The sequence below is a fragment of the Cervus elaphus genome, chromosome 19, assembly GCF_910594005.1.
Source record: "Cervus elaphus chromosome 19, mCerEla1.1, whole genome shotgun sequence".
In the NCBI taxonomy this organism is placed as follows: domain Eukaryota; kingdom Metazoa; phylum Chordata; class Mammalia; order Artiodactyla; family Cervidae; genus Cervus; species Cervus elaphus.
This window is the reverse complement of record NC_057833.1, coordinates 75,847,788-75,919,267: the sequence shown is the minus strand read 5'-3', so window position 1 is coordinate 75,919,267 and position 71,480 is coordinate 75,847,788. Positions and strand designations below refer to the sequence as shown.

At 47.6% G+C, this 71,480-nt stretch overlaps 3 protein-coding genes across 4 annotated transcripts; 2 read left to right on the top strand and 1 right to left on the bottom strand.

The window, feature by feature from the left end:
• The first annotated feature begins 35,200 nt into the window (after positions 1 to 35,200).
• Positions 35,201 to 36,127, top strand: LOC122675175 (keratin-associated protein 10-8-like). Of its 2 annotated transcripts, XM_043873611.1 has the most exons (2): positions 35,201 to 35,586; positions 35,617 to 36,127. In XM_043873611.1, exons 1-2 carry the CDS (start codon positions 35,249 to 35,251, stop codon positions 35,858 to 35,860), a joined length of 582 nt encoding a protein of 193 aa, XP_043729546.1. In that variant the 5' UTR covers positions 35,201 to 35,248; the 3' UTR covers positions 35,861 to 36,127. The 2 variants fall into 2 exon arrangements, with proteins under 2 accessions (XP_043729546.1, XP_043729545.1); XM_043873610.1 differs by having other exon boundaries at positions 35,201 to 36,127.
• Positions 36,128 to 43,831: 7,704 nt separating this feature from the next.
• LOC122675241 (keratin-associated protein 12-2-like) lies at positions 43,832 to 44,182 on the bottom strand. Its single transcript, XM_043873663.1, has one exon. It carries the CDS (start codon positions 44,180 to 44,182, stop codon positions 43,832 to 43,834), a length of 351 nt encoding a protein of 116 aa, XP_043729598.1.
• Positions 44,183 to 46,138: 1,956 nt separating this feature from the next.
• On the top strand, positions 46,139 to 46,830 carry LOC122675176 (keratin-associated protein 12-2-like). Its single transcript, XM_043873612.1, has one exon. The coding sequence runs from the start codon at positions 46,201 to 46,203 to the stop codon at positions 46,543 to 46,545; it is 345 nt and encodes a 114-aa protein (XP_043729547.1). The 5' UTR covers positions 46,139 to 46,200; the 3' UTR covers positions 46,546 to 46,830.
• Positions 46,831 to 71,480: the final 24,650 nt, after the last annotated feature.

The window sequence follows — 71,480 nt, the reverse complement described above, 5'->3', positions numbered from 1 at the left end:
TGTTTATTCATCCTATATATAATAGTTTGCATCTCTTAATACTAACCTCAAACTCCCTCACTCCTGGAAATATACCCAGATGGTTTATTCAAAGAAATACTGCCTCTGTGGGTCACCAACATGAGGCCATGGTACCTGCAGGCGGAAGGCACTGCCCACTGTGTCCACCCTGACTCTGCTATGGTCTGAGTGTCTGTCCCCCAGATTCACACATTAAATCCTGCCCTCAAGGTGTTGGTGTTAGGAGATAGGTCCTCTGGGAGGTGATTAGGCCGTGAGAATAGAACACTCACGAGTGGGATCAGTGTCCTTTCAAAAACAACCCCAGAGGGCTCCCTGACACCTTCCTCTGGGTGAGGACAGAACATGAAGACACAGTCTATGAACCTGGGAGACGGACCTCGCCAGACGTTGCTCAAGAACAGCAACTTGTCCTTGGACTTCCAGCCTCCAGACTCGTGAGAGATAACTGCCAGCTGATTGTAAGTTGCCCCATCTCTGGCGTTTCGTCATAGCAACCTGAGCTAAGGCAGACCCTGTCTCTCACCACCCACTTCCTTTCTTCCTGGGCAGACTTCTTGGAATAGCACCTACCCCTACAGTGTCTCGCCAGCCTCCTGCTGTCATGTCTTGCCACCCAGTGTCTACCCAGAACTCTGGAAACTGCTCTAAGCTGGCCCCGGGACCCGGCTTAAGTTTACTGACTGTTGTATGGTTTGCGTCCTCCCAGACCTGCAGCTCCTCGACTGTCTGCACTCCTGCCCCTTCCTTCCAACTAGTCTGTCATTGCTCCTTCAGGCCCGCACAGTGCGCACCCGGAAAGGTTTTGGTTCTCTGCCCCTCACTCCTCCTCTTGCATTCTCTGCTCATTGGCATCTGGCCCGTTCTGGTTCTGGACCACTGACCATCCACCCATTCTTTGCCCAAGCTCTGTCTCTCAGGCAGCCTTGGGACCAGGAAGCTCACCTGCTCCATCCTCTGTGGGAAGTCACCCAGGCTCATCAGAGAGAGAGGGGACAGCCTGGAGGAGAGCTGGACAACACCTTCCAAGGGGCTCAGGAGAGACAGTAGAAGACTGTTCCTGGGACCACTCATCCCAGCTTCATTTCTGATGATGGTACCAGGAGCCACCATCTCCCTTCTGCCTGTCTCTTCTCTCCTCCATCCTCACTTTGCCTCCATCAGCCCTGGGGTCCAGGCAGCCAGGCCTCCTTGCTGCCTCAGCAGCGGGTCCTGGGAGCCCACTCTGGTAGATATTCAGCTCCCAAGTTTCAAGGACCCTCATAAGTCGTGGGGATTCCAACTGGTGGGGAGGATGTGGCTCTGGAAGGAAGGAGTCTTGTCAGCTTTTCACCCTCCAGAAAGTTCTAGTGTCTTGCCAGACGTAGGGAGCAGGGATAAGGAGAAGCTGCAGGCTTGAAAAATCTGATGGAAAGGTAGGAAAGAGATGCTCTGAGAACCAGAGGGAGCCAGGTCAGAAAAGAGCCTCAAAGATGGAGAATCCTGTAGGTACATGCTTGTTCCACCAAGGTAGGAAGAAGGAGGAAGGGAAGACAGTAGCCTCGTGGAGAAGCAAGGCAAAACAGGGCAGTGACAGAGGAAGAGAGGTACACAGGGCGGTTGGGGGGAGTTCACTCAAGAATATTTGAGACACACACCTGCCCCTTCCCCCTCTTTCTCTCTCTCTCTCCTGAAATGAAAGATTAGGGGAAAGTGACAATGCCAAATTTTCTTTTTCCACTATGCTTCATTTTATGTACCTTCTGGAAAGCAGCAGATACTAGGTAATATTTTCTTTGATTGCACACTTGATATATATTTTCAGTTTGAGGATCATGGCTTTCTGTTCAGTGAATATTTACAAATCTACATTTAGATGCATCCTGGGTTGGGCTCGTGACCTGCATTCAGAAATTCAGAAACCACACCAGCCAGGTGCACGAGGTTTGCAATCAGACCTGACCTCAGTGTGAACTCTGCGTCTGGCTTTTCCAGCAGGTGACCACGGGCACCTTCACCTCTCCCAGTCTGTTTCTCACTGAGCCACACTAGAATAATTGTCATCCTATCACCGGAAATGCCTAGATGCATCCATGATGCCTTTTTGTATTTCTTCATCACAGTGTAGTGAAAAGCTTAGTTTCCAGGGCTGACTGGTGTGGTTCATGAATCACTTGTCCCTAAAAACCAGAGCAAAGAATAGTCCCCAGATGCCTGGTTGTTTCCTCATTGCTAAATCTGCTGGGGTTTTTTGTTGTTTTTTTTTTTTTTTACAGTTTTCTCTTTGATGGATTTCGATGGGTATTTAGTGTTGCGTAAACTTCCTTGGAGTGTCCCCTCTTTCCTTCCCCACGTCTGCCTCTCTCGTGATTCATCATCCCCAGAAGCTCGAAGCCAACTTAACTGTACTTCCTAGTGCTGCAAAGTCACCCATGACACACAGCAGGTTTCCTTCTAGAACTGTCATCTACTGTTCATTTCCCATGATCTTTTTCCTTTCCCCAAATTCTGCCATGGACTAGATCCTCTGAGAACATCATTCAAATGTTGGTTTTGGGACCTGCAGCCTGTTAGTCTGAAAAAAGAAGCAAGCAGATTTTCTTGGTATGATATCTCTGGTTGTCTTTCAAACAATTGCCACTGCTTCTTTTAAATTATGTATCCCAATGGTATGTGGGATTTAGAAAAATGGTACAGATGAACCTATTTCTAAGGCAGGAATAGAGACAGAGACAGAGATTTGACATGTCCACACAGGGCCAAGGCGAGGGTGGGACAATTCGGGAGAGGCGCATTGACATATATACACGACCGTGTGTTAAATCGCAGGGGGCTCAGCTCAGTGCTCCGTGATGACCTAGAGGGGTGGGATGGTGGTGGGTGGGAGGGAGGTCCATGAAGGAGGGGATATATGTTTACGTATAGTTGGTTCACTTTGTTGTGCTGCAGAAACTAACACAACATTGTAAAGCAATTATATTAATATTCTAATTCATTAAAAAATGAGCTGGCAGCATTCAATGCTTGTCATTGGGACCCCCTTCAAAGGACGCAAAGTTCAGTGTGGGACCCACTTGCTCTAACTGAACTTTGTCGTTGTTCTAGTTTCTCAGCTGTGTCCGAGTCTTTGTGACCCCGTGGACTGTAACCCGCCAGGCTCCTCTGTCCATGGCATTTCCCAGGCAAGAATATTGGAGTGGGTTGCCGTTCCCTTCTCCAGGGGATATTCCTGACCCAGGGTTTGAGCTCATGTCTCCTGCATTGGCAGGAGGCAGATTCTTTACCACTGAACCACCCAGGAAGCTCATAACTTTATTAAGTTATGATTTATACACTAATAAATGTATTTCAGTGTAATAAAAGTGATCACCATGAGCCAACAAAGAATAATTGAAAAACAATTCTGGATGGACTTTTCAATTCAACGCATGGAGACATACGGGGAGAAAGGAGAAAATGAATAAACCCTGATGTCTGAGCACATTCACTTCCTGATAAAGCCCATCAGTGGTTTAGAATGAGGATAAAACCCCCAAGGAGGCTTCTCCCACCTCCAGTCCAAAGCCTGCTCTCCCTGGCACCTCCCCACCCCCTATGCTGATCGTGTCTCCCTCTAGTCTCAGGGATCCTGTGTGTGCTGTTCCTTCTACCTGGACACTCTTCCGTCCTCTTTGCCTGACACCGCTGAGTCAACCTCCGCTCTGGCCTCAGAGCCCGCCTTCCTCTGTGAAGCTTTCTCTGTCCTCCCCACGGACTCAGCTCCCCAGAGTTCACGCAGCAGCCACCCTACCTCCTGTGGGTGGTCTGTGGGGCCAAGTGACATCTGTCTTCTGCGTTCTCTCTGCCACCTGCTCCTGCTCAGGTGAGCCGCACAGACCATGCAGAGGTCGAGCATCCTGAACAAGGCATCCTCACCGTCCTAAGTGCCATCCTAAGTTTCTCCCAGTCAGTTTGTGCAATAAATCTGTACGGAGGACCCACCGTCATACCATTTTATGGATGAGGAGGTTGAGGCTTACGGATAGTTTATCCCAGTCAATGGCTGGGACATCTCTGGTGGCACAGTGGATAAGAATCTGCCGGCCAAGGCAGAGGACACATGTTCGATCCCTGGTCCGGGAAGATCCCACACACCATGCAGCAACTAAGCCCATGTGCCACAGTAGTGAGCCTATACACCTGGAGCCTGTGCTCTGTAGCAAGAGAAGCCACTGCAATGAAGAGTCCACGCACTGCAAGGAAGAGTAGCTCTCACTTGCTGCAACTAGAGAAAGCCCACACAAAGCAAAGAAGATCATAGCCAAAATTAAATAAATAAATAAAATTTTTAAAGGCCAGTGGTTGGTGAGGGGCAGAGTCCGAATTCCAGTGACTTTTCTCTATTGAGCGAAAGAGTCCCCAACTTCTTCTTCAATTATGTCTGGCTTTGACTGACTTATCCAGACAATCATCCTGTAATTGACTTCCCTCAGAGCCCCTTGGACCTCGATTTATAACCCAAAGGGCAAAAGGGCAAGAGATAGCCCTTCCAGTCCTTCCAGACTATGCCTGGGTGTAATAGGCAGCCCATGAGCTGTCTCCCATCTTTTATTCAGTTACCTGCATGGGGCTCTCTGGAAGGGAGGGACCAAGAAAATAGTTAAAAGGATCCCATCCCTGGGAACCTCGTTGGAAGCAGAGGTAGTAGACATCACTGTCCCAAGCAGAGGTAAAACCTGTCCTGTGTCCTGCCATGAGGGGATGGGGATTCCCTCTGCCTCCAGCAAAATTAAATGAATGGATGAATGAGTGCATGAATTCTATCAGCAATGCTGATAACAACATGGTGGCCACTTTCAGAGATTAAAGGGGATTCCTCTTGAAACACAACTTCATACAATCCTTATCAGTCTTTTACACTTGAGTGAGAATTAGTTTTGGATTTCCCTGGTGGCTCAGATGGTAAAGGATCTGCTAATGCAGAGAACTGGGTTCGACCCCTGGGTGGGGAAGATCCCCTGGAGAAGAGAACGGCAACTCACTCCAGTATGTTTGGGGCTTCCCTAGTGGCTCAGATGGTAAAGAATCTGCCTGCAATGTGGGAGACCCTGATTAGAGTTTAGTATTAACTTGCCCTCCTCCAACCCACTGACAGCTGGCTGTGTAGAAAAGAGAAGGGTTGGTGGATCACCTGAGTTCCTAAAGGCTGAGGGATTTAAATTGCCAGGAGGGAAAGGAACAGTCCTGATACCATCTTTGTCCAACTTCCATCTTTGCTGGACTGGCCCTACTTCCCTTGTAAGTCCTAGAGATGCGATTTGGTACCTAAGAACCAAGAGTGGGGACTGTAAGAAGACCTAGTCTGGTTTTAGGATCAATTCACGCCTGTATACTCTGTCCTCTGGGGACAGATGACAGTAAGCTGCTGTGAGCCTGGCCCCTTGGCCATGGTGTGCACGCCCTTGGCCCCCTGGGGACCCCAAGAGGCTCCACGCGGGCCCACAATCCACCTGCTCCAAGGTCCCAGCCCCGGAGAGAACAGGAGCACTTCTGCTGCCCAGGGCCACTCTGGCTCCTGTGGCCTGGCCCAGAGTCCCATCTCCTCCTGGCAAGTGGTTAGGATCTCTCAGCACTTGCTTATGTGCCAGGCCCTGTGTTGGGACCAGAATGTCGCAATAGGGAGTGACCCGCCCTGAAGACCTTCTGAGGGCTTGAGGGAGTGTGCGTGTATTTCAGAAGCAGTCCAGTGCTGTTCAGAGAACGTGTGCTGGGTTACCAGGCCAGGATCACCCGTGCGGCTGTGGGCCTGGACCTCGACGTTGTGGGGACTCCCGTGAGTGAGTCTAGCTCCTCCAGCCTGAGGGTCCCCTTCTGCCATCACAGCTGCAGGCTCTGAATCCCAGTGCCACTTCTCAGTCGTCTGTGAGGCTTTGCACAGACATTGCTGCCAGCCTGCGTCATCCTAACTTGACTATAAATTACCTTGAACTAAGCTTTGAGAGCAAACACTTCATTAACATGTTGACCTCTTCTGTGTATAGCAACTGGTCCTGATTTGGGGTATTCTGAATGCCCCCTGAAGAGAAAGTGAAATTTGCTCAGTTGTTTCTGACTCTTTGTGATCCCATGGACTGTAGCCCATCAGGCTCCTCCATCCTTGGGATTCTCCAGGCAAGAATACTGGAGTGGGTTGCAATTCCCTTCTCCAGGGAATCTTCCTGACCCAGGGAACGAACCCATGTCTCCTGCATTGCAGGCAGATTCCTTACCATCTGAGCCACAGGGAAGCCCCTAAGTCCCTTAAGCCAGTTGTAAATGTTGGGGGGCACTGGGAAAGCCTGGAGGACAGGAGCCAGGAGAGGATAAAGCCTGTGGTGGGAGGCTTCCAGGAGGACAGAACATGTGCAGGTGGGTTGGTGGCTCTCCTCCTGGTGAGGTGGGGGAGGCAGGGTTTGCTGAGGGCAGAGGGCAGCTGTGCAGGTCCGCTGGGGCTGGAGAGAGATTCCCAGCAAGGAAGGAGGACAGAGCTACGTGGAGGAGGGCCTCTGCCTCACTAGCACTTTCTGGGTGGATCACGACAGTTCTTGCAAGATGACGTTATATTTAGCAGGATTTTAATTGTATCTGAGACTTCTGGGCCATTTTACAAGGTTTTAAAACACTGGACTCATTTCACACCGTTCTTGTATTGGAGACAAGAGTGCTATTTTCATTTTACAGAGTGAACTGAGCAAACACTGGCTCCAGATCATGGTCACACAGCTAGTCAGCAACTAGGCAGAGATGTAAATTCCAGAACTGCCGGCTCCCAAAGCGTCGGCAAAGCCCAGGGGACAGCCTGCTCCTGGCGGGACCTGGGCTTTATCTCTGCCCCCCCCAGGCGCAGATGCCACCTCTGGGCCCTGCCTGCGATGGGGGTTCCAGAAAAGGGGAATGAGGAAGCCCAGGTGAGGAGGAATAGGTGGAGTTGATGGGATGGAGGGGGAGTGGGGGGACTGTGGAGGAGGGGAAACGCTTGCTGGGAGCCCCACCTGGGAGGCACTCAGAGGCACCTAGCTGCAGGGAGAAGTCTCTTCAGGGGCTCCTTGGTCTTGCTCCTCTCTGAGCAAGGTGGGCTACTCACACACTCCATCCATCACCTCCACACAAACCACCCGCACTGCCATTCTCTCCCCTCTCCTAATCACCTCTAATGGTCACCCGGACAACAGAGGGGCTCTCTGGTCCTAGAGTCCACTCAATCATGGACACACAGCCTGGGGGCATCTGAGCCTAGTGGGAAATGGTGTATCTCTCCTGCAGAGGGGATGGGGAGCCCCGGGGACCGTCCCTCTCTGTGGGACAGGAACTCTGTGTTTAAGTATAGATGGAGCATCTTGGAGCCACCAGGCAGAGTACAGCAGCAGGTCCTCCAAGGAGAGGAGGCTGGTGGGAGGCCTGGGCAGAAAAGCTGGTGTCTTGAAAGACTATGCCCTTGGGTGAATGAAAAGTGAACCCACTGTGAGGAGGGGACAGCCAGCCAGGGCTCCTGCCAGGGGCTTGTTCTGGGCGAGGGGAAAAAGTCTTTTATGTGAATTCATAACCACCATGGCCCAAGGTCTCTGTGGGTGTAGCCACAAAATCTTCCAGCAAAAAATTGAATTTAAAGTAGGTTTGTGGACTTCTCTGATGGTCCAGTGATTAAGACTGCCTGTCAATGCAGGGGTCACAGTTTCGATCCCCTGGTCTGGGAGGACCCCACATGCCATGGGACAAGTAGGCTCACGCACTGCAACTCCTGAGCCTGAGCTCTAGAGCCGGTGGTCTGCAACAAGAGAAGTCACTGCAGTGAGAAGCCCGTGCAACGCAACTAGAGAAAGCTTGTGTGTAGCAATCAAAAGCCCACGTACCGCAAGGAAGACCCAGTGCAATAGAAAATAAATAAATATTTTTTCTAAAGTGGGTTTGTCGTGTCTCTGGGTGACTGGAAAAAACAATGGTAAATAAATTTTAATTCTCAAATTCACACAGAAATGCAATATATCTAGAATAACCAAGTATTTTTTGAAAAAAAAAAACAAAGCAAAATTGGGGGACTTAACACTATTTGATTTCAAGATGGACTTTAAACCTACAATAATCAGGACAGTGGTCCTGAAAACAGACAAGTAGATCAATGAGACAATAGAATCCAGAAACAGACCCAGACGTGGTCAACTGACTTTTGACAAAAGAACTGACACATTTCAGTGGGAAAGGAAAGCCAGGAAGCTGGAACGAATGATGTTTACATCAGAAAAATGAACCAAACGAAACATAAAAATCAACTCACAGTGGATTATTAACTCAAATGTGATAACTTAAAGTATAAACTTCTATGTTTGACTAGGCAAAAAAAATTTTAGGCAGGACACAAAAAGCACTAGACATAGGAAAAAATCAGTCATCAGATTTCATAGAAACTAAAAATTACTGAGGAAATGAACCAGCCACCCTGGAAAGAAATATTTGCAACACATACAACTACAAAAGATTTGTATCCAAATGAATAAAAAGTTGCTGCAATGTGGTAATAGAATGAGGTAATGCAAAATTAAGAAGACAAAAGACCCCTTAAAAATATGGGCCAAAATCTGGAAAAATATTTTACATGAGAAAGTATAGAAATGGCCATAAAACACTTGAGAAAGTGCTCAGCATCCTCAGTCATCAGGAAAATTCAAATTAACACCACCATGAAGTCACTATACGAATATTTTTGGTGGTGTTCAGTCTCTAAGTCATGTGTGACTCTTTTCAACCCTATGGACTATAGCACACCAAGCTTCCCTGTCCTTCACCATCTCCCAGAATTTGCTCAGATTCATGTCAACTGAGTTGGTGATGCCATCCAATCATCTCACCCTTTGTTGTCCCCTTCTCCTCCTGCCTTTAATCTTTCTCAGCATCAAGGTCTTTTCCAATGAGTCAGTTGAACACGTATATACCCGGTAGTTGCAATCCTACATGGACATCAGGTTTTTTCCTCAAAGAAAAACTGATGTCCACAAAAGATTTATATATAATATAATATTCATAGTAGCTTAAGCATAGTAGCCAGAAATTGGAGCCAATCCAAATGTCTAGCAGTATAAGAGTGAATAAACAAATATGAAATAACTGTACAAAGCAATATCACTCAGAAATAAAGAGGAACACACGATCAAGACAACCAACAACATGGAGAGGTATCAAAAACGTTTCAGTGAGTGGAAGAAGCCAGAAGTCAAAGAATACGAACTATGAAAGCCTGCTCCTTTGATGTCCTAACTGACACGTGTACACTACTATATACAAAATACTTCCCTGATGGCTCAGCAGGCAAAGAATCTGCCTGCAATGCAGGAGGTGCATGTTCACTCCCTGGGTTGAGAAGACCCCCTGGAGAAGGAAATGACAACCCACTCCTGTATTCTTGCTTAAATAATCCTATGGACAGAGGAGCCTGGGGGTCTTCGGTTCAAAGAGTCACAAAGAGTCAGATAGGACTGAGCGACTAAACCCTATGTATAAAGTAGATGACTAACAAGAACCTACTGTAGAGTTCCAGGAATGCTACTCAACGCTCCACGGTGATCCAAATGGGAAGGAAGTCCAAAAATGAGGGAATACATGTGGCTGATTCACTTTGTTATACAACAGACTAACACAGCATTGCAAAAGCAACTATAATAAAAATTAAGAAAACAATTACCCACAAGTCTTTAGCCCATAGAGAACCACTATGAAAAAATTAAAGCAGTCCTAAAAGTATGTGTGTTGGCTACCACACATGTGGTGTGGTGAAGATGGCCTGGCAAGGGGCACAAGGAACCTCTCTGGCTGGATGCAAACATCCTATTTTTGACGGCGTGTGAATTTCACAGTGTAAGACTGTTGTCAGAATGCACGGGATAGGCTTGCTAAAGAAACACAGTGGACTCCCACCCAGAATTTGGTGTGGATGTCAAGACTGACGATGCCACACGTACACATCAAAAGAGGGTGTGAAAGTTCATTGCCTACAAAATCGAGGTCCCTGTGTAGGACAGGCCTTCAGTCAGGTCCACAATGTCTTGAGAGAGCAAAGTCTGCAGACGGGACAGAGTTTATTTTTCTTCCAGTTTCACTGAGCTATAATTCACCTTATATAATTAAGTGTAAGTTTAAGGTGGACAGCATAATAATTCGACATACACACATCATAAAACAATTTTTATAATAAGTGTAGTGAACATCCATCACCTCATAGAGATATAAACTAAAAGAAATAGAAAAAAATCTTTTCTGCTTGTGATGAGAACTGAGGGTTTACCCTCTTAATAGCTTTCACATGTAATGCACAGCAGTTTCGCTTGTATTTATCATGTTGTACGTTTCATCCCTAGCATTTGTTTACCTTATAACAGGGTGTTTGTACCTTTTGACTTCCTTCCTCCAGTTCCCCTCCCCATATGCACCTGCCTCTGGTGACCGCAAATCTGATCTCTTTTTCTATGAATTTGTTTGATTTTTGAAGTGTAATTGACCTACAGCATTTTGTTAGTTCTTGTTACACAACATAGTGATTCAATATTTCTATGCATTCCAAAATGATCACCATGGTAGATCTGGTAACAATCTGTTACCATATAAAGAGTTTGCTTACTTATTGACTATGTTCCCCACGCTGTGTACTTCATACCCATGAGTCATTTATTTTGTAACTGAAAGTTCATATCTTAATCTCCCTCACTTATTTCTCTTCTTCCTCAGTGCCCCTCCCCTCTGGCAACCACCTTTTTGTTCTTTGTATCTATGACTCTGTTTTATTTGGTTTTTTTTTAATTCCACGTATAAGTGACATCATACAGTGTTTATCTTTCTGCTTACATCATAGCATAAAACTCTCCAGCTTCATCCATGTTGTCACAAATGGCAAGATTTCATTCTTTTTTATGATAAATAGTATTTCTATATATGTGCATATGTATATATATTGCTGTTGTTGTTTAGTTGCTAAGTCATGCCTGACTCTTTTGAGACCCCACGGAGTATAGCCTGCCAGGCTCTACTGTCCATGAGATCTCCCAGACAATAATATTGGAGTGGGTTGCCTTTTCCTTCTCCAGGAGGTCTTCCTGACCCAGGGATTAAACCCGTATTTCCTGCATTGCAGGTGGATTCTTTACCACTGAGCCATCTGGGAAGTCCGTGTGTGAGTGTGTGTGTGTGTATGTCACATCTTTTATCCATTCATCTATTGATGGGCACTTAGGTTGCTTCCATATCTTGGCAATTTTAAATAATGTTACTGTGAACACAGGGGTGCAAATATCTTTTCACATTAGTGTTTTCATTTTATTTGGATAAATATCCAGGAATGGAATTGCTGGACAATATGGTAGTTCTATTTTTAATTTTTTGAGGAATCGCCATACAGTCTTTCACAGCGGCTGTACCAATTTACATTTCTGATAAATTGCATGGGATTCCCTTCACACCACATCCCCACCAACACTTGTCATTTATTGTCTTTCTGATGATGGCCGTTCTGACAGATGTGAGGTGACATCTCATTGTGGTTTTGATTTGAGTTTCGCTGATGATTAGTGATGCTGAGCATTAGTGATGCTGTTGGCCATCTCTATGTCTTCTTTGGAAAAATGTCTATTCTGGTCTTCTGTCCATTTATTAAACCAATAATTTGCTTTTTTTAATGCTGAGCTGTATGTATCTTTCTATATTCTGGATATTAATCCCTTTTCAGTTATTTTGTTTGCAAATATCTTCTCCCATTCAGTTGGTGTTCTTTTCATCTTATTGATAGCTTTCTTCCCTGTGCAAAAAAAAACCTTTTACTTTGATATAGCACAATTTCCTTATTTTTACTCTTGTTTTCATTGCCTGAGGAGACAAGTCCAAAAAAGTATTACTAAAACCAATGTCAAGGCACATACTGCTTATGTTTTCATCTAGAAGTTTTGTTGTCAGCTCTTACATTTAAGTCTTTCATTCATTTTTAGTTTATTATTGTGTATGGTGTGAGAGAGTAGTCTAGGTTGATTCTTCTGCATGTAGCTGTCCAGTTTTCCCCACAGCATTTACTGAAGAGGTTATCTTTTCCTGATTGCACGTTATTGCCTACTTTTTCATAGATTAATTGACCGTGTAAGTGCTGGCTCATTTTGGGCTCTTTGTTCTGTTCCACTGATGTGTGTCTATTTTTGTGCCAACAGAATTTTGCTTTGATGTCTATTGCTTTGTAGTATAGTCTGAAATCAGGGAGAATGGTAGCTCCAGCTTTATTCTTTCTCAAGAATGTTTGACTCTTTGGGGTCTTTTGTGTTCCCATACAACTTTAAGAATTATTTGTTCTATCTGTGTGAAAAATGCCATTGGTACTTTGATAGAGATTGCAATGAATCTATAGATTGCCTTGGGTAGTTTGGTCAATTTAATTCTTCCAATCCATGAGCATGATATGTCTTTCCATCTGTGTCACCTCCAGTTTCTTTCATCAGTGTCTTAGATGTACATCATGAGTACATGTCTTTTACCTCCTTGGTGAGACTTATTCCTAGATATTTATTCTTTTGATGCAATTGTAAATTTGTTTTTCTTAATTTCTCTTTCTGATCATTAACTGTTAGTGTATAGAATCATAACAGATTTCCATATATTAACTTTGCACCCTACAACTTCACTGAATTCATTGGTGAGTTCTAGTAGATTTATTTTTTGTGGTGTTTTTAGGATTTTCTATGTATAGTATCATGTCATCTGCAAACGGTGACAGTTTTATTTCTTCTTTTCCTATTTGGATTTCTTTTTTTTCTTCTCTGTGGTGACTAGGACTTTCAATACTATATTGAATAAAAGAAATGAGAGTGGGCATCTTGTCTTGTTCCCTCATTTTAGAAGAAATGCTTTCAGTTTTTCATCATAAGGTGTGATGTTAGCTGTGGGCTTGTCATATATGTCTTTTATTATGCTGAAGTATGTTCTCTTTCTGCCCACTTTGTTGACATTTTTATTATAAGTGAATATTGAATTTTGTGTCAAAAACTTTTTTCACATTTATTGAAATGACCATATGATGTTTATTCTTTATTCTCAGCACATTGCATCACATTGGTTGATATCCAAATATTGACCCATCCTTGCATCTTAGGGTAAATCTCTTCTTTAATCATGATGTATGATTCTTTCGATGTATTGCTGAATTCAGTTTGCTATGAAGTTCTTTTTTGTTTGTTTGCTATGATTAGGGAGTAGAACCCATGTGATGGTTCCTGTATGTGAACTGGGCTTGTGTGGCTTGAAGCTCTTGCTGGTGTCAAAGGCGGGAGCAGGAGACCAGACTTTCCCATCAGGAGACCAGATGTGGGGCAGAAAGAGAAGAGGGAGGCATGAGGCTTGGGAGCTGTCAGTAGTCAAATATCAAAATATAAAATGTATAGAATCTGTTACACACGCCAAACTATAGCATCGAACTGATCCACTCTATGTACACTATAGTTCCGTTTAAAAGCAAAAACAGTGGATGGAAAAAGTAGATAGTGAATGCCAACTGGACTGACAGGTGCTCTTTAAAAATAGCAATGAAACTCAGAAGAAAATGCAAGAATATCTTCCAAGTACTGAGAAAATAGCTGTCAACCTATTTTACACCTGGTAAAAATATCTTTTAAAAATAAGGCCAAAAGATGTTTTCTAATGAACAAAAGGGCTTCCCGGGTGGCTCAGTGGTAAAACATCTGCGTACAATGCAGGAGATGCAGAAGACGTGGGTTTGATCCCTGAGTTGGGAAGTTCCCCTGGAGGAGGGCATGGCAACCCACCCCAGTATTCTTGCCTGGAGAATCCCACTGACAGAGGACCTTGGCAGGTTACAGTCCATTAGGTCAGAAAGAGTCAGACACAACTGAACAACTGAGCTCACATGCACAAGGAACAAAAACTGAGAAAATTTACCATGAACAGATCCATGATTCAAATTGCCAGCATCCATTGGTTCATAGAAAAAGCAAGAGAATTCCACAAAAACATCTACTTCTGCTTTGTCAACTATGCCAAAGCCTTTGACTGTGTGGAGCACAACAAGCTATGGAAAATTCTTCAAGAGATGGAAATACCAGACCACCTGACCTGCCTCCTGAGAAATCTGTATGCAGGTCAAGAAGCAACAGTTAGAACCGGACATGGAACAATGGACTAGTTCCAAATCGGGAAAGGAATACACCAAGGATGTATATTGTCACCCTGCTTATTTAACTTATATGCAGAGTACATCATGCAAAATGCTGGGCTGGATGAAGCACAAGCTGGAATCAAGATTGCCAGGAGAAATATCAAAAATCTCAGATATGCAGATGACACCACCCTCATGGCAGAAAGTGAAGAGGAGAGTGAAAAAGCTGGCTTAAAACTCAACATTCAAAAAATGAAGATCATGGCATCTGGTCCCATCATCTCATGGCAAATAGATGGGGAAACAATGGAAACAGTGACAAACTTTATTTTCTTGGGCTCCAAAGTCACTGCAAATGGAGACCACAGCCATGAAATTAAAAGACACTTGCTCCTTGGAAGAAAAGCTATGACCAACCAAGACAGCATATTAAAAAGCAGAGACATTACTTTGCCAGCAAAGATCCATCTAGTCAAAGCTATGGTTTTTCCAGTGGTCATGTATGGATGTGAGAGTTGGACTATAAAGAAAGCTGAGCACCAAAGAATTGATGCTTTTAAACGGTGGTGTCGAAGAAGACTCTTGAGAGTTCCTTGGACTGCAAAGAGATCAAACAGTCAATCCTAAAGGAAATCAACCCTGAATATTCATTGGAAGGACTGATGCTGAAGCCGAAACTATAATACTTTGGCCACCTGATGTGAAGAACTGACTCATTAGAAAAGACCCTGATGCTGGGAAAGACTGAAGGCAGGAGGAGAAGGGGATGACAGAGGATGAGATGGGTGGATGGCATCACAGACTCAATGTGCATGAGTTTGAACAAACTCTGGGAGCTGGTGATGGACAGGGAGGTCTGGCATACTGCAGTCCATGGGGCCGCAAAGTGTTGGACACAACTGAGCAAACTGAACTGAATTGATTCCATGAAGAAAATTTAAAGTATATTCTTCAAGAAGAATGGTTGGAAATGGAAGAAGTAATGGTGAACCAAGATAGTGTTAAGTGTATGGGTAAATCCCACAGAACATTTACTGTGTAAATCATTATAAATCAAGTCTGATTTGTAGAGCTCTCAGACAGCAAGATAGGACTCAATATTGAGCAATAATAACACAGTTTGGGGCAGAATGATGGAATGAAAGTGTTCTGAATATTTTGTGTTATTTGAGAAAAAGTCAAGATATTGATCAGCCTTAGAATGTTGTGGTGGATTGCATACAGAAATGATGCCAACTCTTTGCCCACTTGTATCCACACCCTTTGCAAGTTGGTTTTGTTGCTCCTGCCATTAATCAGTGGAGTCTTATTTCTCCACCCCGGGATCTGGGTGCATGTTGGGACTCGATCTGGACATTAGTAACACATGACCTAGGCCCCCAGAGGCCTTTGTCCTTCCACTTTCTCTCTTGGAAGCCAGGCCAGCTGCCCAGAGACTGAGCACAGACTAGCCTGCTGGGTGATGACTGTACTCAGTCCTGTGGTCCAGTCAACAGTCAGCCAACCTCCAGGAGCTGAATCGTCTAGCTGGCCTGTAGTGTAGCCCAGACCCACAGGGCCCTGCAGGGAGCCATAGAACCGTACGGATGACCCAGCTTAGGTTGTGACCTGCAGAATCTCAAACTGAATGAACGATTGTTTTAAGGTACTAAGAACTGGAGATGGTTGTTATGTAGGAATAACTAACTGATGCACTTGTGTGAGGGCTTCTCAGATGGAGCTAATGGTGAAGAATCCGCCTGCCAATTCAGGACACTCAGGAGATGTAGTTTCAATCTCTGGGTTGGGTAGATCCCCTAGAGGAGGAAATGGCAACCCACTCCAATATTCTTGCCTGGAGAATCCCATGGACAGAGGAATCTGGTGGTCTACAGTCCATGGGGTCACAACGAGTCGGACACGATTGAAGAGACTTAGCATGCATGTATGCATTTGTATTAAGTAGGCATGTTAAAATATCTTTTTCTGCTGACTCCTTATTAGATGCAACAATAAATATTTCCCTTACATGTATTTTTTTCCCAAGTTTACAAGCTCCGTTTCTCCAAATGACTTGTGTAGCATATGTAATTAGAACAACCTGTGTGTGTGTGGTCAGACTTACATTCAAGTCCTGGTCCCACCATGAATTATCTGAGAAGGACATGCTAAAATTTGTGGGCTCAGGGTCAAAGTACAAATGGAGGCATGGGTTACAGGCTGGCTCCTCCACTTTCTAACCAGTTCCATCCTCCCCAAAGAGTCCGATCCCTAGCGGGAGGGTGCTGAGTTGTGTCAACTCCCCTGAAGCTGTGATTTGAGATTTCGGGGGCGGTTGTGTCTGTGACTTCAGAGAACCCATTTAGCAGCTGCGTGGTCGGACAAAGCTATGAGAGAGGCCATGATTCCACGGGATTTTATTTTAAAATCTAGAAGTTCCAGGGCCCTGGAGAGATGGAGAAACTATAACAAGATTGCAAGATTCCCATTAAGTTCATGGGTCTTTGGAGCTTGAGTCAAAGCAAATCTAAACAAACAAGAAGGCAGTGAGGATGGAGACAGCAGACCCCCAGGAGAAGATGCAGGAAGTGATCAGTAAGACTTTTTCCCAGCAACTCTGGCTAACTACCTGCTCTTTGCTTGGCTTCTGGACTCCATGGCATGGTGGCTGTGGGGAAGGGCTTAGAGAAAAGCAGTGGGGCTCGCAGCTAGAGCAGGGGTGAGACTGGGCAAGGGGCGGTGGGGTTGGGGGGAGGCTGGGGGAGTGTTGGGCAGGAGACTTTGGGTAGCTACTGAGAGATAGGAAGAGGATTTTAATCAGTTTTTCCACATGCTGTGGAATAAGTCATGCTGTATACAGAGAATTCATAAAGGATTAAATAAAGGATTTTCCTTCCTTCCTTTTCAGTTTTAGTCACCTTGCTGGTGTTTTCTGAATACCACGAGCTGTGCAAAAGCAGCAGGAAGATTCCAATTTGGAAACTTCACATTATCCTAAAGCCCCTGGATGCCACATAAGGATTAAGTGTTGGGTGTTTTGTAAGAGTTTGGTCACGGTGGCGGAGCAACTATATGGAAAGGGTCAAGGTCAGTATAGGGAAGAAACTAAAAGTTCATCGGATAGAGAACAGATTTGTGGTTGCCAGTGGAGAGGAGGGAGGGAGAGGGAAGGAATGGGAGTTCATCATTAGCAGCTTCTAACTATTATACGTTGGATGGATAAACAACAAGGTCCTGCTATATAGCACAGGGAACTATATTCAATATTCTGTCTGTATGTATGTGTAACCATCACTTTGCTATACAGAAGAAATAAACACACATTGTAAATCAACTATATTTCAATAAAATATTTTTAATTAATTAAAAAATTATAAAAAGTTCAGCACGATAGCCTGGGGAAGAAGAGGTGATGACTTGGATCAGGGCTGGGGCAGGATGAACGGAGAGAAGGGGAAGGGTTTGAGGCCTGGAGGGAGCAACAGGGGCATCTGAAGTTCGCTGGGTTGAGGAAGTGAGAGACACAGGAGTCAAGGATGGTGCTGAAGTGTCATGGGAGCAGGTGGTGCTCCATTCACTACAATGACAGGAAAGAGGAAGGCGTTTCAGGGGACCTGGAGCCCCATTCCGGATACGGGGGATCTACACTGATGCCCAGGAGCAGACTGAGGCCCCAGGAGAGATACTGGCCCCAGCTGTGGATTCAGAGTTTTCAGCAGACACAGAAACCCCCAGTCACCAGGGAGAAGTCCACGTGTTTCCTAGTGACCACCTCCCCTGCCTTCACCTCGCACAGAGCCAACCAAGAAAATGAGCCCAGAGCCAGCCAAGCAGCACAGGTGCATGCGTCATCCTAGTTCCCCTTACGGGAGTCGAGCATGAGGTGCAGAGCCCTGCCGTTCCTCCAAGCCGTCTGCATCTACTGACGAGACTGGTAACACTACTGTTTGCAATCTCCTTTCCTTCAGAGAAAATGTCTACAGCATATACGTTTTAATAGCTTATGTTACCATGGTCCTCAAAACTCTAAAAATCTGTTCACTCCTTATGGTAAAGTCACTAATTCTTCTTCTTTTTTTTGAGTGCTAAGACACATCTTAATTACATTAAAAGACGCTAGCCTCTTGGAAGCTATGACCAACCTAGACAGCATATTAAAAAGCAGAGACATTACTTTGCCAGCAAAGGTCTGTCTTCCAGTAATCATGTATGGATGTGAGAGTTGGACCACAAAGAAAGCTGAGCCCCAAAGAATTGATGCTTTTGAACTGTGGTGTTGGAGAAGACTCTTGAGAGTCCCTTGGACTGCAAGGAGATCAAACCAGTCCATCCTAAAGGAAATCAATTCTGAGTATTCATTGGAAGGACTGATGTTGAAGCTGAAGCTCCAATACTTTGACCACCTGATGTGAAGAACTGACTCATTTGAAAAGACCCTGATGCGGGGAAAGATTGAAGGCAGGAAGAGAAGGAGATGACAGGGGATGGAATCATCGACTCGATGGACATGAGTCTGAGCAAACTCTGGGAGTCGGTGATGGACAAGGAGGCCTGGCGTGCTGCAGTCCATGGGGTCACAAAGAGTCAGACATGACCAAGTGACTGGACTGACTGAAGACACATCTGCTCTCCTGAGGTCCCCGTTGGGCCCCAAGTTCTTGGCCACCCTCTTGCCTAGGAATGAGGCCAGCCATATGGTTTGCAAAATCAATGAATGGAGACCAGTGTTAAGTTCATCACATCTGTTCACAAAAGGTCCCTCCAGGGGCAGCAGAAGTGGAAGCAGTTGGGGTGGGGTGTTGCTTTTTCCTGAGGGCAAGATTCCAGATACCATGCTGGGTCTTGACTTTCCATGTCAGGACGATTCTGCTCATTTAAACACGACAAACTCAGTAATGAAACCCAGGAGAGGGGGGTGGGGGTTAACGTTCCTTCCTTGTGTCGGGGTGGTGTTGCCCCATCTGTGCTGGGCTTAGTCGCTCAGTCCTGTCCGACTCTGTGACCCCATGGACTGTAGCCTGCCAGGCCCCTCTGTCCATGGGCTTCTCCCACCTGGGAAGTCCACTCCAATAGCTCAGGGCCCCCTGGGCTTGCCCCTGAAGGTGCTCGGGTCTCTGGGTTCTCCTACAGTAGACCCACACGCTGTCTGGGCGGTTCCCAGGCTTTGGAGACAGACGCCAGCCTTGAAGGGGGTAATCAATAGAGACCATGTGGGAGGACGTGAAGGGGACTAGGAGTCTGGGGCATCCTCCTTTGGGGCCAGGTGCAGGGCAGCAGCCGGGAGAAGGGTGGAGAGGAGGCTTCTGTGGGCAGGTTGGAGGACAGGCAGGGCTGGCCTCAGCTTGTTGATCTGTGCAGTGGGCTCCTGGCAGCCCTGCTGCCTCCCCACCACACTGAGGAGGGCCCAGTTCCCTCCCTTCCTTCAGAGTTCCCGCCCAGTGAGTCACCCAGGTGCGACCAGACAGCACACCTGGGAAGGACAGAACGATGGGGCCAGTGGTGCAAGTGAGCTCTGCCTCATGGGTGAGTCAGGGGAGTTGCCGGCAGGACAGCACCCCAGGACCACTTCCTCCACACCCTGCAAGCAGGGGCCAGCCAGGCCCTTCTGAGAAGTGGTCATCGAGTTATTTTTCACGTGGACTTTAGACCCCACCTCTCGCTGTCAGAGGAGCCAGCAGACCTTCTGACATTGAGGGGCGGGCGCTTTCTCCATGCACGGCACAACTGTGCACCCACCTGGGAGCCAGGGAGCATCCCTCAGCCCCCTCTGCAGGGTCACTGTCCTCGGGCGCTGGAATGCTGCATCTGGAAGCATCAGGAAACTGCCCTTGAGTCTACAGCGGTGCTAGGCAGGATGGACAGGAGCGGGGGCAGCCCCAAAGTGGGCGATGAACAAGGCTGGAGCAGGGCCTCCTGATCCACCGGGAGAACACCTGACCCCTCACTCCGAATGTCTCTCTATCTCTGTCTCTGTATCCCTGCGTCTCTGTCTGCATTTATGATGGTGACTTGAGGAAGCTCCACTGGAGAACCAGAACACATCCCCAAACCATCCAAACATAGAGCCATGCTGGGCAGGTTACAGGAGGGCCAGCAGCCTGTGTGTACTTTCTGGGCAGGGAAGAGATCTGCGAGGTGCCTGCCTTTGACCCACCTGGCCTGGCGCTGTGGAAACGTGCCTGGTTTCCCCAAGCAGGGGACGTGCCTGGGACTTTCCCAAACCCAGGACTGCCTCTGTTTATTACTGACTTATCTTGCTCCGGGGGTTATAGACGTCCACAGCATTCGAAAATACAATCAGAGCTGGAGAAGGGAGCAAAGACAGGAAAAGGAGGGAGCAGGGTTGCGGTCAGACCCCAGGCCCCTCTCCCCAGAGGGGCACCCATCTGCCTGTGAGGCCGCACAGACTCAGTGTCCACCCGGTGACAACTGATTCCTCAGCTGAAAGCAGCATTTCCATGTGACCTCAAGCTCCTCTGGCTCAGAGGTGTTTTCCCAGCTCTCCCCATGAGGATCCCTTATTCCCAGGTGTGGGCCAGTCTTGGGTTTGGAAACCAGACCCTCATAGAGGATGGAGGGGCCAACAAGCCTGAGCCCAGGTAGGTGGAGGCAGGGGAATGGACTCTGAGCTGGCCCCCAGAGCAGGAACCCAGGGCAGGTCAGTCCTGAGGCAGGAGGAGATGGGTACCTGGTCTCAGGGGTGCTCACCACCTGGGGAGGAACAGGTTGACCTAGGCAGGAGACGGCAACACACTCCTTCAGATGGGCGGACCTGGGACCACCATGAGAAGATGCTGCCAAATGATCGGCAGGCCCTTCCCAGCCCCGCCCCTCGGAGGGCCCGGGCTCACCTGATGCAGACGCGGATGAACTGAGTATCCTCCCAGGGTGCTTTGCCCCATCGCTCATTTCCCGTTCTGGGTTCTGTGGCTCAACTTATCGACACCTCGGCTTCCCCGCTGCCCCCAGAGACTGAGTCAAGGCCTAGCCTCACTCTGGTCAATGACCACACACCTGCAGACCACAGCCTTGGGGGGACCCTTGCCACAGGCAGGTCCTGTCTAGGGGAGCATGTGACCGCATGGCCTGGGGACTCATGGGGTGACCAGAATCAGGAAGATCCCCAGTTTCCTCCAGCATGCAGGGGGGCCATGTCACAGCCCCCATTGGCTGATGTGAGTCCCCAGAGTGGTGTCAAGAGTTGCCTCTTTCTGTTGTAAGTTTTCAATAACTGGAATTCCAGTTTACACTCCAGGGATAAAAGTAAGTCAGGGAGACTGTATCCAGAATGAGGTCACTGCGAGGGGTGACGTCGCCCCACTGTGGTCAAAGCCGGAGAGCCTGGGTTGAAAACAGCACAAAGCAGGGCTAAGTGGTTTGGGACCTGGGAGTCGGGGTGGGGGTCCAGGGGGGCCCCGACCAGCCCAGAGACCCTCATCCCCATCCAGGGAAGCTCCCACACTGCAGATGCCCCTTCTCTGCCTTTTGCTCAGAGTCTCACACTTGTATCTCTCAGTTCCCAGCATGTGGAATTCTCCAGTCATCCTGGACAGAATCTCATTTTGCCAAATACGCCAACATCTGACGTTGTCGATTCTTTATTTTTTTGGACCATGCAGCAGGTGGCATCTGAATTCCCTGTGTGTTCATTTGCTAAGTCAGGTCCGACTCTTTGTGACCCCATGGACTGAGGATGCCAGGCTTCCCTATCTCTTGGAGTTTGCTCAGACCATGTCCATTGAGTCGTTGATGCTATCTGACCATCTTATCCTCTCCCACCCCTTTTTCCTTTTGCCTGACCAGGGATCAAACCTGGACTCCTGCTTTGGAAGCTCAGAATCTTAACCATTGGACCACCAGGGATGTCCCATGTCAATTCTTTTAGACTAAACTTCTCTGAACTGTCCTTGAAGAATGAGAGAGTTTTAGAAGTAAGACCTATAATTTTTCAAAACAGAAGGCATACAGGGCCCAGTGGTTTGTGCAGCCCCTCCCCCACAAAAAATTTACTACTTCTCATTGCACAGACCTCCCCATTGGGTGGAAATTCCAGTTTCCTCATTTAGCCACCGGGCAGGCACTGTTCATTGCCAGCCCAATATCCATTTCCCCACATCCTAACCAACAGGATCCCAATTATGCCCAGGCAGGTAACATGACAAGCTAAAATTGACCTCTTCAGACTCACTTGAAGCTACAGGTAGCCATGTGACACTTCTGGCAAACAAGGCATAGACAGAAACCTGCTGGTGCTTCTGAGAAAGCATTTCCTTCTCTGACTCAGGGACTACCCTTCCTTCTCCTGTTCTTTCCTCCTCCTTGAACTACAGAAGCAATGTCTGAAGCTGCTGCAGCCATCTTGCTATCATGAGGCAATGATCTGGGAAAGAAAGACAACATTAATGGTGGTAGAGCAGAGAGACAAAAGAACTAGAGTCCCTGATGACATTGTTGAACCACTTGCCTAAATATGGGGCCTACCATGTGATTTCTTATAATGTGAGACATATGCATTATTAAACCTGGATTAGTTGGAGGATCTGTTATTAGTAGCTAAATGTTCCTAGGATGTACCTGAGTTTATAGGGGAGGCTTTGTGATATGATCAGAATAGATCTGGACTGAAGTCAGGAGGGCATTTTGGCCAGTCACAAGTGTACCGTTGCTCATAAAGACACAGGGGGCAAGAACATATAGGCTTCCTGGGCAAGTGTCCATGACTGAAGCTGTGTGGCCAGGTTGTGCTGTCCCAGAGTCCTGCACAGTGACTACACCCTGGGGTGGTTACAGAGTCCCATGGCGTCTGCTGATGAGTCAGGCAACACAAAGGCAAAAACTCTGTTTCTTGGGAACCTCAGTTTTTGTCTTTTGATTGACTTTCTTTCATTTTTACCATAAATTGGTTACTTTCTGATCTGTCCTTCTCTGCGTCTGGCCAAGAGTGGCAAGATTGCCAGCAAGTGGAGATGGAAAGGGTAAAGAGAGATTTCATCGGAAAACCTTTTCTGACTCTGGTAAGATAACCATGTATCGTTGGAGGTAGAGGTGGGGAGGTATTTCCATGTTAGTTCAGTTCAGTTCAGTTGCATAGTTGTGTCTGACTCTTTGCAACCCCATGGACTGCAGCACACCAGGCTTCCCTACCCATCACCAACTTCTGGAGCTTACTCAAGCTCATGTCCATCGAGTCGGTGATGCCATCCAACCATCTCATCCTCTGTCGTCCACTTCTCCCCCTGCCTTTAATCTTTCCCAGCATCAGGGTCTTTTCCAATGAGTTGGCTTTTCACATCAGGTGGCCAAAGTATTGGAGCTTCAGCTTCAGCATCAGTCCTTCCAATGAACAACCAGGACTGATCTCCTTTAGGATGAACTGGTTGGATCTCCTTGCAGTCCAAGGGACTCTCAAGAGTCTTCTCCAACACCACAGTTCAAAAGCATCAGTTCTTCTGCACTCAGCTTTCTTTATAGTCCAACTCTCACATCCATATATGACTACTGGAAAAACCACAGCTTGACTAGATGGACTTTTGTTGGCAAAGTAATGTCTCTGTTTTTTAATATGCTATCTAAGTTAGTCATAACTTTCCTTCCAAGGAGTAAGTGTCTTTTAATTTCATGGCTGCAGTCACCATCTGCAGTGATTTTGGAGCCCAAAAATAAAGTCAGCCACTGTTTCCACTGTTTCTCCATCTATTTCCCACGAAGTGATGGGACCAGATGTCATGATCTTAGTTTTCTGAATGTTGAGCTTTAAGTCAACTTTTTTACTCTCCTCTTTAACTTTCATCAAGGGACTCTTTAGTTCCTCTTCACTATCTGCCATGAGGGTGGTGTCATCTGCATATCTGAGGCTATTGGCATTTCTCCCGGCAATCTTTGTTCCAGTTTGTGCTTCATCCAGCCCAGCATTTCTCACGATGTATTCTGCATAGAAGTTAAATAAGCAGGGTGACAATATACAGTCTTGATGTACTCCTTTCCCCATTTGGAACCAGTCTGTTGTTCCATGTCCAGTTCTAACTGTTGCTTCCTGACCTGCATACAGATTTATCAGAAGGCAGGGAAGATGGTCTGGTATTCCCATCTCTTGAAGAATTTTCCACAGTTTATTGTGATCCACACAGTCAAAGGCTTTGGCATAGTCAATAAGGCAGAAACAGATGTTTTTCTGGAACTCTGTTGCTTTTTTGATGATCCAATCGATGTTGGAAATTTGATCTCTTGTTCCTCTGCCTTTTCTAAATCCATCTTAAACATCTGGAAGTTCATGGTTCACATACTGTTGAAGCCTGGCTTGGAGAATTTTGAGCATTAGTTTACTAGTGTGTGAGATGAGTGCAATTGTATGGTAGTTTGAACATTCTTTGACATTGCCTGTTTTGGGATTGGAGTGAGAACTGACCTTTTCCAGTCCTGTGGCCACTGCTGAGTTTTCCAAATTTGCTGGCATACTGAGTGCAGCACTTTAGGATTTGAAATAATTCAACTGGAATTCCATCACCTCAACTAGCTTTATTCATAGTGATGCTTCCTAAGGCCCACTTCACTCCCCGTTTCAGAATGTCTGGCTCTAGGTGAGTGATCACACCAGTGTGGTTATCTGGGTCATGAAGATCTTTTTTGTACAGTTCTTCTGTGTATTCTTGCCACCTCTTCTTAATAACTTCTGCTTCTGTTCGGTCCATACCATTTCTGTCCTTTATTGAGCCCATCTTTGCATGAAATATTCCCTTGGTATATCTAATTTTCTTGAAGAGGTCTCTAATCTTTCCCATTCCATTGTTTTCCTCTATTTCTTTGCATTGATCACTGAGGAAGCCTTTCTTATCTCTCCTTGCTATTCTTTGGAACTCTGCATTCAAATGGGTATATTTCCTTTTCTCCTTTTCCTTTCACATCTTTTCTTTTCTCAGCTATTTGTAAGGCCTCCTCAGACACCATTTTTCCTTTTTGCATTTCTTTTTCTTGGGGAGGGTCTTGATCCCTGCCTCCTGTAGAATGTCACCAACCTCCGTCCATAGTTCTTCAGGCATTCTGTCTATCAGATCTAGTCCCTTGAATCTATTTGTCACTTCCATTGTATAATCATAAAGGATTGGATTTAGGTCATACCTGAATGGCGTAGTGGTTTTCCCTTTTCTTTTCTTTCCTGTTTCCACATAGGACTGTTTTTATCAGAGAAGTGCTTTGGTTTTCTTCCTGTTTGACAAGATTGCACACCAAGTATCACTGACGTTGGCATGAACTCAGCATCCTGAGCCCAAATATTTGCATTCCATGTGAATTAGTCTGCTGGGTCAGCTCAGGTACCAGCCTAAACACGGGAAAAGATGCCCTGCCGGATGCAAGGCTCAGAGCCCCTGAGGGCGGTCATGTGAAGCCTTGGCCCTCCGTGCCAGGTGAGACTCCTGTTGTTGTTCACTCACTCAGTTTTGTCTGACTCTTTGCAACCCGATGGACTGCAGCACGCCAGGCTTCTCTGCCCTTCACTGTCTCCCAGAGTTTGCTCAAACTCTTGTCCATTAAGTCAGTGATGCCATCCAACCATCTCACCCTCTGTTAACCCCCTTCTCCTCCTGGTTTCAATCTTTTTCAGCATCAGGAACTTTTACACTGAGATGATTCTTCACACCAGGTAGCCAAGGATTTGGAGCTTCAGCTTCAGCATCAGTACTCCCAATGAGTATTCAAGGTTGATTTCCTTTAGGATTGAGTGGTTTGAACTCCAACAGACTCTTAAGAGTCTTATCTAACACCAGTGTTCGAAAGCATCAGTCCTTTGATGCTCAGCCTTCTTTGCGGTTCAGCTTTCACATCTGCACATGGCTATTGGGAAAAACCATAGCTTTGAGACTCCTGAGAAATCAGTGACTCTGCTCTGCAAATACACAGCCATGGGCCAGACCCAACCTGTCTGCATTCTGTGAACTGACTGCACAGCAGAACACAGGTCACGGGGCAAGCGGTGGAGCGTCCACTGTCTCCAACAGGAAGAGCTGCTCCCGGCTTCCCAGAGGACTGGCTGCGCAGGGGAATTCAAGCCCCATGGGTTCTGCAAAGCAGGGTTCTGGGCTTCCAAGGAAGATGTCTTTCAGATGTCCTTCAGCAGGTTACCTGCTCTGTCCTTCCCTCCCCACCCCCACCCTGGCGTCCCAGATTCAGCAGTGGGGCCGTCTCATCCAACCCGGTACTTGTCATCAGTAGAATTTGTTTCTGTTACTCCTGCAGACAAATGACTTCTGTTAGAGCATCTGGGGGCCAGAGACAGAGGAGAGAGTCTGGTCTTCTATCTCTCCATCAGCAGAAGCTATGCTCCTGACTCCCTCACCCCAGTCCAGGTCAGCCAACCAGGCTGCACATCCCAGGGAGTCAGGGTCAGGCTGTTAATCTGGATCTCTGGCTTTAGGCATAGTGCTTGCATACAGTAGGTGCTCAGTGCTTGTTCAATTGAGCCATTCCTCTCCTATTTGAAATAAGGACATCATTCAGCTTTGATGAGAAGGGCGTTCTTTGTTGTTGTTGTTTTTTGCTTTTGAAACTCAAAAAGAGATCTGTAATACTCTAAGCATCGTCATTTACCTGGAGGCTTTCAGATAATTCATGTTGTAAGCTGTTTGACGATGTTCATACTAGATCCATGTGGGACAAAGCGCTAAACAACACACATACACACATCTTAGACAGGCCATCTTTTCTCAAGATGTCATCCATAGAAGATACTCCATTATTTTATGGAGTCTAAGAACTAAAGAGCCTCTTGATGAAAGTGAAAGAGGAGAGTGAAAAAGTTGGCTTAAAGCTCAACATTCACAAAACTAAGATCATGGCATCCAGTCCCATCACTTCATGGCAAATAGATGAGGAAACAGTGGAAACAGTGACTGACTTTACTTTTCTGGGCTCCAAAATCACTGCAGATGGTGACTGCAGCCATGAAATTAAAAGACACTTGTTCCTTAGACGAAAAGCTATGACAAACCTAGATAGCATATTAAAAAGCAGAGACATTACTTTGCCAACAAAGGTCTGTCTAGTCAAGGCTATGATTTTTCCAGTGGTCATGTATGGATGTGAGAGTTGAACTATAAAGAAAGCTGAGTGCCAAAGAATTGATGCTTCTGAACTGTGGTGTTGGAGAAAACTCTTGAGAGTCCCTTGGACTGCAAGGAGATCCAACCAGTTCATCCTAAAGGAGATCAGTCCTGGGTGTTCATTGGAAAGACTGATGCTGAAGCTGAAACTCCAATACTTTGGCCACCTGATGAGAAGAGCTGACTCATTAGGAAAAAACCTGATGCTGGGAAAGACTGAAGGCAGGAGGAGAAGGGGACGACAGAGGATGAAATGGTTGGATGGCATCACTGACTCGATGGACATGGGTTTGGGTGAACTCCAGGAGTTGGTGATGGACAGGGTGGCCTGGCATGCTGTGGTTCATGGGGTCGCAAAGAGTCGGACATGACTGAGTGACTGAACTGAACTGAACTGAAGCAGAAACAGTGGCTTCCAACTAAACTCTGCTATGTCATCATTTGGAAGATGTCTCCCCATTTCAGGGATGTTAAAATTGGCCTTGACTTTCAACAGCTAACAAAGACCTCTCTTGGTAAATGTCATCTTGCACTTGAAAATATGTGGGTTGGTTTCAAATATCTTTTAATATTGATTTCTAAGATAATTCTACAGTGATGAGAGAGGAGACTCTGTATGATTCCAATACCATTAGACCACAAAATTTTTGCACCTTGTTTTATGCCCCTGGATATGTTCTAGTGTCTCTTGGTTTATAGTCTATGAGAACTTGAATAGAATTTGTATCCTGCTGTTGTGTGAAAATTACATAAATCTTCATTACTTTGAATTGGTTCATGGTGCTTTTTAGGTCTAGATATCCTGCTTTTCTGGATATTTATTATATTACTTTTTGTGAGTTTGATATTGAAACTCCAACTGAAAATCTTTATCTCCTTACAGAAATAATTGTAATACATAGTGAAACTATATGTAACTTTGTTCTGTATTTTCCAAGTCTCCTGTAAATGTGCTATCATACTTTCATAATTTAAAAAAGAAAGAAAGAAGAAAAGCCTGGCATTTAGTCAATGAAGTATAGTAGTTATTTATCTTGACTTGATGTGTGCTATGATTTATATACCTGGAATAAATTTAAAAACTGAGATGAGACAGTAATTATGAACCATGAATTATGTGTTTTGGCATAGGTAATGTGGGAATTCAGATGGGAGAAATGCCAGCTAGTGCTGAGTCATATCAGGGAAGGATTTGAAAAGAAGATGAAGTTATCTGGGCCCCACAGAGTGACACTCTAGCTTCAAGGAGATGCCAGGAAGTGGCATCATGGAAAATCCTCATAGCTTAGGCGTGGGGAGGAGATCGGGGTGGGAGGCTGGGGAGCCAGTCAGGCCGACTGCGGCTCAGGCTTGATGCCGAGGATGCTCACCTGTGCACGGAGCTCTTCACACACATCATGTTGCAGCCCTCACACCCCGAAGGTGAGGCAGATTCCCCAGGAGCATGCATCACGTACTCAGGAAGTGCTCCCAGGAGAGCCTGGTAAGGGGCTGGGACCACCAGATCAGGGACTGGAAGAAGGTGAAGTCCCAGGCCGATCCCACAGGGACACTGAGTGCACATCCCATCTTGGAGAAGGAAGCTGGGCGCTCACCTGTCCATCTGGATGGATCCAAATCCCCAGGCACTGCAGACTAAGATGTGTGGCAGAGTAGCTCCTCCAAGCAGTCCTGCAAGGAGACCTGCAGGTGAGGACTGCTCTGAGCAAGCCCAGGAGGTGCGTGAGCGTGGGAAATGGGGTTGGGGAGCATCCGGGCACAGCCCCAGTAGTGTCGGCTCAACAGACTTAATTACCCCCTTGTACAGATGAAGATGACCCAGGTCTCTAAGGTGACACTTCTGGAAGCTAGAAACAGGCTCTCTGACTGAATAAAGCACTTCATGCATTTATTTATCCATTTGATGGGCAATTACTTTTTTCACTTTTTTTTTTTTTGCTACAGCCACTGCTGAGAAAAGGATTTGATTGCACAGTAAAGAAACTGGAATTAAAATGAAAAGGACAGAACCATCAGTGAACTGTGGAATTTTTCAACTATCTTTAGGTGTCCCTTTGTTCTACATTAAAATAGACATAGATAGTCTATTTTATCTATCATAGATAGATGATAGGTAATTGACAGATAGATGATAGAGTGATAAAAATAATACCATAAGGAGAGTATAAGACAAAAAACTAGTTAGGGGACTTCCTGGTGGTCAAGTGGTTAAGAATCTGCCTGCAATGAAAGGAACATGGGTTCAATCCCTGGTCCAGGAAGATTCCACATGCCTCAGAACAACTAAGCCCATGAGACACAGCTACTGCAGCCTGAGAGCCTAGAACCCATGAGCGAAAACTACTAAGCCCAGGTGCTGCAGCTGCTGGAGCCTGTATGCTCTAGAGCCTGTGCTTCACAACAAGAGAAACCACAGCCAGGAGAAGCTCATGCATTGCAACTAGAGAGTACCCTCTGCTCACCACAACTAGAGGAAGCCTGCGTGTAGCAAAAGAAATTTTTTTTAATGTTAGGAAAAAAATACATGTAACTTGTGAAACTCCAATACCTTGACCACCAGATGTGAAGAACTGACTCATTGGAAAAGACCCTGATGCTAGGAAAGATGGAAGGCAGGAGGAGAAGGGGACGACAGAGGATGAGATGGTTGGATGGCATCACTGACTCAATGGACATGAGTTTGAGCAGGCTCCGGGAGTTGGTGATGGACAGGGAAGCCTGGTGTGTTGCAGTCCATGGGGTCACAGAGTCAGACACGACTGAGCGACTGAACTGAACTGAACCTGTACCACAGAAAATGTACTATTTTGCTAATATTTAAGAGCTGCCAAAATCAGGGGGGTAAAGACCAACGCATCAATATTTGAAGTGGGCTGGAGATAACGAACATCAACTCACAGAAAATGAAATGCAAATGAGTTTGAATATACAAAAAGATTCTCAAAGTCATATTAAGAGAAAGGTAAATATTTTGAAGACCACAAGAGATTCTATTTCTTAGCTGTCAGAATGACAAAAAGCTTGATGACACATGCAGTTGGAAAAGTTGTATAAAATAGACATTCTCACATGCTCCTTACAGGAGTACAAAAATGGAACAGCCCAATACAGAGGGAATTTGATAGGCTCTACTAAAATTTCACGTTGATCAGGTAGCTCAGGAGTAAAGAATCTGCCTGCCAATGCAGGAGACACAAGAGACATGGCTTCAATCCCTGAGTTGGGAAGATCCCCTGGAGTAGGAAATTGCAACCCACTCCAGTATTCTTGCCTGTGAAACTCCATGGACAGAGGAGCTTGGCGTGCTACAGTCCATGGGGTCACAAAGTCAGACACTATTGAGCACCACCACCGCTCATCCAGTGATAAACAGTCAGCACTAAAATCTAGAACTGCATCCCAAAGATACACTGGCAAAGTTAATACATGAGACCCTGATGCTGGGGAAGATTGAGGGCAGGAGGAGAAGGGGGCAACAGAGGATGAGATGATTGGGTGGCATCGTCGACACAACAGACATGAATTTGAGCAAATTCCGGGAGATAGAGAAGCACAGGGAAGCCAGGCATGCTGCAGCCCGTGGGGTCACAAAGAGTAGGACCCGACTAAGCGACTGAACAATGACAGTCTGTTCACTGCAGTGTTACTCAAAGTAGTAAAGGATATGAAGGAAAACAATTGTCCATCCACTAACTATGCTGCATTCATACATGGAGTGCTGTGAGGCTCTAAGAAGGAGTGAAGGAGGTCTCAGTACATGCCCTCGAGTGGGCTCCAGGATGTGTGGATGAGGGGAAAAGTAAGGTGCCGACCAGGGTGTATAAAAGGCCATCCCTTTTGTAAGAAAGGAGAATAAACACAGATTGTTGGTCACATTTGAAAAAATAATGGAAAGATAAACCAAAACTTAATAAACTATTAACCCATAAGGGGAATTAAAAAAACAGGTGGAGGGGACTGTGATGCAAGCCAGACCTCTGTGCATGAATCTTGCAGTGAGTTATTGCAGGTGGTTCTCAGAATACATTTTTCCACAGGGAAAGTGATACACAGCCAGTCAGGTTACTGCCAGAATTCTCACTGGAGCCGTCTGGAGTTGACTTGTACTAAGTGGCAAGAGTCAAGTATTAACTATTCAGGAATTTCACGAACTGGCTGTTAAACTACTGGTAACTTGATACTGGACATGATCAAGGTGTTCCTGTCTGAGGACTGGCTCGGATCTAGGATCAAGCTTTCTATTGGGGTGACTCCCTCCCCTTCCCATTCAACCATCTTAGATTTCTGCTATTTTAGAGGATTGGTTTGGGGGGTAGGTATTTTGTTTTACAGATTTTGAAGAGTATACAAGTGATGGAATCTAGCTTCCTGAAAAAAGATGGTGATTTGCAGTGTTTGCCAATTTTCTTGATTTAAGTGCTCCCACCTCGGAAGAACCCTGCAATCAAGAGAAGTGTGCATGCATGCTTTCTCAGTCACTCAGTTACGTCCAACTCTGTGCAACCCCATGGACTGCAGCCCTCCAGGCTCCTCTGTCCATGGGATTCTCCAAGCAAGAATACTGGAGTGGGTTGCCATTTCCTTCTCTAGGGGATCATTTCAACCCAGGGATTGAACCTGCATCTCCTGCATTGGCAGGCGGATTCTTTACCACTGAGCCACCTGGGAAGCCCCAAGACAAGTTTACATAGTAAGAATTATCCCAGTTTTTCCCCCACCCCCAGCATTCACCCATGCAACAATACGAGGGAAGAGAAGAACCCCAACATTTTGAGGATGGTTGAGCAGAGTTCAGTCCTGAAACGTCATTATGGGCTCTGTGTCCATAGGACAGAGGGAAGGAATGTCTTTATTCAAGTCCAGGCTACATTCAGCTCAGAGAGGGTCCACCAGGCCCATAGGTCATTCCTATGTCTCGGGATGTGTAATTGGAATGGAAGTCCCTGGTGTTTAAAACAACCCCACATTCATTCCAAACTTTGGAAGGAATTCTCATACTAACAAAGATAAGCCTCCGAAACTGCTTCCCCTGTGCCCCGAGTCAGGAGAGTGCTTCAAAATCAGCATTGCAACCTGGAAGCAGTGGCAGAAATTAGTGCTGCTTTAAAGACCTGAAGGATGTGGGGGTGGTTCCCCATAACATCTCCACTCACCAGTCTACAAAAACCAGTTGGATCCTGGGAAATGACAAAGAACTACTGCAAACCCACCAATGAGTAGCCCCAATTGCAGCTGCTACAACACACGTGATGTGTTTGCTGGAGCACCTGAACCCAGCATTCAGTGCATGGTAAGCAGATAAATCAGATCTCATCGGCATTTTAAAAGTCTATCAAAGGACACTGTCAAGAGAGGGAAAAGACAACCCACAAAATGAGGGGAAATATTTGCAAAAAATAATTCTGATAAAGGGCCTAGTAGTCAGAGTACATAAAGAACGCCTATAACTGGACAACAAGACAAACAGCCTAATTTAAAATGGACAAAGTGCTATCGTAGACATTGTTCCAAAGGAAATATACAAACAAGCACAAGAAAGGAATTGCAATGTCATTGGCCATTAGGGAAATGCAAGTCAAACACAAGGAGATTCCACTTCATGTCCACTAGGGTGGCTGTGATTTAAAACAAACAAATAAATGAATAGAAAACAAGTCTTGATGAGCATGTAAAGAAATTGGGATCTTTGTACATTGCCAGTAGAAATGTAAAATGGCACAGCTGCTGTGGAAAATGGTCTAGTGGTTCCTCAAAAGTTTGCCATATAACCCATCAAATCTACTTCTAGGTATACACCCAAAAGACTTATTAATGAAAAGAGATATTCAAACAAAAGCTTGTACACAAATATTCATCACACCTTATTCACACTAAGAAAAATGTGTTGCTGTTGTTGTTGAGTCGCTCAGTCCTGTCTGACTCTTTGCAACCCCATGGACTGCAGCACCCCAGGATTCCCTGTTCATCACCATCTCCTGGAGCTTGCTCAGACTCAAGTCCATTAAGTCAATGATGTCATCCAATCATCTCATCCTCTGTAGCCCCCTTCTCCTCCTGCCCTCAATCTTTCCCAGTGTCTGGGTCTTTTCCAAAGAGTTAGCTCTTCATATCAGGTGGCCAAAGTACTGGAGCTTCAGCTTCAGTCCTTCTGATGTATGTTCATGGTTGATTTCCTTTAGGATGGACCGGTTTGATCTCCTTGCAGTCCAAGAGACTCTCAAGAGTCTTCTCCAACACCACAGTTCAAAAGCATCAATTCTTTGGCACTCAGCCTTCTTTATGGCCCAACTCTCATATCCATACATAACTATACGGACCTTTGTGAGCAAACTGATATCTCTGCTTTTTAATATGTTGTCTAGGTTTGTCATAGCTTCTCTTCCAAGGAGCAAGCATCTTTTAAACCAAAAGGTGTAAATGGCCCAAATGTCCATTGACTTACAGATAAATAAAATGTGGTCTATTTCTATGAGGAATATTATTCAGTCATAAAAAAGGAGGGAGCACACATGTATGCTACAAAGTAGATGGACCTTAAAAACATTATGTCATGTTGGAGTCAGACACAAAAGGCCACCTACTGTGTGATTCCTTTTATATGAAATGTGCAGAACAGGCAAAGCCATAGAGACAGAGGGCAGGGTGATTGACAGGGACTGGGGAGGGTCTACTTAATACTACAAGATTTCCTTTTGGGAATGTCCTGGAACTACATAGTGGTCATAGTTGTACAATGTTGTGACTGTACTAAATGCCCCTGATTTGAAATGGTTAATTTTATATTATGTGTTATATGTAATAATATACATACCTGCTAAGGATTTCTAACAGGGAGGCCCCCAGAGCTTCCATGGTGATCCAGTGGTTAAAAATCCACCTGCCAATGCAAAGAACCTAAGTTTGATCCCTGGTCTGGGAATAGCCCACGTGCCACAACTACCAAAGCCCGTATGTCCTAAAGCCAGTGCTCCACAATAAGATAAGCCACTGCCAAGAGAAGCCTCCGCCCTGCAACAAAGAGTAAATCCCATTCGCCACAACCAGAGAAAGCCTGGATGCAGCAACAAAGACCCAGCTCAGCGAAAAAGTAGCTAATTAATTTTTAAGAAGAGTGAGGACCTCAGACTGTGCAGCACTGGGCATTATCAGTGTTGTAAATCTTGGCTGATCTTGTAGGTGGGACACTTGTGTTTTAGAGACTTTAATTATCAGTGATATACAGTAGCTTTTCATACATTGATTGGAAATTTGAATGAACTGTGTGTCTGTGTTTGATTCTTTGGTATCATATCCTGCTTTAGTTGTAAAGACTTTTAAATCCTATATTGCAAATATTTTCTGGCAGTTCAATATCTTCACTTTATATGCCAAAATTATTTCTTTTGGATTCTGATTGAAGTTACATCAGTGATGGGTTGATCCAGAAAGAGTGGCGATTCAGTCTACAGCCCTGAGTTTCTTGCTGACAGCTCTCGGGTCCCAGTGGATATATGTTGTGTGTGTTCTTTGATCAAGTTTACTATTTCGCTCACAACTTATCTTCTTAGTATTGCTCTTAGGTATAGTTTGGGCTGCGGTAAAACTAGGCATCTTTCCCTATGTATTCTCACACTGTCGAGGCTGGCGTGAAGTGGGGAGGGGCTGCAGGGGCTGGGAACTTATCTCCCGCCCAGCCCCTCCCTCCGTGAACGTGACTTAAGAACCCCGGCAGTCATTCAGCAGAAACTTGCGTCTTGTATTCTCCACAAGTTTTCTGGAGCCAAACAAAGAACAGATGGGAAAACAGACTCCTGCAATGTACTCACATGTTTAATGAGTAAAAGCTAATTGTAGAAAACACAGCAGCCTTAATGAGGGTCTCGTGCAACCAGCTCCAAACAGCAACAAGGAAGGGAGGGCGTGGGAGCCTCCAACCAGGGCCACGTGCATACCCAGGGCGGGTATAAAAGCAGACACCCCCCAGCACCTCACTCACACACTCACACTCACACACACTCACACCTCCTCCAACCCCACCACCTCCACCATGGCCGCCTCAACCTTGTCTGTCTGTTCCAACGACCTGAGCTACGACAGCCGGATCTGCCTGCCGGGGTCCTATGACTCCTGCACCGACTCCTCCTGGCAGGTGGACGACTGTCCAGAGAGCTGCTGTGAGCCCCCCTGCTGTGCCCCCAGCTGCTGCGCCCCGGCCCCCCGCCTGACCCTCCTCTGTGCCCCAGTGAGCTGCGAGTCCAGTCCCTGCTGCCAGCCAGCCTGCAGCAGCTCCTGCCTGGCCTTGGGCTGCCAGACGTCTAGCTGCCAGTCCTCCTGCTGCACCTCCTCCCCCTGCCCGCAGGCCTGCTGTGAGCCCGTCTGCTGCAGGCCCGTCTGCTGCGAGCCCGTCTGCTGCAGGCCCGTCTGCCTCAGGCCCGTGTGTTGTGAGGCCTCCCCCTGCTCAGCCCCCTCATCCTGCTGCAGACCCTCCTCCTCCGTGTCCCTCCTCTGCCGCCCTGTGTGCCGCCCCGCCTGCTGCATCCCTGCCTCCTCCTGCCAGCCCAGCTGCTGCCGCCCGGCCTCCTCCGTGTCCCTGCTCTGCCGCCCCGTGTGCCACCCTGCCTGTTGCATCCCCGCCTCGGCCCTGGAGCCCTGCTGCTGACCGGCCGATCATCTGCCCTCCACAAGCTGCTGTCTCTCTCACAAGCTCCAGGAGCCCCTCTGCTGGCACCAGGACCTCCCCTCTCCCAAAGGTGGACACGCAGATGCTGCCCAGAGGGTATTCGAACTTGGCAGGCATCCCAGAGAGCCCTTGACAGGGTGGACAGTGGGGCCCCAGGAGCCTCCTCTGCAGGACGGGCTGCTTCAATCCCATATGACAAACACAAGCTGCTATAATGAATAAAGTGTTTATGTCAGGAAATACGGACCCATGTCTGTTTTGCCCTCCTCCCTTGGGCCCCTTCGGCCCCTCCAAATTTGGCCTGTGGGTGCTCTGCCAGCAGAAGCCAGGCAGTAAAGACACATTCTCCCATCCGAGTTCAAAGCAGCTGAGGGACCACAGGATCTGAAAGCTGGTGCCATCCACACATTCTGTGTCCCTTCCTACCCCAGGCCCACTCTCCCTGCAGCAGGCGGCCCTTCAAGGCTGGCACGGGAGGCGGGTGTGGGTGCAGAAGGCTCAGATCCTGAGTGGACCCTGGGTTCCTCCCACACCACCCCCTTCCCATGCAGATTGAAGGTGACTTGGGGAGCAGCACAAACCCTTCTGGTTCAGGATCTGAGAGTCCAGGGCGAGTGCCGTTAGAAAGAAGTGCCGACACTGAGGAGGCTTGCCTATATGCTGGTCTGTGTACGAGATTCTGGGGGCCCCAAGGGGGTGCAGTGTCAATTTAGACATCACTCATTCTACTCAAGGTTTCAAGGCCTGACTGAGGAGGGAAAGAACAAAAGAGACGCCTTGTGAACAAACCCTCAGGACAGTAGGGGAGAAGGAGCCTGCAGTCTTAGTGGACACTAGCAATAGAGGAAGTGGGCACCAGTCAGCACCAGGCACCCTTATCCCCCCACTTATCCTCCCACCAGAAACAGACTGATGAGGCCCATAGGAGCAGGAGAACAGTGGAGGCTGGGGCAAGAGGGGCCAGGAACTGAAGGCATCTCCCCACAGGATACCCCCACCCCAGCTCAGCTCCACCCAGGAAAGAGGAAATGGAGCAAAACCCTAAGAGGACCTGTAAACATGTAGGGGCCAGATGTAAACCTGCCTCAACTCTTAAATCTCTTTCCTGAGTTTACTCAAGATATGTACCACTTTTCTCCTTTGCCTTAACTTTTCTTTCCACAGCTATTTGTAAAGCCTCCTCAGACAACCATTTTTGCCTTTTTGCATTTCTTTTGCTTGGGGATGGTCTTGATCACTGCCAAATGATCAAAGGCAAAGGAGAAAAGGAAATATATACCCATTTGAATGCAGAGTTCCAAAGAATAGCAAGGAGAGATAAGAAAGCCTTCCTCAGTGATCAGTGCAAAGAAATCAATAGAATGGGAAAGACTAGAGATCTCTTCAAGAAAATTAGAGATCCCAAGGGAATATTTCATGCAAAGATGGGCACAATAAAGGACAGAAGTGGTACGGACCTAACAGAAGCAGAAGATATTAAGAAGCGGTGGCAACAATAAACAGAAGAACTATACAAAAAAGATCTTCATAATAGCCACGATGGTATGATCACTCACCTAGAGCCAGAGATCGTGGAATGTGAAGTCAAGTGGGCCTTAGGAAGCATCACTACGAATAAAGCTAGTGGAGGTGATGGAATTCCAGTTGAGCTATTTCAAATCCTAAAGTGTTGCACTCAATATGCCAGCAAATTTGGAAAACTCAGCAGTGGCCACAGGACTGGAAAAGGTCAGTTTTCAAGCCAATCCCAAAGAAGGGCAATACCAAAGAATGTTCAAACTACTGCACAATTGCACTCATCTCACACGCTAGGAAAGTAATGCTCAAAATTCTCCAAGCCAGTCTTCAACAGTACGCAAACCATGAACTTCCAGATGTTCAAGCTGGATTTAGAAAAGGCAGAGGAACCAGAGATCAAATTGCAAAACATTCATTGGATCATCGCAAAAGAAAGAGAGTTCCCGAGAAACATCTACTTCTGCTTTATTGACTATGCTAAAGACTTTGGCTGTGTGGATCACAACAAACTGTGGAAAATTCTTCAAAAGATGGGAATACCAGACCACCCTGACCTGCCTCCTAAGAAATCTGTATGCAGGTCAAGAAGCAACAGTTAGAACTGAACATGGAACAACAGACTGGTTCCGAATCGGGAAAGGAGTACATCAAGGCTGTATATTGTCACCCTGCCTATTTAACTTATATGCAGAGTACATCATGAGAAATGTTGGGCTGGATGAAGCACAAGTTAGAACCAAGATTGCCGGGAGAAATATCAATAACCTCAGATATGCAGATGACACCACCCTCATGGCAGAAAGTGAAGAAGAGCTAAAGAGCCTCTTGATGAAAGTGAAAGAAGAGAGTGAAAAAGTTGGCTTAAAACTCAACATTCAAAAAATTAAGATCATGGCATCTGGCCACATCACTTCATGGCGAATAGATGGGGAAACAATGGAAGCAGAGACAGACTTTATTCTCTTGGGCTCCAAAATCACTGCAGATGATAACTGCAGCCATGAAATTAAAAGATGCTTGCTCCTTAGAAGAAAAGTTATGACCGAACTAGACAGCATATTAAAAAGCAGAGACATTACTTTGCCAACAAAGGTCCATCTAGTCAAAGCTGTGGTTTTTCCAGTAGTCATGTATGGATGAGACAGTTGGACTATAAAGAAAGCTGAGCACCGAAGAATTGATGCTTTTGTAGTGTGGTGTTGGAGAAGACTCTTGAGAGTCCCTTGGACTGCAAGGAGATCCAACCAGTCCATCCTAAAGGAGATCAGTCCTGAATATTCACTGGAATGACTGATGCTGAAGCTGAAGCTCCAATACTTTGGCCACCTGATGCGAAGACCTGACTCATTGGAAAAGACCAATGAGTTGCTGGGAAAGATTGAAGGCAGGAGAAGGGGACGACAGAGGATGAGATGGTTGGATGTCATCACTGGCTCAATGAACATGAGGTTGAGTGAGCTCTGGGAGTTGATGATGGACAGGGAAGCCTGGTGTGCTGCAGTCCATGGAGTCACAAAGAGTCGGACACAACCGAGCAACTGAACTAAACTAAACTCTACCCTTTTACTGTTCATTTCAATTTTAATAATATAGAACCGTCTCCATAGATAAGTGGACAATGGCCTTGGTGGACTCTTCATAGCGCAAAGAGTTAAGAAGACGTAGAGAAGGTTTCACTTCACCTCAACCCAAGAAAAGTGAGGTGCAGCGACATTGACACGCATGGAAACCAGAACCTACAGCCCACAGCAAAGCTAGTGTCGTCTGTCGGGATGAGCAGAGCATCTGTGGGGTTCCTGACCGGATAGTGGTGTTGCCGTGCACAGCGCAACACAGGCACCCATGAAGACCGCGTGTGCATCCCGTGACACCAAGCCCCAAGCAGGTGACTCCTGCTGCTGTGTGTCCACATGGGTCAGGCCGCAGCGCTGACCTGGGAGGAGAGCCGGTGAAAGACATTTATGTAGTTCACCCTAGTAACAAAGCGACAACTCTAAATGCTCCGAGACTCTTCAGATCTCAGGCGAGCCTCTCCATCAGTGTGACGCCCTTTTATCATCCACGTGACTCAGCCAGGGACCGTCGCAACCCCAAAGGCATCCTGTGAACCAGAGCAACCCGTGCAGACTTCCTCTCCCGCCTGGTGGGCAGCGCAGTGGTGCCCTCCTGGGGGTAGTAGGGAGGGCAGCAGAAAGGTGGGGCGTGACATCCAGTGCCTGGTTTGGGGAAGATAAACAGGCCTGGCGGGAAGTTTGGTTTGAATGGAAGCATATGAGGCAGTGCCAGGCGCAGCGGGCGCTCTTAGAGTTCCCTCTTTCACATCTTCACAGTCATGTGACATCATAGTGATGGGAGTTTCTGGGTCTGCGCCTTCCGACAGGAAGGACGCCCCGATGGCGCTCCTTTTAGACTCTTCCTTGGTTCCCAAACGGTTGTCCCTGGAACCCTGGTATGCCAATGGCTCCCTTCTCTGGGGAGCCCCCACCCCTCCCTAGGATGGCCCCAATGCCCCTGCTCTCGAAGGGCCCACGTTCACACCACAGGGGCTGAGTTGGCACTTCCTGGGGCAGCCCTCTGTCTCCAGGGCCAGGCTTCCCCTTCCCGGAATATCACGGGCACCCCATGTGCGGGCCTGCACATTCCTCCTGTAACTGCCAGGATTCCGGATGGGACGGGGTCTTTGTGCACAGTGAGCTTATCAAGTGTCCAGTAGGTGGAATGCTCAAATTGGACCCTCCTCATTCTTGAGGAAGCAAAATATCAGATGCCGGAGGACAAATGGAGCCATGGTGAGGCCACGCAGTGAATGAGGGAGGGGCCAGACTCGTCTTGCAGCTTTAAGATGTCCTCTGATGGGCTGCACTGTGTTCCTCCCAAAAAGATAATGTTGGAGTCCTAACCCCCAATACCTCTGAATGTGACCTTATTGGGAAATGTCCTTGCAGGTGTTGTTCACTCAGTCATGTCCGACTCTTTGCGACCCCATGGACTGCAGCACGCCAGGCTTCCCTGTCCTTCACCATCTCCCAGAGTTTTCTCAAACTCGTGTCCATTGAGTTGATGATGACATCCACCCATCTCATCCTCTGTCATTCCCTACTCCTCCTGCCTTCAATCTTTCCCAGCATCAGGGTCTTTTCCAATGAGTCAGCTCTTCACATCAGGTGGCCAAATTATTGGAGCTTCAGCTTCATCATCAGTCCTTCCAATGAATATTCAGGGTTGATTTCCTTTAGGATTGACTGTTTGATCTTATTGTTCAAGGGACTCTCAAGAGTCTACTCCAACCCCACAATCTGAAAGTATCAGTTCTTCAGTGCTCAGACTTCTTTATGGTCCAACTCTCACATCTGTACATAACTACTGGAAAGACCATAGCTTTGACTATATGGACCCTTGTCAGCAAAGTGATGTCTTTGTTTTTTAATATACTAAGGTTGTCATAGCTTTTCTTCCAAGGAGTAAGTTGTGATCTAGTTAAAATGAGGCCAGTGGGGTGCGCTTTAACACAGAGACACATAACTGTGTCCTCATAAACAAAGGAACTCTGGACACACAGGTACCACAGAGGGAAGATGCTGTGAAGATGACGGCAGAGGTCAGGCCTGTGCAAGCCAAGGAACCACAGAGATGTCAGGAGCCAGGAGAGAGGATGGATTCTCCCTCATCACCCTGAGAAGGGACCAGCCTGCCCACACCTTGATTTCTGTGTCTGGCCTCCAGTCCCTGAGACCACACATGCTGCTGAAGATGGTACCCAGTCTGGGCACTCTGCCGTCACAGGAATCTTCTCCAGCCCCTCCCCTCCTCCAGGCCCAACAGAGGGTGGAGAGGCCAAGAGGGTGCTGTGCTACAGGGGTCCAGGCATGTGGGTGCCAAGGTCAAGAGCTGCCCCTGAAGAGAGTTGTGCCATGTCCCCCACCCTCCTAAGGAGGAGGGATGGGCAGGTACGCCCTCTGCGGGCAAATGAGGGGCTCCCAGGGGATCACCAGGAGTGTGACAGAGTCCTCTAGGGAGGTCCACGCCTTTCTGGGGCCGCAACACTGGACTTCACTGTGGCTGCCCTAAAAAGTAACCAGGAACATGTGGCTGAAACAGCACCAAGGTGTCACCTCTCAGCTGTGAAGGTGGGATCAGGAGTGAGTCTCACTGGCCATGGTCACGGATGGACTGTCTGATCCAACTCAGGGCCTCAGGGCAGAATCTCTTCTTTGTCTCCTTCAGCTTCTAGAGGCACCATATCCTTGGCCCATGGCCCGGCGTCCTGCTTTCCTCTCCCTGTGGCCTCCCTTTCAGTGGCCACATCTCCTGTCACCTCTCCCAAGTCCACCCGTGTGACTCAGAAACACCTCCCATTACAAGGCCCTTAATTTATTCCCATCCACAAAGTTGCTCTGCTGTCCATGTAAGGGAATTTATCACAGGTCGTGGGGTCAGATATAGGCATCTCGGGGGAATTTCCATGGACCTCCCAATGGGAAGGAGAGGAGCCACACTTGTCAGAGAAGCATCTGGTTTCCATTTAGACTGGCAGGGGCTGAAAGAGTAGGGGTTACATATCAGTTGCTGAGCAGAAGACCTTTTTACCTAGAAGGGGTCAGTTCAGGCAGTTAGTGACTTCCCTCAAACTACAGAGCACGATTGCTCTCATCTCACACGCTAGTAAAGTAATGCTCAAAATTCTCCAAGCCAGGCTTCAACAACATTACATGAACCATGAGCTTCCAGATGTTCAAGCTGGATTTAGAAAAGGCAGAGGAACCAGAGATCAAATTGCCAACATCCATTGGATCATCAGAAAAGCAAGAGAGTTCCAAAAAAACATCTACTTCTGCTTAATTGACTATGCCGAAGACTTTGGCTGTGTGGATCACAACAAACTGTGGAAAATTCTTCAAGAGATGGGAATACCAGACCACGTTCCCTGCCTCCTGAGAAATCTATATGCAGGTCGGGAAGCAACAGTTAGAACTGGACATGGAACAACAGACTGGTTCCAAATCGGGAAAGGAGTACATCAAGGCTGTATATTGTCACCCTGATTATTTAACTTATATGCAGAGTATATCATGAGTAATGCTGGGCTGGATGAAGCACAAGCTGGAATCAAGATTGCTGGGAGAAATATCAATAACCTCAGATATGTAGATGACACCACCCTCATGGCAGAAAGTGAAGAAGAACTAAAGAGTTTCTTGATGAAAGTGAAAGAGGAGAGTGAAAAAGTTGGCTTGAGGCTCAACATTCAAAAAACTAAGATCATGGTATCTGGTCCCATCACTTCATGGGAAATAGATGGGGAAACAGTGGAAACAGTGGCTGACTTTATTTTTGGGGGCTCCAAAATCCCTGCAGATGGTGACTGCAGCCATGAAATTAAAAGACGCTTGCTCCTTAGAAGAAAAGTTATGACCAACCTAGATAGCATATTATAAAGTTGGACCTTTGCCAACAAAGGTCCATCTAGTCAAAGCTATGGTTTTTCCAGTAGTCATGTATGAGTATGTATGTGAGAGTTGGACTATAAAGAAAGTGCCGAAGAATTGATGCTTTTGAGCTGTGGTGTTGAAGAAGATTCTCAAGGGCCCCTTGGACTGCAAGGAGATCCAACCAGTCCATCCTAAAGGAAATTAGTCCTGAATATTCATTGGAAGGACTGATGCTGAAGCTGAAGCTCCAATACCTTGGCCACCTGATGTGAAGGGCCAACTCATTCAAAGAGACCCTGATGCTGGGAAAGATTGAAGGCAGGAGGAGAAGGGGACAGCAGAGGATGAGATGTCTGGATGGCATCACTGACTCAATGGACATGAGTTTGAGTAAACTCTGGGAGTTGGCAATGGATAGGTAGGCCTGGTGTGCTGCAGTCCATGGGGTTGCAAAGAGTTGGACACGACTGAGCAACTGAACTGAACTGAACTGATCACAGAGCAGGGTGAGGACTGACCTCATAAGTTCAGGGGATAGTGTGGTCCCAATGGCTGAGCACTGGGAGCTCAACCCTCAGCCGAGAAATCACCTTCCAGTGCTCGGTCACCAGCATGGCCATCTGTGACTTGGCCTTCTCTGCAGAAGGACTTTGCAGGTCCTGGGGAACCACCCCCAGAGGAATCATTTTAGGGAAAGACACTAGAGGAGACACATCACATGCTCGGTGAGCATCACACTCTGATGTTTATAAGGCCTGTGATGCTAGAGGCCTCAGAGCCTGGACCAGCCAGTGTGGGCACCATGGGGATGACCTGGTCAGGGGCTGGGGACGCTGATGGGTGAGTCCCTCAGCCTAGCTGGTTAGGACCAGGCGGCCTTGCTGCAACATGGTCTAGTCGGGTCTGGGAGATGTGAAGACGACAGTGTCTGGGCCGCCTCATGGGAGGTACACACGGGGCAGGGGTCTTACAGGTCATGGGCTCAGAAGCAGGAAAGGATGCTTCAGGGGATGGGTCTGCAGACCAGGGCAGGGCAGGAGGGCTGGCAGAACGTGGAAGGCTGGCAGGAGGGGATCACATACACAATGCGCTTGTAGCACATGGGGACATACAGGACAGGCTTGCAGCTCACAGGCACACAGCAGGATGCCTGGCAGGGGCTGGACACAGAACAAGTGTCCTGGCAGGGGCCGGGCACACAGCAGGCTGGCCAGCACAGCAGAGCCACGTGGGGAGCACCACGGGGGTTTCGGCAGCCCAGGGCAGGGCAACAGACAGCAGGGCAGGCCAGCTGGCAGGAACTGGGCACACAGCAAGCTGGCTGGCAGCCCACAGAGCAGTTGGTGTCACACATGTTGGCGTGAGGCTGGGAGGGGTCAGGACAGAGGACAGGACTAGTCTGGAGGCTCCCTCCCCAGGGTGCTTTTTATACCTGGGTCATGGCATCCTGGCAATGAGGGACTGGGTGTCTTCCTTGTGGCCGCCTGTTGTTTTTCCTCCTCCTCCCCCCAAGGGCCTCTTTCTGGAGCTTCTGGTTGCTGTGACTCAGTTCAGGAAGCTCCCTCAGCTGGAGGCTGACGATGACCCAGTGGCCCTGGGATTTCTGGAATCAGGCCAGGAATGGGCCCCCACATGGTGATTTTCAAGGTCTTCCCCCAATTTAACCACCCTGTCCTCTGTCCACATGAGCACAATCACACTTGTCACACCAGCACCTCCATTTGATTTGTGATCCAGAAGATTATCCCTTGGGGTGGGGCTCCTTACTGGGGGCTGTGGCCACATTTTTGCCATAATCATAACAACAGGGTTCCAGTTCGTAGCAGGGCTGAGCTAAGCATTTTACATGGATTGTCTCATAACCAACCAGTTATCAATCCTGCCACCATTCAAGGGGCCGGCAAAACAGATGTCCAGTCAGGAAGACCTAGAAAGTCCTGTAATGCATGCAGGTTCCACCCCTGCAAACGGAGAAGCTCTGAAGCTGCTTGGTCTCATTCTGCGATCTGTGGTCTTTATATTGTGCCCAATGGGGTGGGACTTAGGGGCAGTGTCCAATTCTTGGATCTGTAAATTGGAATTTTCTTGATGAGATTTGGGGATTTTATCCCTTTTTCCTTCAAAATATCCTTAGGCTTCAGTGTCATTCTTTTGTCCTTCTGAGGTTGAAATTACTTGCATGTTAGCCTTTCTGATATGGTCTCAAAGACTCTCTTCATTTTTCTTACTTCTTTGTCCCTCTTCTCCAGATTGGGACATATCTTAGGACTGACATGTCTTCAAGTTCATCGACTCTTTCTTCTTCCAGAACCCAGGTTGTGCTGTCTGGACCTCGGGCTCTCCCCCTACACTGGCTCCCTGACACCCCACACTGTGGGATTTCCCACTGCTCCTGGAACATGCCCATTTCTGCAGCAGATTCCTTACCTCCCCCCATCCCCTGCCCAACTTGCTGCCTCTGCCTGGAGCACCCACTACCCCTAACTCTTTACTGCACCCACTGCCAGCTCAGCATCACCAGAGGCCCATGGACCACCCACTGGCACCCACTTCTCTGCTGAACCCACTTTCTATTCTGGGTTTTAGCCCCCTCTGGAATGATTTCATGCATTGATTTTTCACTCATTCATTTATCCATTGACCTGAAGGGCTCACGAGCCTGGATGCCTCTACTGCCAGCACACAGAATAATCTGCTGCCTCAGCAAATCAGTTCTTGCATGATTACAAAAAGGCAGAAGCTGACAAATTTTCTGCAAAGAGCAAAGAGTAAGCATCTCAGGCTTTGCAGCTACATGGTCTCGCTCACAATGACTCAACATTGTAAGGAAAAGCAGCCTTAGACACATTAAATACATGAGTGTGGCTATGCCCCAGAAAGCTTCATTCACACGCATGCAGCGGAAGAGGCTTGCCCCACAGACTGCAGTTTGCAGACTCCTGTTTCAAAGTTTTCCTGTGCAAAATAAAAGCTCAAAATACACCATAACCTCAAAGTCTTCATTGACGGCATGAGATAAAATGGAATAAAAGGATACAGTACTCTGAGTTGATTCTGAGGTGCCCTATGCATAGTGATGACCTGGAGAAACAATGTGAACACCATGGAAAGGCAAACTAGAACATTCTGTTTACAGAAGGGGGAACTGGCTTCAAAGCCAAACTAATTTATGGAGGAAAATAGCACAGGAAAGCGTGTCCCAGGATAATAAGATGTTGGGGAATCACAGTAGCAACAACCACAAGGAAGTCAACAGTTGTGCTTCTATGTTGCTGGGACGCCCACAACCTGGGTATAAAAGCTGCCAAGACAGGCAGCCTGCAGACAGACATCACCAGCTCTCCTCCCAACACCAGCCAGCCCCACGCCACCATGTGCCACACCAGCTACTCCTCAGGCTGCCAGGCTGCCTGCGTGCCCAGCTCCTGCCAGCCATCCTGCAGCACGTCCAGCCCCTGCCACACGTCCTACTTCACGTCCAGCCCCTGCCAGGCGACCTGCGTGCCCGTGAGTTACAGGCCAGCCATACGCCTGCCAGTGACCTACAAGCCCACCCTGTGTGTGACTCCTTCCTGCCAGTCCTCTGTGTTCCAGCCCGTGAGCTACAGGCCGGCCTTGTATGTCACCCCCTCCTGCCAGTCCTCAGGGTGCTACCAGCCCTCCCGCCCCACCCTGGTCTGCAGACCTGTCTCCTGTAGCACCCCTTCCTGCTTGTGATCACGAGCCTCCTCCCAGATGCTCCCAGTGCAGACCGGATCACTCCTATACCCCTCCCAGCACGAGTCCTCAGGGGGCCTCCAGGTCTGAATGTGGCAGATGAAAAGCATGATCGACCAACGTCTGAACCCAGGCAAGAATGTGGCAGGATGATCTGGACTCGTCTGTGAACTGGTGCATCCCCCCTCCCAACCCCCTGCCAGGAAGCCCTGGTTCCCAGGGTCCTTCTCTATCTCCTGAAGGAAACCACACCCCACGTGAGCCAAATAAACCATGCTATCTCAATGCAGCCTGTCCTTCTTTTTTACCTTCACATATTTTGAAGTTTTCTTCTCAGAGATGAATACAAATCTTAAGTACAGAGGACCCTCCTGAAAGAGCCCTCTTGATGGCTCAGCTGAAGGTGAAGGATCCTTGGTGGGTGGTGGGTGGAGGAGGGTGTGTCCCCACCCATGGCCACCACTCAAGACTCACATTGTGGATGGGGGAGGACTTCTCCTTTCTCTGAGGCGGGTAGGGTGGGAAACAGGTCTGGACGCAGGTCCCAGCTGGGGCCTAAAGCATAACCAACAGGGAGGCCAGAGAGACTCACGCAAACCCACCTCACACAAAAAGGGGAATAAGGCCATCCCAGCAAGAAGAGAGAGATCTGAAAAAGTCTCACCCCTCAGCCCCAGACACACAAGGCCTTCCAAGGCTGACCCTGGACCAAAACCAGAGAGCCCTCCATCCTCCTGGTTCTAGCCTGGCCAGCACAGCTGCCTGAGCAGCATCAGTCTTCACCGGGGATAGGCAGACATGTGTAGAGGTCACTTCTGTGTGATAGGAATGCAGGAGACGCTGAAAATGTAGGACAGAGCAAAAACATGTGTCCCCAGCCCTTGTCCTAAGCACAAGGTGCTAACGGCTCCCCACAAGAATCTGAAGTCACTGGTACCCTGAAGGTCCTCAAGTCATAACAAAACCCAAACCAAGGTCCAGGCAGTCTGATGCAAACTGCCGCCCAAACATTGATGACCTGAGAGAAGCAGGGTCAAGGCATACCCATTCCCAAAAGGAAGCACTGCTTATGTCCATTTAAAACCTAGACAGTGTATTAAAAATCAGAGACATCACTTTGCCAGCAAAGGTCTGTCTAGCCAAAGTTGTGGTTTTTTCAGTAGTCACATACAGATGTGAGAGTTGGACCATAAAAATGGCTGAGCACCAAAGAATAGATGCTTTTGAACTGTGGTGTTGGAAAAGACTCTTGAGAGTCCTTTGGATAGTAAGGAGATCCAATCAGTCAATCCTAAAGGAAGTCAACCCTGAATATTCATTGGAAGGACTGATGTTGAAGCTGAGGCTCCAACACTTTGGTCACCTGATATGAAGAGCTGACTCATTGAAAGAGACCGTGATGCTGGGAAAGATTGAGGGCAGGAGGAGAAGGGAGCTGCAGAGGATGAGATGGTTGGATGGCATCACCAAATCAATGGACAGGAACTTGAGCAAACTCCAGAAGATAATGAAGGACAGGAAAGTCTGGGGTGCTGCAGTCCACGGGGTCACAAAGAGTCAGTCATGACTTAAGAGCTGAACATCAGCAACAACAAATTAACACATGCTATCTGATATTCAAGGGCCTCCCTGCTGGCTCAGCAGTAGAGAACCTGCCCACCAATGCAGGAGACTTCAGTTCGATCACTGGGTCAGAAAGATCCCCTGAAGATGAAAATGGCCGCCTATCCCAGTATTCTTGCCTGGGAAATCCCATGGACAGAGGAACCTGGTGGGCCACAGTCCATGGTATCCCAGAGAATCAGACTTGTCTGAGCAACTGAGCATGCACGCATCTGATATTCAACAAAACTTGGAAGACATACAAAAAAACATGGGAAAAATGTGAATTCATTGTCAACAGACAAAGCAATCAACACAACTAGACTCAAAGTGACCCAGATATTGGAGCCATCAGACTGAAAGCTTAAAATAACTATGAGCAGTGAAATAAATCAGAGAAAGAAATTCTGTATAATCACTTATATGTGGAATCTAAGAGAAAAAAAACTTCATAGATACAAAGAGATTGGTGGTTGCCAGAGGTGGGAAGAAGTGTAGGCAAAATGGATTAAGGGGATCAAAAGGTATAAACTTCTACTTATACAACAATATGTCCTTGGGATGAGATGTCAGTTCAGTTCAGTCACTCAGTCATGTCCAACTCTGCGACCCCATGAGCCGCAGCACGCCAGGCCTCCCTGTCCATCGTCAACTCCCAGAGTCCACACAAACCCATATCCATTGAGTCGGTGATGCCATCCAACCATCTCATCCTCTGTCGTCCCCTTCTCCTCCTGCCCTCAATCTTTCCCAGCATTGGGGTCATTTCAAATGAGTCACCTCTTTGCATCAGGTGGCCAAAGTATTGGAGTTTCAGCTTCAACCTCAGTCCTTCCAATGAACACACAGAACTGATCTCCTTGATGTACAGCATGCTATAAGAGAAAAAACATTTATTTTTAATTATTTACTTGTATTTAGAGAAATAAAACAGAATTATGAAAATATGTAACGAGCCAAGACCTTATGGGGCATTCCCAGAATAGGACATGCACCCACCGTGTCTGTACCTGCCTTTTGTAGAAAAACTTCAAAGTATAAATTTAATCAGAGCATAACTTTGTCAAAGTATAAAGAAGTGAGAAAATGCAGAAACAAAGGCAAACAGTCAAGCAAGACATAATAACAATAGTTTAACCATTAAACAAAGTCAAGGACCTTTAGTTCCTCCTAAGGGCTATAGATAATATTCTGCGCCATGTCCTTGGAGCTGTTTTGCTGATACTGACAACCCCACCAAGTGGGAAAAGTTAACTGCATGCTGCCCACAAGCATGGAGACCCCAGATCAGTTAGAACCAGAAGGTTGGTGAGGTTGACTCCTGATTCCCTCACCACCAACCAATCAGAAGGTCGTCCACAAGCTGATCACATACCCAACAACCCTCCTCCCTCACTCTGTTTTTAAAAATATTTTCCTTAAAGCCTTTGGGAGAATTGGGGTCTTTTAAGTACCAGCTGCCTGGACTGCTTGCTTGGCACCTGCCATAAATGCTGGACTTTCCTTCACCACAACCTGGTGTTGGTAGACTGGTCTTTCTGTACACAGGGTGAGCAGAATTGAGTTAGGTTCAGTAACAAAGAGAGTTAATGTCTATTAAAACAGAGAAAGGGACAGGTTTGGGGAAAACAAATAGCACTTCTAGAAACAAAAGATCAAGTAGTGGAAATTAAAAACTCATTCAAACAGAATATTAGACACAGTTGATGAGAGAATTAGAAAAACTAGAAGACAGTTGAAGTCACCTGTCATCCCTTTCTGGGAGTTGCTTCAGTTGAAGATGATTTTCTTGACCAAGGTCAGACCCCCTTCTCAGGAAAACTCACATCTAAAGCTTTATTTTTATTAACTTATTTATTTGGCTGCACCAGGTCTTCGCTGCAACATGCGGAATCTTTAGTTGAAGCATGTGGGATCTAATTGCCTGACCAGGGCCCCCCGCATTGGGAGAATGGAGTTTTAGCCACTGGACCACCAGGGAAGTCCCAAAGCTCACATCTAATTCCTGATCCAGGGAAATAAAGGCCTGTTCTGGGTCCACAGCACAGGACAGCACTGAAAGACCCTTCCAGCTGGGGAGCTGCCTCTGGAGTCACTGACTGCATCGTGGGCTGACTTCTCCTGAGCCCAATCCTCTCCCTCTCCCTCAACAGCTGTTGATCCTAAGAGAGCTCCCTAAGAAACCTAGTATCTGGGCACCTCCATCTGCAGCAAAGGACCTAGAGGCAATGGCAACCTCGTAGTCTTGTTGTTGTTGTTGATCCATCGCTCAGTCATGTCTGACTCTTTGCGACCCCATGGACTGCAGCACACCAGGCTTCCCTTTCCTTCACCAACTCCCAGAAGATGCTCAAACTCATGCCCATTGAGTCAGTGATGCCATCCAACCATCTCATCCTCTGTCGTCCCCTTCTCCTCCTGCCTTCAATCTTTCCCAGCATCAGGGTCTCTTTGAATGAGTCAACCCTTCACATCAGGTGGCCAAGGTATTGGAGCTTCAGCTTCAGCATCAGTCCTTTCAATGAGTATTCACGACTGATTTCCTTTAGGATTGACTAGTTAGATCTCCTTGAAGTCCAAGGGACTCTCAAGAGTCTTCTTCAGCACCACAGTTCAAAAGCATCAGTTCTTTGGTGCTCAACCTTCTTTACAGTCCAACTCTCACATCTGTACATGACCACTGGAAAACCCATAGCTTTGACTATAGAGACCTTTGTTGGCAAAGTAATGTCTCTGCTTTTTAATATGCTGTAGAGGTTTGTCATAGCTTTTCTTCCAAGGAGCAAATGTCTTTTAATTTCATGGGTGCAGTCACCATCTGCAGTGATTTTGGAGCCCAAGAAAATAAAGTCTGTCACTGCTTCCATTGTTTCCCCATCTATTTGCCATGAAGTGATGTGACCAGATGCCATGATCATTTTTTGAATGTTGAGTTTTAAGCCAACTTTTTCACTCTCTTCTTTCACTTTCATCAAGAGGCTCTTTAGCTCTTCTTCACTTTCTACCATGAGGGTGGTGTCATCTGCATATCTGAGGTTATTGATATTTCTCCCGGCAATCTTGGTTCTAACTTGTGCTTCATCCAGCCCAACATTTCTCATGATGTACTCTGCATATAAGTTAAATAGGCAGGGTGACAATATACAGCCTTGACGTACTCCTTTCCCTATTTGGAACCAGTCTGTTGTTTCATGTCCAGTTCTAACTGTAGCCTCTTGACCTGCATACAGATTCCTCAGGAGGTAAGGTGATCTGGTATTCCCATCTCTTGAAGAATTTTCCACAGTTTATTGTGATCCACACAGTCAAAGACTTTAAAGTAGCCAATTAAGCAGAAGTAGATATTTTTCTGGAACTCTCTTGCTTTTCCTATGATCCAGCAGATGTTGGCAATTTGATCTCTTGTTCCTCTGCCTTTTCTGAATGCAGCTTGAATATCTGGGATGTGATTGCTAAGTCTCATTTCCCACTGAAAAAAACAGGTGCTGCCTGGATCCGTGGTCGGCTGCTGGGGCGGGGGAAAAGCTCAGTGAGTCTGGGACACCTTGAGCCCCAAAGCAAGGAAGCTATCAAAGACTCCTGAGACTATGTGAAAAGGACACAGGAGCCAACCTGAAGGGTCTCCCACTGATGCCTGCTGAAGAAAGAGTAGCTTCATTCTGCTAAAGAATAGCTCCTGTATAGACTGAAACACACCAATTATATAAAAACCCATAAAAATGCATAAGATACACAGAATTTTATGTGTATAGATATATGTGTAAGCTGTATGCTTAATCACTCAGTCGTGTCCAACTCTTTGTGACCCCATGGACTGTAGCCCGGCAGGCTCCTCTGTCCATGGGATTTTTCAGGCAAGAATACTGGAGTGGGTTGCCATTTCTTCCTCCAGGGGCTCTTCCCAAACAAGGGATTGAACCTGGGTCTCCTGCATTGCAGGTGGATTCTTCACCTGCTGAGCCATCAGGAAAGCCCATATACATATCACTTCAGTTCAGTTCAATCTCTCAGTCATGTCCAGCTCTTTGCGACCCTATTGTCCCTGTCCATCACGAACTCCGGGAGCTTGCTCAAACTCATGTGCATCGAGTTAGTGATGCCATCCAAGCATCTCATCCTCTGTTGTCCCCTTCTCCTCCTGCCTTCAATCTTTCCCAGCATCAGGGTCTTCTCCAATGAGTCAGTTCTTCACCCCAGGTGACCAAAGTATAGATATATACACACATAAATATACATAAGAGCATATATGTATAAATATATATACATTTATAAGCATGTATGTGTATAGTTAGAGATCTGTAAAAGTTACTAGGAAACCAAAAAATAATTCTATAAATTGATTAAAAGGACAGAATAAATCACATATCTTGGCTTCTCTGTAAAAAGAGCATTTTGGGGTAACCAAACAGTCATCGAAGGAAAGTCCTTTATAGAAGAATTACAGGTTAAAAATGTAGATGAGCTGATAGGCTTAGCCAGTCTCCCCCTTCCGAAGCCCGGTGATGTAACAGATCTAAGACCAGACTTCCTGTGGTGACTGAAACTGCGCTGAAAGGCTGATGGGAACAGGCTGACAACAGTCCCCAGGGATGAGCCCCAGCATCTCCCCACAAGCCCTTGGGAGCACACAAGTCCCGTGTTCTCACCACAGGAGTTCAACCTGCATTTGAGTCTGTCCACAGGCCTCCCATTTTACAAGAAATACAGGGGATGGAGGATTATTTTAAAGAACACCTAATCCAGAATGCAGAAAACTCTCCAGGACAATAGCTGAGTTTCTTTAATGATTGCATGCTGTAAGAACTGCTATAAACCAGAAGGGACTTTTAAAAAAAACATTTTTTTAATTTTTGCTTGTGCTGGGTCTTCACTACTGCACACAGGCTTGCTCTAATTCTGGCCAGCAGAGGCTTCTCCTTGTGGTGGCTTCTCTTGTTTCAGAGCATGGGCTCTAGACCTGTGAGGGCTTCATCAGTTGCAACTCTTGCGCTCCAAATTGTGGGCTCAGTAGCTGTTGCCCCACGTCATGTGGAATCTTCCTGGATCAGGGATCGAACATGTGTACTCTGCTTTGGAAGGTGGATTCTTTACCACTGGACCACCAGGGAAGTCCCAGAAGGGACTTAAGAGTAGCATCACCCTTGTGCTTTATGCAAGCCTTGTTTGGATTTTGATCTGAACAAGCCAGTACTTTAAATGTCTTGTTTTAGACAATCAGAGTAAATTGAACAGACTAGGTATCAGATAATCACCACCTTTTATAGCTCAGTATTTCACTTTTGTATAATTGCTCATAGTATATACATTGTTGCTATTGCTCAGTCCCTAAGTTGTGTCTGACTGTATGCAACGCCATGGATGGCAGCACTCTGAGCTTCCATGTCCTTCACTGTTTCCTGGAGTTTGCTCAAATTCATGTCCATTGAGTCGCTGATGCTGTCCAACCATTTCATCCTCTGCTGCCCTCTTTTCCTTCTGCCCTCAATATTTCCCAGCATCACAGTCTTTTCTAATGAGTTGGCTCTTCACATCGGGTAGCTAAAGGATTGGAGCTTCAGCTTCAGCATCAGTCCTTCCAATGACTATTCAGGGTTGATTCCCTTTAATATTGACTGGTTAGTGTAATAGTGTCAACTGGGAAAAATGCACAACCTAAAAGCTGAGAATTACTCTTTATTCAATGGACATTCTGCAAACTTCAAGCCCAGGACCCAGCATCTCAGATCACTCTGACTGCTCCAAAGAGGCCAGGCAGGGGGCCAGGATATGTAGGAGCTTTGCAACAAAGACCAGGTGGGTGGAACATCAAAAGATGACTGCTGATTAAAGAAAACCAGATGTCTCAGGTTACGGAATTTAGCACTTTTCTATGTATGGGAGGATACAGGAGTCTATGCTCCTTGAAATCATTCCTTTGATGTGAAACCTCAGCTATCTGGGGCCGGTATCCTGCTTTTCTCCATCCTGAATCCCCTCAGCATGTGCAGTTGGGAGAGGGGGTGCTGCAGTGGCTGAGGGCTTGGCAGTGGGCAGACCATGTGCCTCCACCCCGAGTTCCCGCAGGGCTCACTGTCGGGGCAGCTGTAATGAGACGATTTGACGGCTGTAACCTCCTTTGTTTGCTGATATGGCAGGCAACATTTTTCGTTCACAATAGACACATGTCTATCCATACACACATAGATTTTCTTCTTAAATTATTTTTAATTGAAGGATAATTACAATATTGTGCTGATTTCTGCCATTCATCAACATGAATCAGCCATAGGTATACATATGTCCCCTCCCTCCTGATCCTCCCTCCCACCTCCCACCCCATCCCACCCCTCCAGGTTGTCACAGAGCCCTGGGTTGAGTTCCCTGAGTCTTGCAGCAAATTCCCACTGGCCATCTATTTTACTGGCTGTCTATGTTAGTGTATATGTTTCCATGCTATTCTCTCCATTAGTCCCATCCTCTCCTTCCTACCCCCGACCCCGTGTCCATTAAGTCTGTTCTCTATGTCTGTGTCTCCATTGTGTGCTAAGTCACTTCAGTTGTGTCTGACTCTTTGGGACCCTATGGATTGTGTAGCCTGCCAAGCTCCTCTATCCACGGGATTCTCCAGGCAAGAATACCAGAGTAGGTTGCCATTTCCTCCTCCAGGGGATCTTCCCAACCCAGGGACTGAACGCGTGTCTCTTCCATCTCCTGCCTGGGCAGGCGGGTTCTTTGCCACTAGTGCCACCTGGGGAGTCCTAGGCGTCTCCATTGCTGCCCTGCAAACAGTCTCATCAGTGCCCTCTTTCTAGATTCCATATATATGTGTTAATACACGATATTTGTTTTTCTCTTTCTGACTCATTTCACAGTGTATAATAGGATCTAAGTTCATCCACCTCATTAGCACTGACTCAAATGTGTTCATTTTTATGACTGAGTAACATTCCAGTTAGTATATGTACCACAGCTTCTATATCCATGTTGGACATCTAGGTTGCTTTCATGTCCTAACCATTGTAAAAAATGCTGCAGTGAATATTGGGGTGCATGTGTCCTTTTCAAGTTCGGTCTTCTCAGGATATATGCTCAGTAGTGGGACTGTTGGGTAGACACATAGGTTTTTTTTGGGGGGGAGGGTGGTCATAATGTAGAAATAGGCACATAGTTTTTTTTAATGTACTTAAAATTAATCTGCTCCCCTTGATAAAATATTAAGGGCTTCTTCCCATGTTGATACACATAGATATACCTTGTTTTTCTTAATGCTTGAGTTGTATTTCATTACACAAGACATGCAGAATAACAACATTCCTCTTCCTGGTGACTTAGATGGTAAAGAATCCACCTGCAATGCAGGAGACCCAGATTTGATCCCTGGGTTGGGAAGATCCCTTGGAGAAGGAAATGGCAAGCCACCCCAGTATTCTTGCCTGGAGCATCCCATGGACAGGGGAGCCAGGCAGGCTACAGTCCATGGGGTCAAAAAGAATTGGACAGGACTGAGTGACAAACACTTTCACTTTCACTTTCATTAACCATTTTCATCTGGCCTCCTTTTCTGCTGTTGTTATTGTTGCAATGTGGTCACAAATACTCTCATGTATATCTCTGTGCAGACATTTCTGTTGGGCTGATTCCTAGGCAAAAATATCCACTTTTTAAAGAAAGGGGAAATGGCCTGGAATGACTCCAATCCCAGGCTGCAGTCACTACATCCATAGCAGAGCTGGATGGAATTCAAAGCCTGGTCTGTCTGTCCAAAAGCTGATCACATCTTCTGCCTCCTGTCCTGCCTCTGGCTCTGGGGACTCTTTCAGATGGTACGGTGAACTGACTGTAAAAGCCTCAAGAAGGGGTTGCAGTGGCAGCCCACCAGGCTGACAGTCACTGCAAATATCTAAAACATGTAAGCAGTGAATCTGGGGATCACGAGCCACCCACTCCACCCCCCAGGGTTGAGTGACATTTCTCAGTCAGAATCCAGTAAACCAAAGGAGCCCATGGCTGCCCACTCGGGTCATCCTGGCAGTAACCAGGCGATGGCAGAGGATGAGACTTCGGGTGTGGCAGGATTCCTCTAGGGCTTACACTTGGTAACACACACCTGCCGCACCCAGGGGCTTCAAGGCCTCTTCCATTGAATTGAGGACTTCGGAGGAAAAAGGACAATGATGCCTCTTGAGTGGGTGGCCCCGAGAGAGGCTCCCCTGGCTTGTCCCCTTCCAGGGGGCAATGGGGCTGACCTGGAATCAGAAGGCTTCTTTTCTGGTATCTCCCCCAACCTGTTTTATCCATCTCTGCAAAAGAGGCGTTGCCTAGCAACCAGAAAGGTGCAATGACGTCCTTGGACTATTCCATTCCACTCCTGTAATTCTTAACTCTGGTTGATTACTAGCACCTGCAGCGAGAAGGTGGCAACCAGTTTTAAAGAAAAACAAATTCTGTAAAGTCACCAGAGGGCAGAAAGGGCACTTCTAGCCTGACTTTGGGAAGATGTCTGGCCAGTGTGAGATTTTTCAGTTCTCAAAAAGAATCCTTCTTCCTAAACCTGCAAGATTCCCTGGGCAAGAAGACAATAGACGCTAAGAAAACTCTTTGAAATATGAGCCCTTCCATTTGCTTTCTAATCTACAAAGCTGTGAGGCAAATTTGATCTTTGCTTGCCCGCCTCTCTTGACACTCATAGCTTTTACATTTTGTAAGTATATTGAGCAACTGGGAAATAATATGGTGTAGGTAACTATGATATAACATTAATGGGCTTTCTGTGTCTTTCTCTATAAGAATGTGTTAATAACTTATATTTAAACTCGGAGTCACTGTTGACGCAGTGGTAGAGAGACTTTTCAAAGAGCCATTTCTATCACCAGGTAAATAATCCTAGATAAGCTTTGTTTACCCCAAGACTCAGGTATTTTGGAAACTTTAAGGTATGCCTTTGGGAAAGTCCATTTGGCTGAGGTCCTACCATAGCAAACTGGCACCAAAAAAAAAAAGAAAGAAAGAAAGAAATCCACCCACTGGCTCACACAGAGGAGATATCAGGCACTTTTGCATAATGCAAGTTTCTAGACGTGTGGACGAAGAATGTCCCCTATCCTTCTGGTAAACGGAGGATGCTGTGGCCATCAAGCCAGCATCCACTGCAGCCATCCTGCCTGTTCATCCTGAAGGGATTCGGGATGGAGAATAGCAGGATGCTGGCTCCAGATTGTTAAGTAAGTGCTCATGTGAGCTGAGTTACTGAGTTATGCCAGACTCTTTGCCCCATGGACTGTAGCCCGCCAGGCTTCTCTGTCCATGGGATTATCCTGGCAAGAACACTAGAGTGGATTGCCATTTCCTCCTCCAGGGGATTGGCCTGACCCAGGGATAGAATTTGGGGCTCCTTTGGCTCCTGAACCGGCAGGCGGATTCTTTACCACTGAGCCACCTGGGAAGCCCAGTGATTGTTAAGGGGAACATCAAAGGGGTGATTTCAGTGAGCCCAGACTCTTGCATCTTCCCATACAGAGAAAAGCACTAAGATCACTAACCTGAGATGTCTGGTTTTCTTTAATTAACAGTAATCTTTTGATATTCCAACTATATAGCTCTTTTTTAAAAAAAGATTTTTTTTCTTTGACATGGACCGTTTTTTAAAAGTCTTTATTGAATTTGTTACAATATTGTTTCTATTTTATGTTTTGGTTTTTTGGCCCCCAGGTATCTTAGTTCCCTGACTAGGTATCAAACTTGCACCCCATGCCCTGGAAGGTGAATTCTTAACCACTGGACAGCCAGGGATGTCCCCCAACTATATAGGAGTTCACTGCAAAAACTCCTATGTATCCTGGCTCCCCCTGACCCCTTTGGAACAGTCTCTCAGAGTGATCTGAGTGGCTGCCTCTTGAGATAAACCCTCAGTATGTCCCCGGATAAAATACAATTCTCAACTTTTAGGTTGTGCATTTTTTTTTCAGTCAACAGACTCAATGAAGGGCAAGAGCCGTGCTTGCCCAGTGCTCAGGACAAGTCTCGAGCATTTCTTCAACCTTGCAAGTCACAGTTCCTATTAAAAGAAGGGAAAGAGCTTTCTCCACATTCTTGTTTCCTGGAGTGTGAACCACAGTTGAGGTTTTGGTGTGTTTTTTAAGAAATCCTTTTTCTGTATTTTGTGTGTATGTGTGCTGTTGGGAGTAGCAGGAATAGTTTGCTTTTTATAAAGATGTGGTTATATTGTTGGTAGAACTTTTGTTTCCTGCCTTTTTCTCTCATGTCTTGTTTGTGACATAGATCTATAAGCAAAACAAATCGCTATGGTGGCCATCAGCCTCCTGTTTGTGGTCCTTGATGCTGCGGACACAATACTTTGCTATTTATAATAATCTGCTATATGGGAGCACGTGTTCAGTCGTTCAATTGTCTGACTCTTCTGCGACCCCATGGGCTGTATCCCACCAGGCTCCTCTGTCTATGGAATTTTCCAGGCAAGAATACTGGAGCAGGTAGCCATTTCCTTCTCCAGGAGACCTTTCCATCCCTGGGACTGAACCTACACCTCCTGCATCTCCTGCATTGGCAGGTGGATTCTTTACCACTGAGATGCTTGAGAAGCCTGTATGGGGAGAGAGGGACCCTAAAAAATAAGGGATTAGAATTTAGATTCAGAAGACACTGGACCCCCATGGAAGTCCCCTCAAAGGGGACTTTTATCTCCCACTTTCAGGAGGAAAAGGGAATTCAGAGGGCCTTTCTTAAACCAGCTTCTTGCACCTTCAGCTACATTTGATACTTAGGTCAACAGGGCAGTTCTGGGGTGACCTATTTTGTCCCCCCTGACAGCAGAGAGTCTTTACAAACTTCCTCCTGGTTAACTGAGATGCTTCTTATCACAGAGGTCACCCCTATGCTGGACAAGTGTTTACCTGGGATGTGAAAAGCCCAGCTACCTTCCCCTTGCTCCACCCAGAGTCCTGTGAATGCTTCTGCAAGTAAGAGAAGATGACCCTTCCTGGGACATGTCCAGCCAGGCAGCCGCGTGAGGGGGGCTGGGTGTGGTCTCCCCAATGGCTATGCCCAGCTTGGTCACGCACTGGCAGCCCAGTCACGGACCTGGCATCTGTCTGTTAGCTGATCTGACGAGTGCCAAGCCCTCAAAGCCTGCACTGAACAGCTGAATGTGAAAGAAAGAACACCCTGGTTTTACCCCAGCTCAGCCACTAGTCACTCATCAAGGTGTCCTGGGAAATTCCCGCCGTTTCTGGGGTGAGTTCCTGCAACTCTGAGATGAAGAGAGCTAGGCCACCTCAGTGAGTCTCAAACTCCTACACTGAGCTCTGCCCACACCTCAGGCACCTCCTGGGGCATCCTTGGTCCTGTGTTGCCTCCTCAAAGTTCACAATGTCTTCTGAGACTTCTGTTTTATCTTTGAGTCATGAAATATTGTCATTCTGTTACATGGTTGCTTTAAAATAAAAATAAAGCCTCAGCCCCATAAATTGCCCCTCTCAGATGTCTGGTCTGACCACTTGATGTTGGGTACATCCCTGGCCAGCCAGGACTCTGCTTCAAGGTGGTCCCAGCCCTCTAACCTCTGCTCACAGAGAGGAGGGGAGGGTCGAGGACTCACCAAACTTCCCACTTCCATCCCCAGGCTAGGTGGATGACTCCCTGCTGAGTTCAAGTCCCAGCTTTATCACTACTGGCTGTGTGGTTGTTGCTTGTTGTTCAGTCGCCAGGTCGTATTCGCCTCTTTGAGACCCAAGAACTGCAGCCTGCCAGGCTTCCCCCTCCTCCACTATTCCCCAGAGTGTGCTCAAATTCTTCCTCTACCTTCAAATTCATGTTCATTGAGTCGGTAATGCCATCCAACCATCTCATCATCTGTCGCCCCCTTCTCTCCCTGCTCTCAATATTTCCCAGCAACAGGGTCTCTTCCAATGAGTTGGCTCTTCGCATCAGGTGGCCAAAGTATTGGAGCTTCAGCTTCAGCATCAATCCTTCCAGCGAGGATTGAGGGTTGATTTCCTTTAGGACCAGCTGTGTGACCTTAGGCAAGTCGTTCAGCCTCTCTGTGCCTCCCTTTGCCAGCACAGAAAGTGGAGGTGACAATACCATTGGCAGAGCTCTGGTGAAGGCTGCTCTTTGAGGCTCTTCAATGACACTCTGCACATGGAAATTGCTTCATGTGACGAGTGTCTCAGCCCCTTTCATCTCAAGATCCTCTTCCTTCCAACCCGCTCCCCTCTCATCACCTCTACCTCTACCTCCAAGCTCAGGTAAATTTCTCTTCCATCTTATTTAACCTTTCCCTGACCCCTTCTCCTCTTACCTGTGTCTCCCTCTTTCTTATGTTGCTCTACTTGTGACCCTAAGATGACCTCAGGGGCTGGGGCTCAGTATCAAAAGCCTTAAGCTCACATGCCCTTGACTATTCGGCTTCCGGTGCTGGAATCCATCCTCCTTTGAGCCTGCATCCAGCATGGGTGCATCAGTGATGCAGATGGTGGCCTCTTTGATGGTGAGTGGCTCGGGAATCCACTTACTAAGCTCGCAGGGGCTGTGTGTGCTGGCAGACAGAGGTGGCCACGCTGTGCCCCGCCGGGACCACGAGGTCACTCAAGATGCATTCACAGCTCAGAAGCGAACATAAAACAGCATCTTCTAACATTCCAGCACTGAAAATCTTTGTTTAATGATTTTAAATACTGTTCAATGGTCTCCAGACCAAATGCCTAAAGCTGTTCCATTTGCAGTATGGCAGGGGGAGCGTGAGTGCCAGCCCTTCCAGTGCCCCCACGCTCCACCATGGCCCACCTTGGCGTCCCAGCCCCCTTGGTCCGAGCCTGCAAGCATCACAGTGGAGACTGCAGTGGGGCAGGGGTGTTCCTGTTGTGCCATCAAGTGAACAAAACAGGCCCCAAATCTCACAGTAGATCTTGGGTTTTGAGATAGTGCAACTGACAGTCTGAGTCCGTTCAGGCTGCTCCTGGAGCAGGTATCACAGTTCATAAGCAACAGAGGGCTTCCCTGGTGGTCCAGTGCTTAAGATCCATCTGCCAAAGCAGGGGACACGTGTTCATCCCCTCAGGCCAGTGGGGGTTAAGCAGGGAGGATGGACCATCCCATGTGGAGGACACTTGGGGCTGCTTAGAATGACGGGACAGACGGAAGGGATGGAGCAGTGGTTGAACCACCAGGTGCACTGCCAGCTTGCCTTCTGTGTGAAGGGCTTCAGGAGCCACCCTGGTGGGGTGATCACTGTGCCCAGCCCACTCTGCGGCCCCCTTTAAGGAGCCGGCAAAGCAGAGCAGACGTGGCACTGACAATCCAGGTTAAAACGCTGCCAGAGGCACCGTCCTTGGGAGGAGCTGCAGCCGCCTCTCCTTCCAGGCTTCCACGGGAAGGTGGAGAGACAGGAAAGAGGAGGGATACAGAAGCAGGTGGGTGGGCCAAGGTCCAGACTGTGGAGGTGAAGCCGGCGGAGCCGTGGGGGAGAAAGGTGTGACCCTTCTCCCTCTGAGTGGAGGAAGACAGTGGAGGGTTAGAAAGAAGTGAGCTTGGGATGGGAGCAAAGTCGCTGAGGACAGCCCTGAGGGTGGAGTGGACTGGGAGTTGAAGGGTTGGTGGTTGGGGTGATACGGGGAGGGGAGGGGGTGGTGAAGAGATGGGAACAGGTGCTGTGGTTAACGAGGGGCAGAACCCTTGCATCACAGGTCCTGATGGGGTGAATTGTGTCCCCCAAAGATACACTCGAGTCCTACCCCCAGTACCCAAGAAAGTGATCTGATTTGGAAGTGATGGTCTTTGCAGACATAGTCAAGTTCAGATGAGATCAGGCTGGTTTAGGGTGGGCCCTGAATGGTGACAAGTGTCCCTATGCAAAGCTGGAGACACATAGAGTCTGGAGGAAGAGGCTGTGTAAAGACAGAGGCAGAGACTGGAGTGATGCAGCCACAAGCCAAGGGCTGCCAGCAGCTATGAGTCTGGGAGAGACAGGGAAACTCCTCCCCTGGAGCCCCTAGAAAGCAGGGCCCCAAGGACACCTTGGGTTCAACTTCTGGCTGCCAGACTGAGGGCACAGATGTCTGCTGCTTAAGCCCCCAGGTTGTGGTACGTTGGTGCAGCAGCCCCAGGAAGCCAATGCTGGTCCTCATAGACACTGCCCATCGCACACTGCCTATGTGGTCCCTGATCGACACGAAACAAGCTACGACCACCTGGACGATCAGATAAGCCTCGCTGCAGGGTGCCTGCACCCACCACACACACACACACACACACACACTGCCAGAGATGGGCATTTGGCAGAAGCATCTGAGCAAAGCAAGACCAACAGGCAAGGTAGAGGGAGGCAGCGTGAGGTCAGGAGACAGAGCCCTTGCAGACAGCCATCTGACCCCCAATAGCAAGCCAATCCGGTGGGGGACGATGAGAAGCCAGCCCCCTCATGTGGGTCATACAGATGCACATGCTTGGGACAGGGCACATCCACATAAGTCTCCAGCCACCCTGCCCTCTGGGTAGCCGAGATCCACTCCTCTCGCCCACCTCCCCACACCCAGGACAAGACCCAGGGCCCTGGGGGGACAGAGCAGTCCTGGTTGGAGTGTCGCTGTCTCCTTCCTAGGACAGAGGCCAGGGACTTTTCCTGGGCACGTGAACCCCTCTACTGAAGGAAGTGAAGAAGGCACTGTGTGCAGAGGTTGCTGTGCCGGGCAAGGGAGGCACAGGGGACCTTGAGCTACTGCCCAGGTCACAGCCCGTGAGGCCAGCCTGGGCTGGGCAGTCATCCTAGAGGAACCAGGTGGTCCTCACAGAGCAGAAGGGCCAGGGCTGTCCTGGAGACTGGGGTGTCTTCCATAGCAGGTATTACATTTAATACATTCAATGAGGAGGCCATTCGACGGCTATGGCTCTAAGGCAGTGACAGCTGTGTAAATAAACCAAGATCCAAACCTGCAAATACCTCAAGGTTCTGAAATCAAACCCTCAGGACAACCAGTCCTAACAGCCACGGAGGCCTTCAGCTGCACCATCAGGACTGTCCCGTCCGCTTCCCCGAATGTAAGTTTCCATCTCCACGGCCCGTGTGGCGCCACCTCATTCCCACTGACTTTTGCTCAGATATACTCTTAAAATGTTCACGTTGCCTCTGTCTAATTTCTCACGAGGAGACAAGCCCAGCCTGCTGGTGGAGCAGACACTCGCCCCGGGGAGGGGAGCAGGTAGCCACAGGCCCCTGGAAGGGATCCGAGGTTCTTCCATTCAGTATGCAAATAAGTAAAAAAAAGGCCAAGAATAATAAAAGTTACAGCATCATTAGTTGAGAGCCAGGCTTCCGGCGGGCACGCTGTATCATTTAACCCTCATAGCCCTGTGGAGGTTGTACCTATGGGCCCACTTTGCAGATGAAGTGATTGAGCCAACACAGGGCTGAGGACCCTCCCCAAATTCTTGAGGCTGCAGAGGCAGAGTCAGGCTGGAATCTGGGCTGACACTGGAGGTTGCCTGTTGCCTCCACTTCCCAATCCTCTCCTCTCGCTCCCCCACGCCCCGCCACCGCCCATCTACCCAGTCCCAAGCCGGGACTCTAACCACGAGGTCCTAATGTCTTTCCCTGGCAGGGAGCCAGGCTGTGGTCAGACCCAGGCTGTCCAACCGGGACAGGTGAGCAGAGACTCTCAGGCCGGGCCCTGAGCGCAGAGCAGGAGCTGCACCAAGGCCGTTGTGCAGTGGGCGAGGCCAGCTCCAGACGGGGCTCCCCCCCACCGGGCTTTTGGCTGACCTGGGCACTGTGGCCCCGGGGGCTTCAGCTAAGAGCGCAGGGACACTGGAAGTCTCAGGGACACACGGAACTGGCAAGAGTTAAAAGTGGCTGAGGTCTTCAGCGTGCTCAGGCCTGACACGAGATACCAGAGAAGACGCCACTAGCTCCGGGCATTGTTCTTCGGATGCTTTTGATTCGGGATTTCTCACTGTCTCAAGTTAAGGAAGTTTGAGGCGCTGCATTCTTGAGGTTTCACAACTCTTCCCTGGAGCGGGGACTGGGCGCTCCTCACTCCCCGTTCCCTCGGGAACCTCTCTTGTTTTTGCACACGAAACAAGGTGTCCCGATGCTGTGCTCACCTCGCTATGTGTGACTTTCTCCCTAATTGTGTCCCCCCAAAAAGCCAGAGCCCTCCCTAGCACCTGGATGCGACATTTGGAAATACGTTTTGGCATGCGTGCTCAGTCCGTTCAGTCGTGTCCGACTCTTTGCCATCCCACGGATTGCAGCCCACCAGGCTCTTCTGTCCATGGGCTTCTCTGGGCAAGAATACTGGAGTGGGTTGCTGTCCCCTCCTCCCTCCTCCAGGGGATCTTCCTGACCCAGGGATCGAACCCACGTCTCCCCATGTCTCCTGCATTACAGGTGGATTCATTACCTCTGAGCCACCACGGAAGGCCAGGTGTGACCAATGTGAGATGACCTCAGACTGGAGTCAGGTCCCACAGACCCTCCTGACCAGGCCTTTCTCGTCTGACCCTAGGCTGTTCCCCACTGCCGCATTCCATCCCACCCAGCCCTGACTGTAGTCCTGACTGTGGTCACTGAGCAGCTTGGCCCAGACCCCTTATGACCCCATCTGCTGCTCCTCCTGCACAAGGGGAAGCCCTGTCCAGCCAGAATAATGCCATTCTGCAACTCGTGCCCACCCACCCCCTTTAGCCTGCTCTCAAAGGCTGGAAACCCCCATTCATACATTGCCTCCTCCAGGAAGCCTTCTGAAAAACCTCCGTGTTCTGAAGGAGGCCTCATGCTGGCATTTCCCACAGTGTGGTGTTGATCATTGTCCATACGTGTGTGTCCTCCACTGGACAGTGGCCTCCCTGCAGGCAGGGACTCTGGCCATACTCATGGAGCCCCTGATTAGCACGGGGCTGGTGCTGACAGGCACACCGTAAACGTCAGGGGAACAGAGAAGGGATTCCACACGGCGAGGGGTTAATTCACTTCCACTCTCCATGAGCTTCCCATCTGGGGCCCCGAGGCAGCATCCTCTCCTTGGTCCCAGAGTTCCTGTGCTGTCATCAGCGGTGGAGTCAGACGGCAATGACTGTGTGCATCCCTGCAGCCAGGTTCTGACACAGAGGCCGGAGGGAAGCAGGCCGGCACTGAAGAGCGAACGGGGGAGCCAGTGGGCCCCGGCGGGGTGTCTCTGCATGCTGTTCTCTGGGGTGCAGTCTCGGGACCCCGCCCTGCAGCCAGTTCTTGACTCTGTCACCACACGGCGTCCCAAGAATCTAATGTCACCATCCAGTGGCTCTACGCCACCCTCTCCGGCCTGTTAGCTGGGGTAAGCGTGGTAAAGTTCCTGTCCTAACTACAACGCCAGCAGTACAGGGGTTGCAGACAGCTGTGAGGGATCCAGGGCTCCCCTGGTAGCTCAGCCTGCAATGCAGGAGACCCCGGTTCAATTCCCCGCTCAAGAAGTTCCCATAGAGATGGGATAAGCCACCAACTCCAGTATTCTTGGGCTTCCTTGGTGGCTCAGACAGTAAAGAATCTGCCTGCAATGCGGGAGACCTGGGTTCGATCCCTGGTTTGGGAAGATCCCCTGGAAGGGAATGGCAACCCACTCCAGTATTCTTGCCCGGAGAAGCCCACGGACAGAAGAGCCTGGCAGGCTACAGTCCATGGAGTCACAAAGAGTTGGACACAACTGAGCGACTTTCACGTTCACATTCACATGAAGGATCCAAATTCCCCCAAATTGCTTCTTCGACTTGAGAGGAGTTGAGTGAGGACAGAGTCCCTGACCTGCCTCAAGGGGACACTTTGGCGGGGGGATGTGTCTGTGCTTCCAGCCCTCATGGGAGCTGCTGGCTTCCATCTGCAGGTCCCCCAGGACATGGAGCGCTGCATCCGCCAGCCATCCCCAGGTAGAAATTCTCTCAGCTGGTGACTTCAGTGACTGTTCTGCTCTCAAAGGTTAGAAATGAATGGATAAAGATGTGGTACATACATGCAATGGAATATTACTCAACCACATTTCATTTGTAGAGATGCGGATGAACCTAGAGCCTCTCATACAGAGTCAGAGAGAGAAAAATAAGCATTGTATATTAACGCATGTATGTTTAATCTAGGAAAATGGTACTGATGAACTTATCTCCAGGGCAGGAATAGAGACACAGACGTAGAAAACAGACGTGGACACAGGGGAGGCAGGGAGGGGATGATTTGGGCGATTGGGGTTAATATATACATATACACAGACACAGTATCACGTGGCTTCCCAGGTGGCGCTAGTGATAAAGAACCCGCCTGTCAATGCTAGAGATGTGAAAGACGCAGGTTCAACCCCTGGGTCAGGAAGAGCCCCAGGAGAAGGAAATGGTAACATACTCCAGTATTCTTGCCTGGGAAATCCAGTGGACAAAGGAGCCTGGCGGGGCTACAATCCATAGGGTTTCACAGAGTCAGACATGACTGAAGCGACTTAGCATGCATGCATGCACCATGTGTAAAATAGACAGCTAGTGGGAAGTTGCTGTGTAGTGCAGTGAGCTCGGCTCAGTACTCCGTGATGACCTAGAAGGGTAGGATTTTGGGGTGAGAGTGGGAGGGAGGTCCAAGAGGGAGGAAATATATGTGTACATATGACTGATTCACTTTGTTGTATAGCAGAAATGAACACAACATTGTAAAGCAACTATTCCTCAATTTTTTTTTAAAAAAAAGCTTAGAAACATTGGCTTTTTTTCCTTCTCCTTTACTATCTTTTAAGAAAATTGTGTGTGCATATGTGTATATAAATATATATATGCATGTTGCTATGGGCTGCATTGTGTCCCCTCAAAAGTTTTATATTCCAGCCCTGCCCTTAGTACCTCTCCATGTGACCTTATGTGGAAATAGGGTCACTGCAGATGTCATTAGTTAAGATGAGGTTGTACTGGAGTGGGGTGGGCCCTCTAACCCCATATGACTGGTGTCTTTATAAGAAGGAGAAATTTGCACACAGACAGGCACACAGGCAGATGCCATGTGAAGATGAGGGCAGAGATCAAGGTGATGCTCCTTACAAGCCAAGGAGCAACAGAGACTGTTAACAAAACCCCCAAAACTTGGGGAAAGGCCTCAGAAAGAACCAAACTTACCGAAACCTCCATCTCCAGTTCTGGCCTCCAGAATGAATCATGAGAGAAAAACTTCTATTGTTTAAGCCGCTCAGTTTGTGGCACTTTTTTACAGCAGCCCACGGAAATTAATTGTTGTTGCTGTTTAGTCGCTTAGATGTGTTCAACTCTTTGCAACCACATGGACTGTAGCCCGCCAGACTCCTCTGACCATGGGATTTCCCAGGCAAGAATACTGAAGTGTGTTGCCATCTCCTTCTCCAGGGGATCTTCCCAAACCAGGGATTGAGCTCTCATCTCTGAAGGTGGATTCTTTACCACTGAGTCACCTGGGAAGCCCAAGAAACTAAGATGGATAGACATATACAAAATCCATGCCTATTGAGTAAATACGGAGTATACAAAAATCATAAAGAAGAAAATAACAACCCTAGTTCTCAGAGATATTAATAGCACATATTTTAAAGGACATCCTTCCATTTTTTTGCCCTATGTGGGTAGGTATAAAGTTGAATTCACACTCTGTACTTTTCCTTCAAAATATGACTATCTTCCTACATTATTACTTGTTCCTTAAAATGGTAATGTACATCACCAAATAGCTAAGCAATTTTATTTCATTATTTCTAATTGTTTGCAATTTAAAAGAAATGCAAATGAGCATCCTTGTGTGTAACTCATTTCCTGCATTTCTGAGCACTTGGATGAAATTATCCAAGCGGCAGAGAAGGCCTCCATTGTTTTAACCCAATTGGGTAAGTTCACCCTCTCAGCCCAGGGATCAGAGTGACCTTGTCCTCCGGTCATGCATGTGAGATGAGTTCAGAAATGAACCTGAAGCCTGTCTCCTGCCTTTGAGGCATGAGAGATATCTACCTTCACAGGGGCTGAGGGAACATGAGGCTCTTGGCTCCTCTAGGAGGCATTTGGGAAACCAGCCTGCTTTTCTCTCGGATGGTGTGATGTGATGCTTGGAATCACCAGCATTTTTGTCACCATGAGGGAAACCCCTTAGGGTAGAGCCAAGAGACAGAAGGCAAGCAGGTCCTCAGTGATATCCATTCCCAGACTTTCCAGAAGTGACAGCCAAAGGATCTTGTTTTAAAGCCAGACTGAGCCAACACTTGTATCATAGAGAGTTTTGATGAATGCAACCTCTGACAGCTGCCACAAGTGAGCAGAAAAGCTAATAAAAGCACACTGGCCCATCTGTTCATACTTGGCCCTTCGCAACCACTTTGTCAGTACTTGTCTCACCATCATGTGGAACTTGAACTTGGTGATATTAATAAAATCACTGGGTAGAGACACTTGAACATTATATTAGTTCACCAGCCCAGGTGACAGACCCAGGTCATCATGGGTGTCTACTTAGACCCATTTATGTGGAGGGACCGTGGGTCAGGCTGGGCTGGAGAGACCTAGGCAAGTACCAGGAAATAGGCTAGAATAAGCCTGTGTAAACAGAAAAACGTACAAATGTGGGGCAGTCCAGTCTATTCTGTTTTGTTTTTCTGGAATGTAGGTGTTCACTGCTGTAGTGGATTGAACATTGTCTTGCCCAGAATTCATGTCCATCCAGGACTTTAGGATGTGACCTCATTTGGAAATAAGACCTTTGCAAATACATAAGAATTGGTTAAGAACCTGGAGATGAGCTAACCATGGATTATCCAGATGGGTTTTGAATCCAATGCCTGCTGTCCTGGTTAGAAGAGGAATAGTTCATGGGAATGGACAGGAATGGGAAGATGGGGGACAGACCAGAGTGAGGTGTATACAATCCAAGGGCTGCTGACCACCAGTAGGAAGCTGGGAGAGGGGCCTGGATCAGACTCTCCTTTGGAGAGAAGGGACCAACCCTGCCCACACGCTGATTTTGAAATTCTGGTCTCCAGAAGGGTGAGGGGAATAAACTCCTATTGTTTCAGTCACAGAGTTTATGGTCCCTTGTTCTGGCAGCCTTAGGAACCTGACACCCGGGAATTCTAACTCTAAATCTACTCCCATTTCCAACGCCACACCAGTAAAGAGCCCCTGTGATCATGAAGTGTTGGCAGGTAGCATGTCTCAAGAATGGGTCCCGCCTCACTCACCGTGTGTCCCATGGCACATAGCTTCCCTTAAGATAGGAACAGGTGCTAAGAGAGAAAAATGCCAGGTTTCATGTGTAACAGGGAAGAGCTAAAATCAGACTCCATGTTGGATCTGTTTATTTCACTTTTTCTTTTCATTGCTTTACTATTATAATCATACACTATGGTCTGTCTCAGAGAACCCCCGTCCCTCTGCCTATATGTTTAAACATTTGTTCAGCTCACAGAGAGACAGTCTGACCCAGCCCAGAAAAGAAGAAATTAACACATCCCTTTGGCAAGACTGGCCATTCTAGGAGGTGTTCTGCAAGACTGATGTCTCTTTTTTTTTTTTAATTTACTTCTTCACTGCACCACCCGCCCCTATCTCTGTTCTATAAAAGAACCTGGCATCAGACCCTGATGAGATGGTTATTTTGATAAATTAGTCTACCATCTTCTTAGTCTGCGGGCTTTCCAAATAAAGTCATATTTCTTGCCTCAACATCTAATCTCTCGAGTTTATTGGCTTGTCCTGTGGCAAGCAGAGAAAGCTTGGATTTGGTAATACATGGAGCTGGTGGCCACATGCACCTGGGGGCCACCTCGTGCTGCTCTAAAGCTCCCTGTTGTAGGGACATTCATATTACCATGTCATCTGCTCTGAGATGCTCTGGAGGAAATAAATAACTTGGGGAATTTTTCCAGGCAGAGTTTCTGTCCATAGAATCTTTTCTTTCATCAAACACTTACAAAGACATCAAAGAGCCAGGACCCACAATGGGCCTCAACGCCATCCTGCACTGTGATACACTGGTAAGAGAGGGAACACCAGAATGCCTGGCAGATCCGAGTTAAATTCATGGACCAAGGAAAGTCACATTTCTTTCTTCAGCACGGAGTTTAGCTGATGCAGTGGCGTGGGAGGTAGATTTGGGGAGAGGGACATTTCTACCCAGAACACCAGTTCCTCCAGGCCAAGTGGCTGTTACCAGGTCCAAAAGAGAGAACGTGGCTCAGCCCCAAGCCATAGATCCCGGGCTGTCTGACAGTCAGCTGATCTGATGTAAAATGCTGAGTCCATATAGCAGGCACACTGGCCTCCAAAGACAGTGCGGAGCAAGAAAGTGAAATGTCTCATCTATGACATTTTATATCATTACATAATGAAATGTTACTATTTTGGATATACGGAGTTAAAACATACTGGTGAGATTAATTTTAATAATACATTTTAATTTTTGAAATGTTTTGATGTGGCTCCCGCTTGCGTCTAGAGCTACATTCGCCACCAGAGAGAGCAGTGGGAGGGGTTCGGATGTTCTGACCTGCCGCATTGTGCTAGGAGGGGCTTCACCTTGGCCCCTCCCAGGCTTCCCTGGAAGAAAGATTGCACTTTGCTGGCACTGGGCGGTTTCGATATAAGTTCCCAGGGGTTTCTGGAGCTCACACTTGGGGTACTGGGTCTAGACGGGGCCTCATGAGGAGAGGCAGCTCACGGATATCTTTGGTTACGATGGCCCACGGCTGGGGAGCCTTCACCCCAGCCTAGAAACAGAATCTCTACGTTTCTTCTCTTCCCACTTACTGTCCACTGACTCCACCTTCTGGAGGGCCTTAGCGGGCCACACATCTTTTGCTGGATGACCTTGTGGACAAACGTGTGCTCAGGTCATTAATCCCCAGCCAGTAGAAGCAGGTCTGCATGCTGGGCTCGATGGGTAGAAGGCCGCGGAGTCCTTGGAGAGTTCCTGGAGGACGCAGGCGGGATCCCGGCGTTCTAGGACCCCGTCTGGCCCAGCACAGCGCTGAGCGCATGGTTGGTGGTTTCAAACATCTGTGGACACTGTGAATGAAGACTGTTGCTGCCAGATCAGTAAACAAAGGATGTTAAGCCATCACATTACAGCCACCCTGACGGCGCCCCCCAGGAGATTCAGGATGAAAAAACACAGGATCCCAGTCCCCCCTAGAGCAGCTGCTCATCAAAGGAATGATTGCAGTGAGCCCAGACTCTTGCATCTTCCCATACATAGAAAAGTGCTAAATTCATTAACCTGAGATGAAATCTGGTTTCCTTTCACTAATCTTTTGATCTTCCGACTACCTATTCTTTGTTACAAAACTCCTGTGTATCCTGGCTCCTCCCTGACCTCCTCAGAACAGTCG

Excerpts from the sequence above, each read along its gene's own strand:
- LOC122675175 (XM_043873610.1), top strand. The coding sequence starts at position 35,249 with ATGGCCGCCTCAACCTTGTCTGTCTGTTCCAACGACCTGAGCTACGAC.
- LOC122675241 (XM_043873663.1), bottom strand. The coding sequence starts at position 44,182 with ATGTGTGACACCAACTGCTCTGTGGGCTGCCAGCCAGCTTGCTGTGTG.
- LOC122675176 (XM_043873612.1), top strand. The coding sequence starts at position 46,201 with ATGTGCCACACCAGCTACTCCTCAGGCTGCCAGGCTGCCTGCGTGCCC.